This window comes from Salvelinus fontinalis, chromosome 14 (genome assembly GCF_029448725.1).
Source record: "Salvelinus fontinalis isolate EN_2023a chromosome 14, ASM2944872v1, whole genome shotgun sequence".
NCBI classification, from domain to species: domain Eukaryota; kingdom Metazoa; phylum Chordata; class Actinopteri; order Salmoniformes; family Salmonidae; genus Salvelinus; species Salvelinus fontinalis.
In genome coordinates this window covers 36,827,664-36,899,752 of record NC_074678.1, presented here as the reverse complement: position 1 = coordinate 36,899,752, position 72,089 = coordinate 36,827,664, and the positions used below count along the sequence as shown (strand labels likewise).

The 72,089-nt window shown below is 43.6% G+C and overlaps 1 protein-coding gene across 1 annotated transcript; it reads right to left on the bottom strand.

The window, feature by feature from the left end:
* Nucleotides 1–14,835: 14,835 nt before the first annotated feature.
* lepr (leptin receptor) lies at nucleotides 14,836–69,123 on the bottom strand. The gene is made up of 20 exons (XM_055861603.1): nucleotides 68,829–69,123; nucleotides 57,578–57,637; nucleotides 56,790–56,842; nucleotides 55,341–55,586; nucleotides 53,983–54,112; nucleotides 53,164–53,336; nucleotides 48,427–48,584; nucleotides 47,975–48,119; nucleotides 38,155–38,433; nucleotides 37,906–38,005; nucleotides 32,323–32,543; nucleotides 31,990–32,141; nucleotides 29,691–29,844; nucleotides 29,030–29,112; nucleotides 28,524–28,737; nucleotides 22,625–22,831; nucleotides 19,447–19,530; nucleotides 17,650–17,752; nucleotides 16,839–16,914; nucleotides 14,836–16,626 (listed from the first exon to the last, which is right to left on the bottom strand). Exons 2-20 carry the CDS (start codon nucleotides 57,586–57,588, stop codon nucleotides 15,769–15,771), a joined length of 3,447 nt encoding a protein of 1,148 aa, XP_055717578.1. The 5' UTR covers nucleotides 57,589–57,637; nucleotides 68,829–69,123; the 3' UTR covers nucleotides 14,836–15,768.
* Between the last annotated feature and the right edge of the window lie 2,966 nt (nucleotides 69,124–72,089).

Sequence of the window (72,089 nt, the reverse complement as noted above, 5' to 3'; positions counted from 1 at the left end):
CGATTATGTTAGGTCACCACCAAGTCACAGATAAACCCAGCCATTTTTCCCGCCAAAGAGAGGAGTCACAAAAAGCACAAATAGAGAAAAAATGAATCACTAACCTTTGATGATCTTCATCAGATGACACTCATAGGACTTCATGTTACACAATACATGGATGTTTTGTTCGGTAAAGTTCATATTTATATCCAAAAATCTTATTTTACATTGGCGTGTTAAATTCAGTAGTTCCAAAACATGCAGTGATATTGCAGAGAGCCACATGAATTCACAGAAATACTCATAATAAATGTTGATGAAAATACAGCTATTATACATGAAACTTTAGATACACTTCTCCTTAATGCAACCGCTGTGTCAGATTTCAAAAAAACTTTACGGAAAAAGCATAATCTGAGAACGGCGCTCAGAGCCCAAAACAGCCAGAGAAATATCTGCCATGTTGGGTAGTCAACATTATTCATAAAGAAAATTATAAAAATTCACTTACCTTTGATGATCTTCATCAGAATGCACTCCCAGGAATCGCAGTTCCACAATAAATGCTTGTTTTGTTCGATAATGTCCATCATTTATGTCCATTTATGTTCAATAGCTTCTTTTGTTAGGGAGTTCGGTAAACATTCCAAAATAGCGATCTGGTCCATTCGGACGAAACGTTCAAAAAGTTATATTACAGGTCAAAGAAACTTGTCAAACTAAGTATAGAATCAATCTTTAGGATGTTTTTATCATAACTGTTCAATATTGTTCCAACCGGAGAATTCTATTGTCTGTAGAAAAGCACTGGAACGAGAGAAACCTCTCAATTGAAAGTGCGTGACTGAGAACGAGGCTGTAGGCAGACCCCTTAGTAAAACATCTCTCATCCGGCCCCCCTTCACATGAGCAGCCTGAAACCACGTTCTAAAAATGGTTGACTTCTAGTGGAAGCCTTAGGAAGTGAAAAGATACCCATATCCCAAAGTGTATTCGATTGGGGTGAGTTTAAAAACTACAAACCTCAGATTTTCCACTTCCTGTTTGGATTTTATCTCAAGTTTTTGCCTGCCATATGAGTTCTGTTATACTCACATACATGATTCAAACAGTTTTAGAAACTTCAGAGTGTTTTCTATCCAATACTAATAATGCATATATGCATATATTAGCATCTGGGGCTGAGTAGGAGGCAGTTCACTCAACAGAAATCTCATAATTAAAATTCCTCAAACATACATGTATCTTATAGCATTTTAAAGGTAATCTTGTTGTTAATCCCACGACACTCCCAGTTAGGTGGAGTGATGAGCTCTGCAGCAGAGTCTCACAACTCAATCATTGGTTGAAAACTGTTTTCTGCCTCTCCCAAAAGATAGAATTTGTAGATAATTGGCCCTCTTTCTGGGACTCACCCACAAACAGGACCAAGCCTGGCCTGTTGAGGAGTGACGGACTCCATCCTAGCTGGAGGGGTGCTCTCATCTTAAATACCAACATAGACAGGGCTCCTCTAGCTCCACAATGAAATAGGGTGCAGGCCAGGCTGTTAGCCAGCCTGCCAGCTTAGTGGAGTCTGCCACTAGCACAGACAGTGTAGTCAGCTCAGCTATCCCCATTGAGACCGTGTCTGTGCCTCGATCTAGGTTGGGCAAAACTAAACATGGCGGTGTTCGCCTTAGCAATCTCACTAGAATAAAGACCTCCTCCATTCCTGCCATTATTGAAAGAGATTGTGATACCTCACATCTCAAAATAGGGCTACTTAATGTTAGATCCCTCACTTCAAAGGCAGTTATAGTCATTATCATAATCTTGATGTGATTGGCCTGACTGAAACATGGCTTAAGCCTGATGAATTTACTGTGTTAAATGAGGCCTCACCTCCTGGTTACACTAGTGACGATATCCCCCGTGCATCGCGCAAAGGCGGAGGTGTTGCTAAAATTTACGATAGCAAATTTCAATTTACAAAAAAAACAGACGTTTTCGTCTTTTGAGCTTCTAGTCATGAAATCTATGCAGCCTACACAATCACTTTTTATAGCTACTGTTTACAGGCCTCCTGGGCCAAATACAGCGTTCCTCACTGAGTTCCCTGAATTCCTATCGGACCTTGTAGTCATAGCAGATAATATTCAAATTTTTTGTGATTTTAATATTCACATGGAAAAGTCCACAGACCCACTCCAAAAGGCTTTCGGAGCCATCATCAACTCAGTGGGTTTTGTCCAACATGTCTCTGGACCTACTCACTGTCACAGTCATACTCTGGACCTAGTTTTGTCCCATGGAATAAATGTTGTGGATCTTAATGTTTTTCCTCATAATCCTGGACTATCGGACCACCATTTTATTACGTTTGCAATCGCAACAAATAATCTGTTCAGACCCCAACCAAGGAGCATCAAAAGTCGTGCTATAAATTATCAGACAACCCAAAGATTCCTTGATGCCCTTTCAGAATCATAGCACTGAGACTGCACTTGTGAAGGTGGTAAATGACCTTTTAATGGCGTCAGACCGAAGCTCTGCATCTGTCCTTGTGCTCCTAGACCTTAGTGCTGCTTTTGATACCATCGATCACCACATTCTTTTGGAGAGATCGGAAACCCAAATTGGTCTACACGGACAAGTTCTGGCCTGGTTTAGATCTTATCTGTCGGAAAGATATCAGTTTGTCTCTGTGAATGGTTTGTCCTCTGACAAATCAACTGTAAATTTCGGATGACACACAGCTGTACATTTCAATGAAACATGGTGAAGCCCCAAAATTGCCCATGCTAGAAGCCTGTGTTTCAGATATAAGGAAGTGGATGGCTGCAAACTTTCTACTTTTAAACTCGGACAAAACAGAGATGCTTGTTCTTGGTCCCAAGAAACAAAGAGATCTTCTGTTGAATCTGACACTTAATCTTGATGGTTGTACAGTCGTCTCAAATAAAGCTGTGAAGGACCTCGGCGTTACTCTGGACCCTGATCTCTCTTTTGACGAACATATCAAGACTGTTTCAAGGACAGCTTTTTTCCATCTACGTAACATTGCAAAAATCAGAAACTTTCTGTCCAAAAATTATGCAGAAAAATATATCCATGCTTTTGTTACTTCTAGGTTAGACAACTGCAATGCTCTACTTCCCGGCTACCCGGATAAAGCACTAAATAGTCTTCAGTTAGTGCTAAATACGGCTGCTAGAATCCTGACTAGAACCAAAAAATGTGATCATTTTTACTCCAGTGCTAGCCTCCCTAGACTGGCTTCCTGTTAAGACAAGGGCTGATTTCAATTCAAGGTTTTACTGCTAACCTACAAAGCATTAAATGGGCTTGCTCCTACCTATCTTTCCGATTTGGTCCTGCCGTACATACCTATACGTACGTGACGGTCACAAGACGCAGGCCTCCTAATTGTCCCTAGAATTTCTAAGCAAACAGCTGGAGGCAGGGCTTTCTCCTATAGAGCTTCATTTTTATGGAATGGTCTGCCTACCCATGTGAGAGACGCAGACTCGGTCTCAACCTTGAAGTCTTTACTGAAGACTCATCTCTTCTGTAGGTCATATGATTGAGTGTAGTCTGGCCCACGAGTGTGAAGGTGAACGGAAAGGCTCTGGAGCAACGAACCGCCCTTGCTGTCTCTGCCTGGCTGGTTCCCCTCTCTCCACTGGGATTCTCTGCCTCTAACCCTATTACAGGGGCTGAGTCACAGGCTTACTGGTGCTCTTCCATGCCGTGCCTTACTGGTGCTCTTCCATGCCGTGGATGTGCGTCACTTAAGTGGGTTGAGTCACTGACGTGAACTTCCTGTCTGGGTTGGCGCCCCCCCTTGGATTGTGCTGTGGCGGAGATCTTTGTGGGCTATACTCGGCCTTGTCTCAGGATGGTAAGTTGGTGGTTGAAGATATCCCTCTAGTGGTGTGGGGGCTGTGCTTTGGCAAAGTGGGTGGGGTTATATCCTGCCTGTTTGGCCCTGTCCGGGGGTATCATCGGATGGGGCCACAGTGTCCCCTTGATCCCTCCTGTCTCAGCCTCCTGTATTTATGCTGCAGTAGTTTATGTGTCTGGGGGCTAGGGTCAGTCTGTTATATCTGGAGTACTTCTCCTGTCTTATCCGGTGTCCTGTGTGAATTTAAGTATGCTCTTTCTTTCTTTCTCTCTCTCGGAGGACCTAAGCCCTAGGACCATGCCTCAGGACTACATGGCATGATGACTCCTTGCTGTCCCCAGTCCACCTGGCCGTGCTGCTGCTCCAGTTTCAACTGTTCTGCCTGTGGCTATGGAACCCTGACCTGTTCACCGGACGTGCTACCTGTGCCATACCTGCTGTTTTCAACTCTCTAGACAGCAGGAGCGGTAGAGATACTCTCAATTATCGGCTATGAAAAGCCAACTGACATTTATTCCTGAGGTGCTGACTTGTTGCACCCTCGACAACTACTGTGATTATTATTATTTGACCATGCTGGTCATTTATGAACATTTGAACATCTTGGCCATGTTCTGTTATAATCGCCACCCGGCATAGCCAGAAGAGGACTGGCCACCCCTCATAGCCTGGTTCCTCTCTAGGTTTCTAGGGAGTTTTTCCTAGCCACAGTGCTTCTACACCTGCATTGCTTGCTGTTTAGGGTTTTAGGCTGGGTTTCTGTACAGCACTTTGAGATATCAGCTGATGTAAGGTTTGGGCACACTTATTCATTCAAGGGTTTTTCTTTATTTTGACTATTTTCTACATTGTAGAATAATAGTGAAGACATCAAAACTATGAAAACACATATTTTTTTATTTTTTTTTATTTCACCTTTATTTAACCAGGTAGGCTAGTTGAGAACAAGTTCTCATTTGCAACTGCGACCTGGCCAAGATAAAGCATAGCAGTGTGAACAGACAACACAGAGTTACACATGGAGTAAACAATAAACAAGTCAATAACATGGTAGAAAAAAGAGAATCTATATACAATGTGTGCAAAAGGCATGAGGTAGGCAATAAATCGAATAATTACAATTTAGCAGATTAACACTGGAGTGATAAATCATCAGATGAACATGTGCAAGAAGAGATACTGGTGTGCAAAAGAGCAGAAAAGTAAATAAATAAAAGCAGTATGGGGGGTGAGGTAGGTAAATTGGGTGGGTAGTTTACAGATGGACTATGTACAGCTGCAGCGATCGGTTAGCTGCTCGGATAGCAGATTTTTAAAGTTGTTGAGGGATATAAAAGTCTCCAACTTCAGAGATTTTTGCAATTCGTTCCAGTCGCAGGCAGCAGAGAACTGGAAGGAAAGGCGTCCAAATGAGGTTTTAGCTTTAGGGATGATCAGTGAGATACACCTGCTGGAGCGGGTGCTGCGGGTGGGTGTAGCCATCGTGACCAGTGAACTGAGATAAGGCGGCACTTTACCTAGCATAGCCTTGTAGATGACCTGGAGCCAGTGGGTCTGACGACGAACATGTAGCGAGGGCCAGCCGACTAGGGCATACAGGTCGCAGTGGTGGGTCGTATAAGGTGCTTTAGTAACAAAACGAATGGCACTGTGATAAACTGCGTCCAGTTTGCTGAGTAGAGTGTTGGAAGCTATTTTGTAGATGACATCGCCGAAGTCGAGGATCGGTAGGATAGTCAGTTTTACTAGGGTAAGTTTGGCGGCGTGAGTGAAGGAGGCTTTGTTGCGGAATAGAAAGCCGATTCTTGATTTGATTTTGGATTGGAGATGTTTGATATGAGTCTGGAAGGAGAGTTTGCAGTCTAGCCAGACACCTAGGTACTTATAGATGTCCACATATTCTAGGTCGGAACCGTCCAGGGTGGTGATGCTAGTCGGGCGTGCGGGTGCAGGCAGCGAACGGTTGAAAAGCATGCATTTGGTTTTACTAGCGTTTAAGAGCAGTTGGAGGCCACGGAAGGAGTGTTGTATGGCATTGAAGCTCGTTTGGAGGTTAGATAGCACAGTGTCCAAGGAAGGGCCGGAAGTATATAGAATGGTGTCGTCTGCGTAGAGGTGGATCAGGGAATCGCCCGCAGCAAGAGCAACATCATTGATGTATACAGAGAAAAGAGTCGGCCCGAGAATTGAACCCTGTGGTACCCCCATAGAGACTGCCAGAGGACCGGACAACATGCCCTCCGATTTGACACACTGAACTCTGTCTGCAAAGTAGTTGGTGAACCAGGCAAGGCAGTCATTAGAAAAACCGAGGCTACCGAGTCTGCCGATAAGAATATGGTGATTGACAGAGTCGAAAGCCTTGGCCAGGTCGATGAAGACGGCTGCACAGTAATGTCTTTTATCGATGGCGGTTATGATGTCGTTTAGTACCTTGAGCGTGGCTGAGGTGCACCCGTGACCGGCTCGGAAACCGGATTGCACAGCGGAGAAGGTACGGTGGGATTCGAGATGGTCAGTGATCTGTTTGTTGACTTGGCTTTCGAAGACCTTAGATAGGCAGGGCAGGATGGATATAGGTCTGTAACAGTTTGGGTCCAGGGTGTCTCCCCCTTTGAAGAGGGAATCTTGAATATGGAATCTTGTAGCAACCAAAAAAGTGTTAAACAAGTCAAAATATATTTTAGATTTTTGATTCTTCAAAGTAGCCACTCTTTGCCTTGATGACAGCTTTGCACACTTTTGGCATTCTCTTATCCAGCTTCACCTGGAATGGTCTGAATACTTATGCATATGTAATATAAATGTGAAAAATTTTCTAAATCTGTTTTTGCTTCGTCATTATGGGGTATTGTGTGTAGATTGATTAGGGGAAAAAACTGTTTAATCAATTTTAGACCAAGGCTGTAACGTAACAAAACGTGGAGAAAGTCAAAGGGTCTGAATACTTTCCAAATCCACTGTATTGTGTAGACCTGTGCTGGATTCATGGCATTTTTTAATCATTCCTTTTTTCTAATTTACTTCAGGAATGATGTTGAACCCCTGCTCGGATGAAACCTCTCTCCTGGATGAAACTGATCAGTCACTCTCCCAGTGGTGGAAAAGTACACAATTGTCAAAAGTTAAGATGCTTTAATAGAAAAGGACTCAAGTAGAAATGAAAGTCACCCAGTAAAATACTACTTGAGTAAAAGTCAAAAACCATTTGGTTTGAAATATACTTAAATATCAAATGTACATGTAATTACTAAAATATACTTAAGTATCAAAAATTCTTTGTATTACGCATATCAGATGGCACCATTTAATTTTTTTTTTTTTTAATGTATGGATATCCAGGGGCACAATCCAACACGCAGACATCATTTACAAACAAAGCATGTGTGTTTACTGAGTCCACCAGATCAGAGGCAGTAGGGATGATCAGGGATGTTCTCTTGATAAGTGTGTGAATGGACCATTTTCCTGTCCTGCTTAGCATTCAATATGTAACGAGTAGTTTTGGGTGTCAGGGAAAATGTATGGAGTAAAAAGTACATTATTTTATTTAGGAATGCAGTGAAGTAAAAATAAGTTGTCAAAAATATAAATAGTAAAGTACAGATACCCACCGCCCCCAAAACTACTTAAGTAGTACTTTCAAGTATTTATACTTAAGTACTTTACACCACTGCACTCTTCCCCCATCCTCACCTCCAGGTATTCCTGGCTGACCATGTTAGTGCTGCATAAACTATTGGAGCCAATGCAACACACACACAACACTATTTAGGATATCTAGTTCATTCAATTGGTATACTGACTTGTTTTTTGAAGGAAATCTTGAACATATTGCAAAGCAATTGTGTTCCCACAGGTACCCTGTTTATAGTGACTGTAGGCTATCCAAGGCTTTAAAAGAAATCAAGACAACTACTAGACATTTACACAATTGTATTTATTTCACCTTTCATGCTACACAAAGATAAATGGAATACATTTTTTCAAAACTAATTAAATCTGTTTGTTGGACTTATTGCGTCCGTTACTGAAATGGTTGTTCCAATTTGGATGTTTTATGTAGTCTAATGTATTAATCTTTCTAACCCTGGCAGTCATTGTGAATGCAGATTGTGCGTGAATAAAAGTTATAATATTCAGATATCCCCAGTTAGGGTGGATTCCAATAGGAATCAGACATCACTTTGAAGGCCTGCATAATGTGACTTGATGCTGGTTTTGCCGGTAACCATCATATATTGGTATGCTGGTGACTAGCTTATGTGTCCAAAACACAGCGAAGGCTGGCCACCTGCAAAAACCCAACCAAGGAAGGTCACCAGCGAAAACACAACAGCGAAAACACAACAAAGACTGGTCACCAGGAAAAACATAATGTAACGAAACTCTAAATCCTCCTCCTCCTCAGACGAGGAGAGGAGAGAGGGATCTGAAGACCAATGTGCAGCGAGGTATGATGACATGATTTATTTAAGACACGACAAAACAACAAACACGACGTAGACAGAAAACGAACTATACTTGAATCAACTACAAAACAAATAAACGATGAAAACAGACCTGGACACGAACTTACATATAACGTGAAGAACGCACGAACAGGTACACGACTACAAACAAACGCTACAGTCCCGTGTGGCACGAACATACATACTGACACAGGAGATAACCACCCACAAACAAACAGTGTGAAAACACCTACCTTAATATGGCTCTCAATCAGAGGAAATGAAAACCACCTGCCTCTAATTGAGAGCCATATCAGGTCACCCTTAAACCAACATAGAAACAGAAAACATAGACTGCCCACCCAAACTCACGTCCTGACCAGCTAACACATACACAAACTAACAGAAAACAGGTCAGGAACGTGACATAACCCCCCCCTCAAGGTGCGTACTCCGAACGCACCACCAAAAGTCTAGGGGAGGGTCTGGGTGGGCATCTGACCACGGTGGTGGCTCCGGCTCCGGACGCTGTCCCAATCCCACCATAATAAATCCCCGCTTCTGTGTCTTCCTCAAGGTGGCGACCCTCGCCACCGACCTTGGACTGGGAACCCTAGACATGGGTCCCGCTGGATTTAGGGGCCGCCCCGGACTGAGGGACGGCAGCTCCGGACTGAGGGACAACACCGGACTGGCTGGCGGATCCTGGCTGGCTGGCTCTGGCGGATCCTGGCTGGATGACGGCTCTGGCTGGTCATGGCTCGCTGACGGCTCTGGCTGGTCATGGCTCGCTGACGGCTCTGGCTGGTCATGGCTCGCTGACGGCTCTGAAGGCTGGTCCTGGCTGGACGGCTCTGAAGGCTGATCCGGTCTGGCGGAAGGCTCTGGCTGATCCGGTCTGGCGGAAGGCTCTGGCTGATCCGGTCTGGCGGAAGGCTCTGGCTGATCCGGTCTGGCGGAAGGCTCTGGCTGATCCGGTCTGGCGGAAGGCTCTGGCTGATCCGGTCTGGCGGAAGGCTCTGGCTGATCCGGTCTGGCGGAAGGCTCTGGCAGCTCCTGTCTGGCGGACGGCTCTAGCGGCTCCTGTCTGGCGGACGGCTCTGTAGGCTCCTGGCAGACGGGCGGCTTTGCAGGCTCATGGCAGACGGGCAGCTTTGCAGGCTCATGGCAGACGGGCAGCTTTGCAGGCTCATGGCAGACGGGCAGCTTTGCAGGCTCATGGCAGACGGGCAGCTTTGCAGGCTCATGGCAGACGGGCAGTTCAGGCGCCGCTGGGCAGACGGGCAGTTCAGGCGACGCTGGGCAGACGGGCACACCTGTAGGGAGGAGACGGAGAGACAGCCTGGTGCGTGGGGCTGCCACAGGACCCACCAGGCTGGAGAGACCTACAGGAGGCTTGATGTTAAAAGGCACCTGAAGGACCGGGCTGTGGGGGAGCACTGGAGCTCTGGTGCGCAGCCTTGGCACCACTCCCCCAGGCTGGCATACTACTCCAGCCCGTACCCTCCAGAGTGCAGGCACAGGTTGAACCGGGCTGTGGATGAGCACTGGAGATCTAGTGCCTACTACGCGCACTTCTCCCTTAGGCTCCACTCCCACATTTGCCCGGTACGAGCGGAGCGTAGGCATAGGACGCACTGCACCCTCCCAGCGCCCCGGAGACACAGCACGCAGAGCCGGCGCAGGATACCCTGGACCGAAACTGCGTACCGGAGACCAGACGCGCTGAGCAGGCACAATACGCCCCGGCTGGATGCCCACACTCACTTGACACTTTCGGGGGGCTGCCCTATAGCGCACCAGGCTATGGGCACGCACTGGCGACACCGTGCGCTTAACCGCATAACACGGTGCCTGACCAGTGACGCGTTGCTTATAATAAGCACGAGGAGTGCGCTCAGGTCTGCTACCTGGCTTAGCCACACTCCTCTCTAGCCCCCCCCAAAAAAAATTCTGGGGTTGCCTCTCGTACCTGTCCCGCTGCCGTGCTGCCTCCTCATATCGCCGCCGCTCAGCACTCGCTTCCTCCAGCTCAGCTTTGGGGCGGCGATACTCCCCAGCCTGTGCCCAGGGTCCTTCTCCATTCAAGATCTCCTCCCATGTCCATGAATCCTGGGATTTCTGCGGTTGCTTTCGCTGCCCTTTTCCCCGCTGCTTGGTTCTGGTAATTTGGTGGGTGGTTCTGTAAAGAAACTCTAAATCCTCCTCCTCCTCAGACGAGGAGAGGAGAGAGGGATCTGAAGACCAATGTGCAGCGAGGTATGATGACATGATTTATTTAAGACACGACAAAACAACAAACACGACGTAGACAGAAAACGAACTATACTTGAATCAACTACAAAACAAATAAACGATGAAAACAGACCTGGACACGAACTTACATATAACGTGAAGAACGCACGAACAGGTACACGACTACAAACAAACGCTACAGTCCCGTGTGGCACGAACATACATACTGACACAGGAGATAACCACCCACAAACAAACAGTGTGAAAACACCTACCTTAATATGGCTCTCAATCAGAGGAAATGAAAACCACCTGCCTCTAATTGAGAGCCATATCAGGTCACCCTTAAACCAACATAGAAACAGAAAACATAGACTGCCCACCCAAACTCACGTCCTGACCAGCTAACACATACACAAACTAACAGAAAACAGGTCAGGAACGTGACACATAAAGACTGGCCACCAGGAAAAACATAAAGACTGGCCACCAGGAAAAACACGCAACAAAGGCTGGCCACCAGTGAAGACGCAACAAAGGCTGGCCACCAGTGAAGACACAACAAAGGCTGGCCACCAGTGAAAACACAAAGGCTGGCCACCAGTGAAAACACAAAGGCTGGCCACCAGTGAAAACACAACAAAGGCTGGCCACCAGTGAAGACGCAACAAAGGCTGGCCACCAGTGAAGACGCAACAAAGGCTGGCCACCAGTGAAGACACAACAAAGGCTGGCCACCAGTGAAGACGCAACAAAGGCTGGCCACCAGTGAAGACGCAACAAAGGCTGGCCACCAGGAAAAACACGCAACAAAGGCTGGCCACCAGTGAAGACGCAACAAAGGCTGGCCACCAGTGAAGACACAACAAAGGCTGGCCACCAGTGAAAACACAAAGGCTGGCCACCAGTGAAAACACAAAGGCTGGCCACCAGTGAAAACACAACAAAGGCTGGCCACCAGTGAAGACACAACAAAGGCTGGCCACCAGTGAAGACGCAACAAAGGCTGGCCACCAGTGAAGACACAACAAAGGCTGGCCACCAGTGAAGACGCAACAAAGGCTGGCCACCAGTGAAGACGCAACAAAGGCTGGCCACCAGTGAAGACGCAACAAAGGCTGGCCACCAGTGAAGACGCAACAAAAGCAGGCCACCAGTGAAGACGCAACAAAGGCTGGCCACCAGTGAAGACGCAACAAAAGCAGGCCACCAGTGAAGACGCAACAAAGGCTGGCCACCAGTGAAGACGCAACAAAGGCTGGCCACCAGTGAAGACGCAACAAAGGCTGGCCACAAGTGTAGACGCAACAACAGCTGGCCACCAGCGAAACACAACAAAGGCTGGCCATCAGCAAAAACACAACAAAGGCTGGCCACCAGCGAAAACACCACGCAAACACAACAAAGGCTGGCCACCAGCGAAAACACCACGCAAACACAACAAAGGCTGGCCACCAGCGAAAACACAATGAAGGCTGGCCACCAGCGAAAACACAATGAAGGCTGGCCACCAGCGAAAACACAATGAAGGCTGGCCACCAGCGAAAACACAATGAAGGCTGGCCACCAGCGAAAACACAATGAAGGCTGGCCACCAGCGAAAACACAATGAAGGCTGGCCACCAGCGAAAACACAATGAAGGCTGGCCACCAGCGAAAACACAACAAAGGCTGGCCACAAGTGTAAACACAACGAAAACACAACAACGGCTGGCCAACAGTGTAAACGCAATAAAGACTGGCCACTAGCGAAAAAGCAACAATGACTGGCCACCAGTGAAAACCCAACAGCGAAAATACAACAAAGGCTGGCCACCAGTGTAAACGCAATAAAGGCTGGCCACTAGCGAAAAAGCAACAATGACTGGCCACCAGTGAAAAACCAACAGCGAAAATACAACAAAGGCTGGCCACCAGTGTAAACGCAATAAAGGCTGGCCACCAGTGTAAACGCAATAAAGGCTGGTCACTAGCGAAAAAAACAACAAAGGCTGGTCACCAGTGTAAACGCAACAAAGACTGGCCACCAGTGTAAACGCAACAAAGACTGGCCACCAGTGTAAACGCAACAAAGACTGGCCACCAGTGTAAACGCAACAAAGACTGGCCACCAGTGTAAACGCAACAACGGCTCGCCACCAGTGTAAACGCAACAAAGACTGGCCACCAGTGTAAACGCAACAAAGGCTGGCCACCAGTGTAAACGCAACAAAGACTGGCCACCAGTGTAAACGCAACAAAGACTGGCCACCAGTGTAAACGCAACAAAGGCTGGCCACCAGTGTAAACGCAACAAAGGCTGGCCACCAGTGTAAACACAACAAAGGCTGGCCACCAGTGTAAACGCAACAAAGGCTGGCCACCAGTGTAAATGCAACAAAGACTGGCCACCAGTGTAAATGCAACAAAGACTGGCCACCAGTGTAAATGCAACAACGGCTGGCCACCAGCAAAAACACAACGAAGGCTGGGCAACAGCGAAAACACAACGAAGGCTGGGCAACAGCGAAAACACAACGAAGGCTGGCCACCAGCAAAAACACCACGAAAACACAACAAAGGCTGGCCACCAGCAAAAACACAACAAAGGCTGGCCACCAGCAAAAACACCACGAAAACACAACAAAGGCTGGCCACCAGTGAAAACACAACAAAGGCTGGCCACCAGAAAAAACACAACAAAGGCTGGCCACCAGCAAAAACACCACGAAAATACAACAAAGGCTGGCCACCAGTGAAAACACAACAAAGGCTGGTGAACCAGCGAAAACGCAACAGCAAAAACACAACAAAGGCTGGCCACCAGCAAAAACACAACAAAGGCTGGACACCAGTGAAAACACAACATCTGGTCACCAGCGAAAACGCAACAGAGGCTGGTCACCAGCGAAAACACAACAGCGAAAACACAACAAAGGCTGGTCACCAGCGAAAACACAACAGAGGCTGGTCACCAGCAAACACGCAACAAAGGCTGGTCACCAGCGAAAGCACAACAAAGGCTGGTCACCAGCGAAAGCACAACAAAGGCTGGTCAGCAGCGAAAGCACAACAAAGGCTGGTCACCAGCGAAAACGCAACAAAGGCTGGTCACCAGCGAAAGCACAACAAAGGCTGGTCACCAGCGAAAACGCAACAAAGTCTGGTCAGCAGCGAAAGCACAACAAAGGCTGGTCACCAGCGAAAACACAATTAAGGCTGGTCACCAGCCTATGCTGCTCTATGCTTTTCCCCCCCAGCATGGTTACAGCCAAATCAAACACTAAGAGGGGATGTTACAGTAAGATGTTGATAGAGCGCCCTCTCCTGGTAGTTATGCTACAGTTCACTGGAAATAATACTCTAACCCAGAGGTTCTTGAGCTTTTCCAGCTCGAGACTCAAATGTGAAATGTACCGTCCTCACACAACCCAAAGTAAGAAACATAAATGTTTACTCATAACTCACGACCCACCTCTCACATGCTCAGGGCCCACTTCGGGTCCCAAACCATAGTTTAAGAAACCCTGCTCTAACCAATTACAAATATCCCACTTCTGGTTTCTTATATTATCCCATTGGACCACATTTTCCTCCATTCCCAAACCCTTTCAGATCATAGATACAGTATGTCAGTTTCTCACATGAAGTCTGATAAAGCAGAATGACCCATATGCCAATCTATAATGTTTCAGCACATTCTATATATGAGCGGTCTTGCTCTAGCCTGGGTATCAGTCTGTTGGTTGCATCATGCTAAGGAGTTGGAATGATTGCACAAACAGGCCTGGGACCAGGCTATTCTAGTTCTACTTTCATCAAAATTCTGACCATTCTGAACGGGACAAGCAGGAAAATGCATGAATGGACCAGGTGCTGTTTGGCTTATAGCCTACCTCCAGCGAGGTGAGAGCAGCTGTGATCTTTATGTTCTCAATAATAAATAAGGTTGTGTTCTGCTGTGACGCCATGCTTCGACATGGCTAATCCTGTGTCACAGCAGACAGCAACTCAGTATGTAATCTGTGTCACAGCAGACAGCAACTCAGTATGTAATCTGTGTCACAGCAGACAGCAACTCAGTGTATTCTCCCTCCCTCAAGACAACCAAGTCGATATATACCACAAAATAATGGTTCAGGGTGGCAGCTCATGGGTCTCCTAGTATTGTCTGTCTGCAACCCTAACCTGTCTGAGTGACTGATGGCCTCGGTAATGGTGGAAGAGAAACCACGTTTAGGTTTGATCTTTCTCAGCATGGACCACCTTCAACTCAACCATTTCCTAATAAGTCAACAGTCGTGGCAATAAAGATTTTATTGTGACCACGAAAACTACACAAGATCTTGACAAGGATTACATATCACTCTGGTATTTTCAGTTTTTTCATTGGTTTCAAAATGTACATTCTTTTATCATGTATACCTACAGTAGCAACAGCTTTTTCAATAGAAAAAGACACGCAATGAAACTAGATGGCACATTTCTTACATATCGTAAAGAAGTTTCAAATACAGCACATATACAACGAAGAAAATATATATATATTTTTTGAGGGCTCAGTCAATGCAAATGTAGATCTAAAAGGCAATTCTCCACAACTGTTACAATAAGTGTTCCAAAAGCATCCAAATCCAACATCCACCAGAGTCCAACCATTCAATCACACCTGCTTTGAGACACGATCACATCATGTGCTGTACAGTCTATCGAGCTCACAGCAGCCATCGGAAAGAAAATAGACCTTTTCAGAAGATTTTTCTTTCCATTTTTCTATTTTTTTTCTTTTTCTAAATTCATCCCAGCATAATAGTTCCTGAAAGTGTGCAGTACTGAATGAAGGAGCCTCCACCCCTCTGCTCTCCTCTCTCCGAGATGTGACAGAGCTGGCTTCCTGTGGACTGAACAGTAGCACTGTAGACGGAGAGAATGTGCTTATAAAATGGCATCCTATTCCTTATAAAGTGGGCAGAGGCTTAGCATCTAGGACGCCTCGCACCTTTGGACGCCTTTTCCCCATATTCTAAATGTCCAATATAAGTGCACAACTTTTGCCCAGGGCCCATAAGAGATCTTAGTACACTATATTGTGAATAGTGTGCCATCTAAAAACAGCTAAGGTTCTGTAAATGCTCTCAACAGATAGAAGAGCCTATCACTGACTGAACACCGGCCACAGGCCATTGTCTGTGTCTCTCTTGAGTTCTCTCCCTCCTGAGGGACTAAACAGCAGCATCAGACTGAATCAGTACATGAAGCACTATCAGCGCTGTCCTGTGCTTTGAGTGGACTGGAGGGAGCAGTTCTGAACTGGGGGAGGTAGAGGGGGACACTCCTCATCCCTACCACCGACCCCTCGTCACTGTACTCACTAAACATAGAGTCCTGACTCCCGAGCAAAGGGATGCACTCAACGGACGAGCCCCCTTTCCCCAGAACCATCACCTCTTTGAGAAGCATAGCCCCTGTGTCTTCTTCCTCCTCCTCCTCCTCCTCACTCGCCTCCTGACAGCCCATCCCCAGGTAATACAGGTCCTTCTTCTCAATTACCTCTATCCCCCCATCCCTCTCTCCTCCCAGGGCCTCATCCTCCTGTTCTGAAGTCTCGGAAAACTCCCCGACAGAGTTGTAAGAGCAGGAACGCCGTGGGTCCAGGTCCGACTCTCCGGCTCCGGAATGGGAGATCTCCAGCTCCCACAGACCTCCGGGGAAGGAGCCCGAGATGTCAGAGTTGTTGCCTGAGAAGTTGCCCTCGTCGCTGGAACTGCTGAGGCTGCCCTCCTGCTTGTAGAGGTGGTGGGGGTTGTCAGAGAGAAGCACAGTGGCGTAGGTCACTGATGGCTGGGCTGAGCTCTCCAAACTCCTGGGGAGATCTGGGAGTTGGAGGGTCTCCTCCTCCTCTGGGAGCCCAGGTACCTCTGAGTCCACACAGAGAGCTGGGGAGGAGGCTGGGATCAGGTCCTTGTCTGGGCCTGACGTAGGGGGCCCAGTCTTCTCCATGATGGTGGCCTCGGAGATGGTCTCTGAGACGAGGAGTAGTGGCCAGGCTGGCAGGCCCTCTGGGTGGCGGAACAACTGCTCCATAGTGTCAGCCTGGACAAGAAGATAGGAGGAGAGTTAGGACCACAGCAAGGTGAACAAGCCTATGGATTAGATAGTACTTTATTAATACTGTGGCAAGCTGTCCTACACAACACATGCATTTTTTGGTCTCTATGGTCTCTTACTGTTTTAGTGGCCTGCTATATCTTTAAGTGTGTTTTCATGGCTAAGTGTGTGTGGAGTAGTATTCCTGTACACCTCACCTTCCCAAAGTCAATCCCCTGAGCCCAGGAACAGTTGTTGGGGTTGGGAACATCTTTCCACATAAACTTCTTCATGCTGGGATTCAGACAGAATAGAATTTAACATCAAGGTATGGAGCCTTTCAGTCTCCAATCCAACACTCTCACTCATATACATTTACAAAGCGTAGTGTGTTTGTTTACGGATGTGTGCTTAGGTGTAGCTAGGACTGAGGGCAGCATGTGTATGTGAAGTGTGGGCCTCACTCACTCACTCTCACCCCCTTTCTCCCTCATTCTCAGAACACATTCAGCCAATCTCCATAGTAATTGAGCCCTGAGGACATTCTGTACATTGTTGAAATGTCACGTATAATTTAATTCCATTCCTAATCAATGTGTCTGACTGTGTTCCTCAGATCAATAACTACCTGGAATCACCATTTTAGTCTAACCACCTGCACAGAGGCAAAAAACATTGATCCTCTCTTTCTAATGGCAGACACAGGCCAAAAGTACTTTCTGTAAATACACCACTGGTATAGAACAGAACACACCACTGGTATAGAACAGAACACACCACTGGTATAGAACAGAACACACCACTGGTATAGAACAGAACACACCACTGGTATAGAACAGAACACACCACTGGTATAGAACAGAACACACCACTGGTATAGAACAGAACACACCACTGGTATAGAACAGAATGCAACACTGCTATTGAGTGTCTACGACTGAGCAAAAATCTGTTAGCAGTATATACAGTTTATTGTCAAATGTTTCAACTTTAAATTATATTCAATAATGATGTGAAATATAATCTTACTGGTTTTGGGATATGACCAGGGTGACGAAGAGGACAATGGAGAGGAAGGCGATGATCATCAGAAGCATGTAGGCAGCAGGCCTAGCATCATCCCCCCTAAAGACTGGAGGACAGGACAACACCCTGTGTAAGTCTATCAATCAATCAATCAATCAATCCACATTGGATCATATTCCTATTGACAAGATGGCGCCAGAGAACAAGGCTGACGTTTTACATATGCCTAACCAATTTCTTTTTTGTTCATTTCTTTGCGTTGTTTGTAACTTATTTTTTTAAACTTATTTTGTACATAATGTTACTGCTACCATCACTTATGACCGAAAATAACTTCTGGGCATCAGAACTGCAATTACTCACCACGGACTGGCAGAAAACTTTTTTCTTTTAACGAGTCCGACGTGAATGATATATTGCTTCCCGGGAACAGGCCCAGATCCCCGTCATTTGTGTGAAGAGAAGGCAGAGAAAAAGGGACCAGAGGGCTGGCTGCCTTCTGAGAATTCGTAGCCGATCTAATAAACCCCCACTTCCTTCCATTCTGCTAGCAAACGTGCAATCCTTGGAAAATGAAATCTATGACCTACGCGGAAGATTAAACTACCAACGGGACATTCAAAACTGTAATATCTTATGCTTCACGGAGTCGTGGCTGAATGACAACATTATCAACATACAGCTGGATGGTTATATGCTGTATCGGCAGGACAGAACAGCGGCGTCTGGTAAGACAAGGGGTGGCAGACTATCTATTTTTGTAAATAACAGCCGGTGCATGATATCTAAGGAAGTCTCGAGGTTTTACTCGCCTGAGGTAGAGTATCTCATGATAAGCTGTAGACCACACTATCTACCGAGACAGTTTTCATCTGTATTTTTCGTAGCTGTCTACATACCACCACAGACTGATGCTGGGACTAAGACCACACTCTGTATTCCGCCATAAGCAGGAAAATGCTCACCCAGAGGCAGGACCTCCATCCAGGACCTCTGGATGGCATATGAAGGAAGACCCTAAAAATGGTCAAAGACTCCAGCCACCCTAGTCGTAGACTGTTCTCTCTGCTACCGCAGTCTAGGTCCAAGTGGCTTCTAAACAGCTTCCACCTCAAGCCATAACTCCTGAACATCTAATCAAATGGCTACCCAGACTATTTGCATTGCACCCCCCTTCTTTAATACCGCTGCTACTCTCTGTTGTTATCATCTATACATAGTCATTTTAATAACTCTACCTACATGTACATATTACCTCAACTAAGCGGTGGCCCTGCACATTGACTCTGTACACCCCTGTGTATAGTCTCACTATTGTTATTTTACTGCTGCTCTTTAATTACTTGTTACTTTTATTTCTTATTCTTACTCGTATTTTTTTTAAACGGCATTGTTGATTAGAGGCTCAGAGGTAAGCATTTCACTGTAAAGTCTACACCTGTTGTATTCAGTGCATGTGACTAATAACATTTGATTTGATATCAATACATAACCCTAGAGGAAATGTGTTAAAACACTCTTATAGAATTGGCACTCAAAAAATGTGAACGTATGACTTACATTATAGATGCATGCATGTCAGTGCTTTAATATACAAAATAAACACAAGCCATACTCATATGTCAAATACATAGGCTGTGTTTACACAGCCAGCCCAATTCTGATCATTTGTCCAATTATTGAAGAAAGATCTGATTGGTCAAAAGATCCAAATTGGGCTGCCAGTGTAAATGCAGCCATTGAGACATATTTTTTGGCCGGGTGTATTGTATGTTGTTCCTATCTTGAGGGAGGGCTTACCTTTAGTATACACTGGCTCACCTTCTCCATCCGCGAACACTGGATACAAAATAAACTCGTACTCATCAGTGTCATAGAAATGACCTGGGAAATAGTCAGAGAACAGAGAGAGGCTCAGATTAGAACAGATTGAACCATATAAAGTCACAGAGAACAGAGAAACGTGCAGATTAGAACAGATTGAACCATGTCTATAAACTCTCACTAGAGGGCGCCAGAAGCTCACAGCCAACAACCTCTCAAACTGGAACTCCAAACGGATTGAAGTGCCACAGTTTGACCAGAAGCTGTTTTAAGGGGGTATAAGCTGTTAAGGAGCATCTTGGACATAGACTTGGTGCTCTGGAACCGCTTGCCGTGCGGTAGCAGAGAGAACAGTCTATGACTAGGGTGGCTGGAGTCTTTTAACATTTGTAGGACCTTCCTCTCACACCACCTGGTATAGAGGTCCTGGATGGCAGAAATCTTGGCCGCAGTGATATACTGCACCATACGCACTACCCTCTGTAGCGCCTTGTGGTCAGATGTCAAGCAGTTTCCATACCAAGCGGTGATGCAACCAGTCAGGATGCTCTCGATGGTGCAACAGTATAACTTTTTGAGGATCTGAGGACCCATGCCAAATCTTTTCAGTCTCCTGAGGGGGAATAGGCCTTGCAGTGCCCTCTTCACGACTGTATTGGTGCGTTTGGACCATGATAGTTTGTTAGTGATGTGGACGCAAAGGAACTTGAAGTCGATGTGAATGGGGGTATGCTCAGCCCCCCTTTTCCTGTTGTACACAATCAGCTCTTTTGTCTTGCTTACATTGAGGGAGAGGTTGTTGTCCTGACACCACACTACCAGGTCTCCGACCTCCTCCCTATAGGCTGTCTCATTGTTGTTGGTGATCAGGCCTACCACCGTTGTGTTGTCGGCAAACTTAATGATGGTGTTGGAGTCGTGCGTGGCCATGCAGTCATGGGTGAATAGGGAGTACAGGAGGGGACTATTTTTAATTTAACAATTTTTATTTCACCTTTATTTAACCAGGTAGGCTAGTTGAGAACAAGTTTTCATTTACAACTGCGACCTGGCCAAGATAAAGCAAAGCAGTGCGACACAAACAACAACACAGAGTTACACATGGAATAAACAAGCTAAGAACGCACCCGAGGGCTCCCGCGTTGAGGATCAGAGTGGCAGATGTGTTGTTGCCTACCCTTACCACCGGGGGGAGGCCCGTCGGGAAGTCCAGAATCCAGTTGCAGAGGGAAGTGTTTAGTTGCAGGGTCCTTTGCTTAGTGATGAGCTTTGTGGGCACTATGGTGTTGAACACTGACCTGTAGTCAACGAACAGCATTCTCACATAGGTGTTCCTTTTGTCCAGGTGGGAAAGGGCAGTGTGGAGTACAATAGAGTTTGCATCATCTGTGGATCTGTTGGGGCAGTATGCATATTATAGTGGGTATAGGGTTTCTGGGATGATGGTGTTGATGTGTGCCATGACAAGCCTTTCAAAGCACTTAATGACTACAGACGTGAGTGCTACGGGTCAGTAGTCATTTAGACAGGCTACCTTGGGGTTCTTGGGAACAGGGACTATGGTGGTCTGCTTGAAAATGTAGGTATTACAAACTCGGTCAGGGAAAGATTGAAAATGTCAGTGAAGACACCTGCCAGTTGGTCAGCACATGCTCGGAGTATGCATCCTAGTAATCCGCCTGAATGTTGACCTGTTTAAAGGTCTTGCTCACATCGGCTATGGAGAGTGTGATCACACAGTCGTCCGGAACAGCTGGTGCTCTCATGCATGGTTTAGTGGGGCTTGCCTCGAAGCGAGCATAGAAGGCATTTAGCTCGTCTGGTAGGCTTGCATCACTGGGCTGCTCACGGCTGAGTTTCCCTTTCTAATCCGTAGTAGTTTGCAAGCCCTGCCACATCCGATGAGTGTCAGAGCTGGTGTAGTAGGATTCGATCTTAGTTATGTATTGACGCTTTGCCTGTTTGATGGTTCGTCGGAGGGCACAGGGCAATTTCTTATTAGGGATTTTCTTGTCTCGCTCCTTGAAAGCGGCACCTCTAGCCTTTAGGTCAGTGTGGATGTTGCCTGTAATCCCCGGCTTCTGGTTGGGATATGTACGGTCACTTTGGGGATGACGTTGTCGATGCATTTATTGATGAAGCCAGAGACTGACGTGGTATACTCCTTAATGCCATCGGATGAATCCCAGAACACATTCTGTAGCAGCAAAACAGTCCTGTAGCTTAGCATCCACATCATCAGACCACTTCCGTATTGAGAGAGTCATTGGTACTTCCTGCTTTAGTTTTTGCTTGTAAGCAGGAATCAGGAGGATAGAATTATGGTCAGATTTGTCAAATGGAGGGTGAGGGAGAGCTTTGTATGCTTCTCTGTTTGTGAAGTAAAGGTGGACCAGAGGTTTTTTTCCTCTGGTTGCACATGTGACATGCTGGTAAAAATGAGGTAAAACTGATATAAGTTTCCGTGCATTAAAGTCCCCGGCCACTAGGAGCGCCGTTTCTAGGTGAGCATACTCTATATTGCTTATGGCCGTATAGCTTGTTGAGTGTGGTCTTAGTGCCTGCATCGGTTTGTGGTGGTAAATATTGATGGAAACTCTCTTAGGAAATATGTGCTCTACAGTTTATCATGAGGTACTCTACCTCAGACGTACAAAACCGAGACTTCCTTAATATTAGAGATTGCGCACCAGCTGTTGTTGACAACAGGACACAGACCACCACCCCTCGTCTTACCGGAGGTAGCTGTTATCTTGCCGATGCACGGAAAACCCAGCCAACTGTATATTATCCATGTCCTCGTTTAAACACGACTCGGTGAAACATAATATATTACAGTTCTAATGTCCAGCTGGTAAGATGGTCTCGAACAGAGCTCTTCCAGTTTATTCTCCAGTGATTGCACGTTCGCCAGTAGGACGGATGGTAAAGGAGGATTATCCACTCTCCGTCAAATTTTTACAAAGCACCCTGATCTGCGCCCCCTGTATTGGCGTCTCCTCTTCATGCGAATGACGGGGATTTGTGCCTGGTCCGAGAGGAGCCATACATTTTTGGCCTTTGATTTGTTAAAGAAAGAGAATGAAAGAGAGAGAGAGAAAGAATGAGAGGGGAAATGAGACGGCAAGGTACAACAGAAAGTAAATGTACATACCATATAGGTAGAGGAGCTTGTCAGAAGGGGGGAACCTGGTCCACCTCTCCTTGCTCTCTGGGGTCTGGTCCGGTGTGTCCTGGTGGTTCTGACCCGACCACTCTACGACCAGGGACCACGGTACACTGCTGTTGGGCTGCAGAGACCACAACAGGACCACACAACTACTGTTCACACGGGACGCACTGAACGAACGCACACACTGACCTGGAGAGGGAGGGGCAGAAAAGGGAGGACGAGAGAAAGTGGGGGAAGGAAAGGAAGTGTCATGACGTTGGTTTATGACCCCCCCCCATGAATACCTTTCTCCCTTCCCTCTCTCTCTGACTCTACTGAGGGACTCTTGAATAGCCTTTGTTAAACATAGAGAGTCTGGGAACATCAAACAAGTGGGGGGAAAGGAACCATATTTCGGTAATAGAACCTGTTGAAAATATGCGTTGGTACTTAATGAATATGATGTCAGTTCGGTTGTCATCTGAGACATTATGACTGATGACAGGATGACATAAACTGTATCTAGGAAAGTCTACACATTATAGTTATCAGATTCACATGGAATTGTTGTGCAATTTAAATTAAACTATTTGTGAAAAGATTAATTGTAATTTTAGCTTCCAAATGAGAGAATTGGGTTTTCATAAGATTAGAGCTCTGCTCAATCAGTGGCCCGCCCCTGTGAAGAGACATGGGTTATAAACTATGAAACAGACCCGTCTCTCCCTCCACTATATAAGCCCTTGACGAAAATGTAACCTGCTGTTCTGAGGACGATAGGACGACGGTCCATACGTTGAAAAGGACCTACATGTCAACTACAGAACTAAGCCAACCTCAGCGTGAGCTTTGGTTGCGAATGGTATGAACTTTGAACTCTTATTCACTACAGAAGTGATACCTCCTAGCCGTTGAGTTAGCAGCAGCCGCTGTAAACGTGGGCTAGGAAAGGACAGACGACGTATCCAGTCTAACACGCAACGACAATACTACAACGTATCCAATTTACCACCAGTGACATTCTTCCGAGGACAGGAAGATCTCTGTTGGCCAACATGGCCAGCTTCTACGACCAACCTACCGAAGTGCAGCTCAGAGTAAATATTTATTGCATTTTCCTTTTCCAAATGGGTGGTAATTTAGAATGCATAAGATACTGTATCTACGATAGCTTCTCCCTTTGTTCCTTAGTATTCCCGCTCTTTCACTCAAACCCAACCCCCTTTTCTTTGTGTAACCAGCTGTCATATCTGTTTCGTCCGCTAGGGACGTTATCCTTTATGACATAATTTGTAATCAATGTATGATTCATTCTGTGTATATGTAATTCTGTGTGATTATTTAGGTATTTAGTAAATAAATAAATAAACCCAATTTTGTATTGCTGATTCAACTTGTTAGCCAGGGTTCGTGAAGATAACCAAGAGTTTACAACTTTCAGACGAGACTGAAATAAGGTGACGATTAATATTGACTGCTATTTATGTAAAATATTACTTGGTCTTTAAGAGCTTATTCGGAAGATAACAGCTCTATAAATATTATTTTGTGGTGCCCCGACTTTCTAGTTAATTACATTTACATGATTAGCTCAATCAGGTAATATTAATTATGGAGAAAGGATTTTATAGAATAGCATGTCATATCACTTAATCCGGCATAGCCAAAGACACGACACTAGTCAGGATCAAGGGAAAGATGAACGGTGAATAAAGTACAGAGAGATCCTTGATGAAAACCTGCACCAGTGCGCTCATGACCACAGACTGGGACAAAGGTTCACCTTCCAACAGCACAACAACCCACACAGCCAAGACAATGCAGGGGTGGCTTCGGGACAAGTCAATGAATGTTCTTGAGTGGCCCAGCCAGAGCCCAGACCTGAACCCGATCGAACATCTCTGGAGATACCTGAAAATAGCTGTGCAGCGCAGCTCCCCATCCAACCTGACAGAGTTTGACAGGATCTGCAGAGAAGAATGGGAGAAACTTTCCAAATATAGGTGTGCCAAGCTTGTAGCGTCAAACCCAGGATGACTCGAGGCTGTAATCGCTGCCAAAGGTGCTTTAACAAAGTACTGAGTAAAGAGTCTGAATACTTATGTAAATGTGATATTTCAGGTTTTTATTTGTACGTTAATGTCATATCGTTAACTTCTTGAGGGCAGGGGGCAGCATTTTCACTTTCGGAAAAATAGCATGCCAAACTTCAACTGCTTGCTACTCATCCCCAGAATATAAGATATGCATATTATTAGTGGATTTGGATAGAAAACACTCTGAAGTTTCTAAAACTGTTTGAATCATGTCTGTGAGAAAAACAGAACTTATGGAGCAGGCAAAACCCTGAGGACAAACCATTCAGAATTTGTATTTTTTTGATGTCACTGTCTTTTCAATAGGGTTTCTTAGAGACACCAGATTTCTAATGGACTTGCTTGCGGTTCCTACCGCTTCCACTGGATGTCACCAGTCCTTGGAAATCGGTTGAGGTTATTCCTTTGTGTAGTGAATAAGTAGGGCTATCGTAAATGAGGGTCACATGAAGTAAATTTTTGGAGAGTCACGTTACGAAAAAAGTTGTCAGTTTGTTTTCTTTTTGTATTGAACACAGATCATCCCGTCTTCAAATTGATCGATTATTAACGTTTAAAAATACCTAACGTTGTATTACAAAAGTAGTTTGAAATGTTTTGGTAAAGTTTACATGTAACTTTTGATATATTTTGTAGTGACTTGGCGAAAGTTGGAAGCTGTGTTTTTCTGGATGAAACGGTCCAAATAAATTTACATTTTGGATATATATCGACGGAATTAATCAAACAAAAGGACCATTTGTGATGTTTATGGGACATATTGGAGTGCCAACAAAAGAATTTCGTCAAAGGCATGATTTATATTTAATTTCTGCGTTTTGTGTCGTGCTTGCAGTGTTGAATTATGCTACTCTCTTTGTTTACTGTTGTGCTATCATCAGATAATAGCATCTTATGCTTTCGCCGAAAAGCCTTTTTGAAATCTGACATGTTGGCCTGATTCACAACGAGTGTAGCTTTAATTTGGTATCTTACATGTGTGATTTAATGAAAGTTTGATTTTGATATCATGTTATTTGAATATGGCGCGCTGTATTTTCCCTGGCTATTGGTGGGACGTTTGCGTCGTTGGCCCCAGAGAAGTTTTTAAAAAATGGTCATCAATTTGCAAACATTTCTAAAAATCTGTTTTTGCTTTGTCCTTATAGGGTATTGTGTGTAGATTGAGGGGGCAAAAATCAATGAATTTGTTTTAGAATAAGGCCGTAACATAACAAAATGTGGAAAAAGTCAAGGGGTCTGAATACTTTCCGAATGCACTGTATGATGAGGTTGAGTAGTACATTGTGGACGCCATTCCAAAGACCTTTAAACCTAATATAAACCTAATGTTGAGGTGATAATGTCTATGGGACATTTTTGTTTGAGTTTCTTTTTACAGGGAAAGTGAACATTAATCAATGTTTCAGTAAAAGTGACAGTTTTAGCCAGCCGGCTAATTTTCAACCGCTGTCCCTGGGCAGGTTATTAAAAACAGTTACAATACAGACAAACAATGAGCAGTGAGCACATGCAGAGCAACATAGGACAAGCAACACGTAGCACGCAGACAGAACAGCAGCACAAAAAGCAACAAAGTGTTTCCAAATCTCACAAGCTACAGACAACAGATATCATGGACAGCGGCAATGCACAGCGGCAATACACAGCTAGGGATTATGTTCACAAGTCTGATTGACCTTTTGCCATGCCACGTTTGTTTTTGCTGTTCTCCAAATAGCATTCTAGAGTTTTAAAATTGTGTCGAAGTATAAATGAGCTTCAACTGGTGGATGTATTTCTACACACTCCCCTTTGCCATACCCTAGGCACAGATAGAACAATGAGACAGATATTTCACTGGATGTATAAATATGAAGCATCTGCTTGGCATTTCCACTCACTACTAAATATGGTAATGAGAGGATGCCCAGTGGCAGGCAGAGGGAGAAGATGGAACGAGATGGATTTTGGCCGACATTCTGCAAATGTTCTCATAGATGAATCTCAATACAGTTTTCTGTTCCCAAAACTAGAATCTGTTATGAACAGAGTGGACAAAGTTTTGTAGACTTTTGCCTTTGCGAAAGTTTTAAGAAATCGCGTTATTTAGGAGTGCAAAGTTGAATTGAGTTATTGCACGCGCGCATTTCACAGAGTAGGCGTTCCCTGACGGAAATATGCAGATGTATGCTAGAACGGCCCAATAGGATCTCGCTAGCTCGTGCTTGGCTCTGCCCACCTCCTTACTTGTTCTGCCCACTATGACTCATCTGTTCCCTCTGTTGGAAACGACAGGCTGTGGTCTATCTTTGTTTAGACATAAAAATCTTTGCCATAGGTTTAGCTGAACGCCATCCCCAAACTACTTCCCTCTGCTATGCTCCGGGCTGGTGCGAGAATCTGCAATGCTTATCTTATCTATCTGCCCCAGCACCACAGGGTCATGAATTACTCTGCACATGCGGGAGCTCCATGACCTGTCTGGGAAGGTTCTAGAAGCTCACAACAACCACTCTAACAAAGGCCACTATGGAAAGCGCAGCGGTAGCATGTGTATATGAAAAACTATGTTTACCAATACAACAGTGACACTTATGGTAACGGGGCATAATGCTACATACTATAAATTATATGCCAAACAGAATAGTAATAGCTGTACTACAGGACATATGGTTCCAAATTGATCAAAGTTACTGAGTAATTTGTGGTTATTACCCATTACTACACGACATGTAAAAAGAAACCCAATAAACCCCCCCCCCCCCCCCCCCCCCGCAACTTACATTTGGATGCGCACACAACATTCTGGTATTCTTGTTACTGTCCACAATAAAAATTGTCCTCAGAAAATGTGCGTCTTCTTTCTTCCTATGATGAGTGAGGGATTACTAAAAATGTCGGCTGCGTGAGAATTAGCACAACAAAGAGTGTTCCCCTCCTGTCCTTGACTACAAAATAAACTGAACATCATATTTCATTTTTTTGGCCCATCCAAGTTGAGACCAGTACCTATTTTACTAATAATAACAGTACCAGCATCACAGTTAATGGTTTCCTCTCAGCCAACTAGTTTTTCATGAAAATATGAATAACAGATGAAAACACACAAAAAACATCCCGGTGTGTCACAAAGACGTGTGCCGAGAAGAGCTCCATTTTACAATTAATTCCAAGTCCATTATAACAATTATTAGACCTTGGTAGAGAACATACCAAGCCAGAGATAATGGTTTTTGATCCACTCTCAGGCTTTTAACTGACATCAACATGCCCAATCATTTATATTTTAGTCATTTAGCAGACGCTCGTACCCAGAGCGACTTACAGGAGCAATTAGGGTTAAGTGCCTTGTTCAAGGGAACATCAACAGATTTGCCACTTAGTTGACTCGGGGATTCAAGCCAGCGACCTTTCGGTAAACTGGCCCAAAGTTTTTAACCACCAGGCTACCTGCTGCTGTCCTCACCCTTCCTCTCCTCTCCTCTCCCTCTCTAGTGAAGCCGCACCCCCCTCGGGCCTTGAGGCAGTGAGCATGCCCAGTTGGGACCAACATGCCTGTTATCTCTCACTGATGACCACGGACTCAGAAACATAGTATTTCAACTGACTATGACATGATGCAAGAACACCAACTAAATATATGTTATTTAAATTGGGAAAATAGACAAGCTGTTTTCAAAGAACATTTTCTTTCTTTCCAAATATTTGGTTCTGAACGCAAACTCTTTTAACTGCTAGTAATCTGTATACTGGGTATAACAATCCTTCGGCCCTATATAAATACAGTACATTCCCATTCAGTGTATTTTTCAGCAGCGACTTACGTTTGGGGTGTCTATCCAGGGTCATGTGGGTGTTCCTAGTGGAAGAGCCCTGGCTGTTCTGAGCCTTGACCGTCACAGAGTGGACCTCCCCTCTCCACTCAAAGCTATAGGATGACACCAGGCCTATTCTCTCCTCAGTAACAGTGCCCCCAGAGTCCTGGTGCTGTACTACAAGTTCCTCCACACAGTAGGTTGGCTCCACTATGGGGGAATGCTATGGGGAAGAGGAGGGAAGAGTTGAGACTATCAAGGACTGTAATGAGGATTTGTTATCCAATGTGCTACTTCCTTATATTCTCTAATCTGATCTGAGATAGGTAACTGAGTACTGCTGTATTGCACTGACTCATCTAGTATTTTCAGAATAAACTAAGAACAACGACTTAGTGAAAGGAGAGGAGGCACCTTCGTACACCTGTTCAATTAATCTAACTCTCTCTGATGTTGACATTTAAACCACATACTATGAAACATGTAATGTGTTCTCTGAAGGCTATGGACTGTACCTCAAAGAGAAGAGTGACGTTCGTCTGCGTACTTGCTGGATCCTCCTGAAACACTCGCCAGAAATCAGGACCCTGGTCAGGAGCTGAGACAACACAATATAGATGTTACAGCTGTGTGTGTGTGTGTGTGTGTGTGTGTGTGTGTGTGTGTGTGTGTGTGTGTGTGTGTGTGTGTGTGTGTGTGTGTGTGTGTGTGTGTGTGTGTGTGTGTGTGTGTGTGTGTGTGTGTGTGTGTGTGTGTCCACACGTGTACCTACTGTATGACTGAGGCTTGAATTTTCTATCAGAACGTTATTTTCCATTTGGCAGCAGGCTACATGAAAATTGGAACAGCTGGATAGGGGAAACGGCTCGAGTCTCACAAAATGGAATATAACGTTGCGGATAAAGTTCTAAAGACCTACATCGCTATACTGAGAGAGTTTTAGTTTCTAAAAGGACATATTTGGGTGTTTTTGGAGCATTTGTTCATGTTTATTCACACCCCCGTACTGTACAACGAGGATGAGGAAGCGAATCGCTGGTTGGGGTAGGTTTCTCAAAAACAAGTGAAATCACAAAAAAAAGTTTCTGGACCTTTCTATTTCAATGACACTAACCTGTATAAATAAAAGTGAAATGATATGATGTGATGAGGAAGTCATCCAGTACAATACTGTACCTCTGCTGTTATGAGTGGTGGTGTAGAGCAAGTGGCTCCAGTCACTCCAGGTCCCGGAGCCGTTGATGTGCATACAGCGGACCTGCACATTGTACACCCCACACACATCTGGTTCAAGGACCTCAGCCCACGACTCAGTCTGCAGAGCTAGGACCTGTGGAACATATCCCAATTAAATCACATAATTAGACCAAATAATACATTTTTCAATGATAGACCTTCAAAATAAATAAATAATATCCCATTAACTCAAAAGAAAATGGATTTTGGGAAAATACACTACATGACCAAAGTTATGTGGAGACCTGCTCTTCGAACATCTCATTCCAAAACCATGGGCATTAATATGGAGTTGGTCCCCCCTTTGCTGCCATAACAGTCTCCACTCTTCTGGGAAGGCTTTCCACTAGATGTTGGGACTTGCTTCCATTCAGCCACACGAGCATTAGTGAGGTTGGGCACTGATGTTGGGCGATTAGGCCTGGCTCGCAGTCAGCTTTCCAATTCATCACAAAGGTGTTTGATTGGGTTGAGGTCAGGGCTCTGTGCAGGCCAGTCAAGTTCTTCCACACCGATCTCGACAAATCATTTCTGTATGGACCTCGCTTTGTGCAAAGGGGCATTGTCACGCTGAAAACCAGAAAGGTCCTTCCCCAAACTGTTGCCACAAAGTTGGAAGCACAGAATCGTTTAGAATGTCACTGTATGCTGTAGCATTAAGATTTCCCTTCACTGGAACTAAGGGGCCCGAACCATGAAAGACAGTCCCAGACCATTATTCCTCCTCCCCCAAACTTTACAGTTGGCACTATGCATTCGGGTAGGTAGCGGTCTCCTGGCATCCGCCAAACCCAGATTCGTCCGTCGGACTGCAAGATGGTGAAGCGTGATTTATCACTCCAGAGAACACGTTTCCACTGCTCCAGAGTCCAATGTCTGCGAGCTTTACACCACTCCAGCTGACGCTTGGCATTACGCTTGGTGATCTTATGCTTGTGTGTGGCTGCTCGGCCATGGAAACTCTTTTCATGAAGCTCCCGACTAACAGTTATTGTGCTGACATTGCTTACAGAGGCAGTTTGGAACTCGGTAGTGAGTGTTGCAACCTAGGATAGATGATTTTTACGCGCTATGTGCTTCAGCACTCGGCGGTTCTGTTCTGTGAGCTTGTGTGGCCTATTACTTCACGGCTGAGACATTGTTGCTCCTAGACGTTTTCATTTCACAATAACAGCACTAACAGTTGACCGGGGCAGCTCTGGCAGGGCAGAAAGTTGACGAGCTGACTTGTTGGAAAGTTGGCATCCTATGATGGTGCTACGTTGAAAGTCACTGAGCCCTTCAGTAAAGCCATTCCACTGCCAATGTTTGTCTATGGAGACTGCATGGCTGTGTACTCCATTTTATACACCTGTCAGTAACGGGTATGGCTGATATAGTCGAATCCACTCATTTTAAGGGTTGTCCATATACTTTTGTACATATAGTGTATACTGTATGTCTTAAAAGATATGAATGTTATGTGACCCAGCAAGCGAGGGAACATTTTGAATGGAGGAAAGATTTCCAAAATACCCATGTGCCCAAAGATAGTGGGCATTTTCAAAATTAAAAATATTTTCCAAAATATTCTCATCTGCCCACCAAAAGTGTTAATCAAAGGTTTTATTACAATGACGTATTCTGCTTCATGCCACCAAGTCTGTGTTCCTCTACCAGTAAATGCCATGTATTTTAGGGAAAATAATGCCACTCCTAGATCAGAGATAGATCAAAAATAGAGACCAGCTGATGCTCATGGCCTGGCGGTTGGAGCTAGATGAGCTCAAGGCCACATCCAATATGGCCCCCTATTCAGGGTTCCCCAATTAGCAGCCCACTGGCCGAACTTGGCACGCCGATTATTTTTATTTCACCTCCCAGGTTTTCTGAGCAAAACAAAAAGTTAGATATATTTTAAAAAATTGGACATAAAATACTGTAAAAACCCCAGCAAATCAGCTCCAATGGATTTTAATATTGGAAATATCTGTTCCAAAATTATTCCCACGCATAATAAAGAGATATATGTAATCGTATACTAATGTAAACAAGGTTTGAAATGATTATGTTTCAGTATCAAATATTATAGCCGTTTGGGCTTCTTGCGGTCAATTTGCAGTCCACAAATTATTTGTAAGTATGTTCTGGCCCTGTGACCATCCGTTCAAGAATAAATCGGCCCCCGGCTGAATCTAGTTGATGATCCCTACATAGTGCACCACTTTGACCAGAGCACTATGGCAAGAGCCCTACGTACCTGCCAGAATGGATGGGCCCTGCCAGTTGAGAGGGCATAGCGGACCTGGTACTGCATATCGTAGATGGGCAGTTCTGGGGCCACCCACGTCAGCATTAGGACCCCACTGGGCATGCTCACTGCCTCAAGGCCTGAGGGAGGATGGGGCTTCACTAGAGGAAGGGAGAGGACAGTCATTATGTAGCCTGGTCAAGAAGACTAAAAGCTATACATGTTTTAAAAATATATACTACATATTATTAACACATACTGGTGCAGTAGGTTTCAAAAAGCCACAACATGTAAGAAAATAAATGTAACAAGACCAGAACTCCTATACTGGTCCAAACTCACCGTGGTCCATAGGTGTGATGTAGACAGGATGTGACCTTGTGCTGTTGTCGGCCTTGGCCTCCATCCACAGCTTGTAGCAGGAAGTCACTCTTATTGGCTGCAGATTGCAGCTCTTCACTCCCCTATAGCCACTGGATTCACACTTCGCCTGCCTGGCCACACCCACTGGCACACCCACCCTCTCCGCCTCCTCCATGACGTCACAGGACAGGTCGGCCACCCTGGAGAATTTAACGGACACACACACACACACAAAGAACGTCAGGGTGAAAACACCTTTACCACTTCTTGGTATATATGAACAATGTCATAGTCAATGGTATGCAACAAGTCTAAACTTCTACACCGCCTGAGTTTTGAAATCACAGCAATAATTCACAAATTATCACACACACAGTCATTTACATTTTGCTTGACAACCTGGACTCAGGGGTAGTAACATGGTAAATGTAAATCTGTCTCCCTCCATTTAGGTGGGCCTAGCCCTGTCACAGATACCATGGTTGTCCTTAGTTTAAAGATGTTTATCCAGAGACAGGTGTTTTGTCCATCTCTTTAGCTATCATACCCCATACATCCACCCAACCATCCATCCCACTGATTTTAAAACGCAGTCCTCCAGAAAATGGAGAGCAACACTTATGCAGTTCTACTAAGCAATATATATATTTTAAAGCCACGTTAGACAGGATTACCTACACATGCTAACCAGCTCAAATAGACATAAGTGGCTATATGGCAGACCAATCCGAACTCATCTCTCATCGCATGTCCAGCCCACTCATTATCTCAGCCAATCATGGCCATCGGGAAGGTTGCTCATAATATAACAATTGTATTCGTATTTACAGATGGCATAGAAGTTTGTTATTAAGGCACATGAAAGTTAACATGTTGCAGAAGGCATTTCTGCCCAAAAACTCAATTTGAGTTTTTAATATTACGTTGAAATGGCTCTCGTGTGAAGTAGTGACCCGCGACATACGGTACACCTAGTTTCCTGAAACGGGTGAGAAATAGCTAAAAAGTAGTACTGTAAGTAGTTGCTAACGTTGACCGTGATGAGATTCAAACACGCAACCTTTGGGTTGCTAGACGTTCACGTTATACACCCCCCATCCACCCTGACCAAGGACCTTAAGTAACCTACTGTCTCATGAACCATACCACACTGCATGAATCAGGCCTTCATGGTCGAATTGATGCAAAGAAACCACTACTAAAGGACACCAATAAGAAGAGACTTGCTTGGCCCAAGAAACACGAGCAATGGATACTAGACCGGTGGAAATCTGTCCTTTGGTCTGAGGAGTCCAAATTTGAGATTTTTGGTTCCAACCGGCATGTCTTTGTGAGACGCAGAGTAGGTGAACGGATGATCTCCACATGTGTGGTTCCAACCGTGAAGCATGGAGGAGGAAGGTGTGATGGTGCTTTGCTGGGGACACTGATTTATTTAGAATTTAAGGCACACTTAACCAGTATGCTTACCACAGCATTCTGCAGCGATATACCGTCCCATCTGGTTTGCACTTAGTGGGACTATCATTTGTTTTTCAACAGGACGATGACCCAACACACCTCCAGGCTGTGTAAGGGCTATTTGACCAAGAAGGAGACTGATAGAGTGCTGCATAAGATGACTTGGCCTCCACAATCACCGACCTCAACCCAGTTGAGATGGTTTGGAGCGTAGAGTGAAGGAAAATCAGCCAACAAGTGCTCAGCATATGTGGGAACTCCAAGACTGTTGGAAAAGCATTCTAGGTGAAGCTGTTTGAGAGAATGGCAAGAGTATGTAAAGCTGTCATCAAGGCAAAGGGTGGCTACTTTGAAGAATCTCAAATATAAAATATATTTTGATTTGTTTAACACTTTTTTGGTTACTACATGACTCCATATGTGCTATTTCATAGTTTTGATGTCTAGTATTCGACAATGTAGAAAATAGTACAAAATAAAGAAAAACCCTTGAATGAGTAGGTGTGTCCAAACTTTTGAATGGTACTGTACGTGACCCGTTTCAGGACGCTAGGCATATGGTCACGTCAATACCTCACAGGAGGCATTTGATATTTATCAAAATGCGTCTTTTTTGGCCAGAAATGCCTTCTGGAACATGCAAACTTTCATGTGCCTTAACTTCTTGAGAATACAGGGGGTGCTGTTTTCGCATTAGCATAATTTCCTCTACAGATTAAACTGCCTCTTATTCAATTATTGCTCTTACTATATGCATATAATTAATACCATTGGATAGAAAACAATCTATAGTTTCTAAAACCGTTTCAATTTTGTCTCTGAGTGAAACAGAAGTCATTTGACAGCACTTTCCCTGACCAAGAAGAAGAATGCAAGATGTGTATGCTCGCTTCAACTCTCTGCCTATATATGGTCACGCCACCTATGACCCGAAACACACTTCATTCGTCTTCCTCTGGGTGTCAAGAGGACGTCAGAGGAGAATTTTTTTGTGTATCTTGTACTGACGTGAAATAAGACCTATTTCTTTGGCGTGACCGACAACTTCCGGTTCTCTGAATCGCGCGATTTGGAGGTGCGATTGTCTACTGTTTTGCTGCCGTTACGGATGAAAACTATCTCCGTCTCGAAGTTTGTTTGATACATGTGACCATATCATCTTAATGTATGTTTTTTCAATATAGTTTAATCAGATTATTTGAATTTTTTCGGGAGTTTTGCCGTGTTCCGTTCTGTGACTTTTTTTACTTTGGCCAGTCGACCAGTACATATGCTAAATGAAGAGGGAAAGTTGCCATTATGAATGGATTGAACGACTCATCAGGACTAAGGACACCTTGATCAACATTCTGATGAAAGATCAGCAATAGTAAGACCCAATTTACGATGTTATTTCATATATCTGTCGTGCATGTGAACTGGTCGTGGGCGCCCAGCTGGTTCTGGCTGGCGTGGCTATGCTAATTTAGCGCTACATTTTGTTTTCGCTATAAAACATTTAATAAATCAGAAATATTGTTTGGATTCACCAGATGTTGGGCTTTCAATATCTGTACGCTGTGTATTTTTTCTGAAATGTTTAAAGATAAGTAATTAGTTATATGACGTTGGTCTCTGTAATTGTTCTGGCTGCGTCGGCACTATTTCAGATTGCAGCTGCAATGTAGAACTGTGATTTATACCTGAAAAATGCACATTTTTCAAACAAAAACTATCCTATACCATAAATATGTTATCAGACTGTCATCTGATTAGGTTTTTTCTTGGTTAGTGGCTATCAATATCTTAGTTTAGCCGAATTGGTGATAGCACCTGATGGAGTAAGAAACTGATGGAGTTAGAAAAGTGATGTCTTTTGCTAACGTGGTTAGCTAATAGATTTACATATTTTGTCTTCCCTGTAAAACATTTAAAAAATCTGAAATGGTGGCTTTATTCACAGGATCTGTATCTTTCATTAGGTGTCTTGGACTTGTGATTTAATGATATTTAGATGCTACTATTTAATTGTGACGCTATGCTAGCAATGCTAATCAGTGTGGGGGGGGGGGGGGGGTGCTCCCGGACCCGGGGTAGGTGCTCGTTAGAGGTTAATAACAAACTTGTATGCATCTGAAAATACGAATAAAATTGTTAAAATGACGAGCCTAGTTGGTTTACCCATAGAAAAAGACAGGAACGTTCCCACTAGACATGATTAGCTGAGATAATGGGTGGGCTGAACATGTGGAGAGATGAGTTTGGATTGGTCTGCCAAGTAGCATGCTTCGGTCTATAATATGAGCTGCTCAGTTTGTGTAGATAATCCTTGGAACCGCAGATTAAAAAAAAATATATAACATTAGCCATGGAGAACTGCAAAAGTGTTGCTACTGCTCTCAACAATATTGCTACCCTGAGTTTAGATGGCGCTATCAACAAAGTTCAGTGGGAAAAAGTTGTGAGGGACTACTTTCTGGACATGGTCAGTGTAAACCGGAGTGACTTGAGACAACGCGGGCCAAACAAGCTGTACAAACAAAACGGAAGTGTTCATCTATGTATATGGGTAAGAAACTAGCTAGATTTTCAGATATATGTTTCTCATTTTGCTAGAAAGACATTTTCATTGCAAGTTAAAGCATAATGTTAGCTAGGTAGCAAACGTTAGCTTGCTGGCTAGCTAACTTTACATGTATGATCGGTGTAGTAATATTATTTGTATCTTAGAAAGCCCTTTGCATTGCTAGTTATAGCCTAACGTTAGATAGCTAGCTAACATTGAACCTAGTTGGTTAGCTTTAGCTACCTGCAGATGTCCCGGATTTACATTTACTATGTTACACTTAGTCTTGGAGACCAGGCTGTGCTTGAGGGGGTTAAATCTGTTCTGTATTGTTCTATGATCCTGAACCAACTTGCATCCCGTATTTCTTAGGAATATATCACAGAGACACCAAGCAGTGACAGTGAAAAGGTGTCATATGTAACTTTTTCGGCGACCAGACCAAATTCACAAAGAAATGTGACTTATAGATCTGTCATTCTCATTGAAAGCCGGTCTAACAGGCTGACTACACCGCTCGCATCGCGTGCGCGAGCGTTGTAAAATAAATGTAGAAATCTATATTATTAAATTATTGCACCCGAACGTCTGCGTTGCCAAGGGCTAAAAAATAAGTCTATTTATGACGCAGATCGCGCTGCAAGTCCTGCCTCTCCCATCTCCTCATTGGTTTATAGAAGCAGGTACCCACGTGCCATCTCCTCATTGGTTATACCCACGTGGGTGACTGAAAGACGAACGAGGTCGGTGGCGGTAATGCACCTAATTTATGAAAGTTGCCAATCGCAATATAAAGTCAAGAGAAGAAAAGGCCTGGAAGGAGGAGAGATGACTAGAAACGATTCGGTTGACCGTTTTATGTGTGGATTAATTGTCGGAGTAGAGGACCTTGTGCATGTTAGGTAAATTAACAACTCAATGTTTATATCCCAGGACAAATTAGCTAGCAACAGCAAGCTAGCTAAATAGGACAAATTAGCTAGCAAGTGCAAGCTAACTAGCTAAATTGCAATAAAGGTTGAATGCTTTTCGACCTGTCCCCGAATTAATGTAAATGGTTCAGAGTTTGTTTAGATATTTTAACCTGCGTGTCGTGATCGCGTTTGGTGTGGGGGGACAAAATACATTTATGCACGATGGCGCACGCGCGCAGCTGGTTTGGGTTCCGTGATAGAAACAGTAGATCTGTGTGCACTATTGCATGGTGGCTAGCTATGACAATCCATTTGTAGCGCTAGTAGTATTGTATGGGTTGGGATTATGGTTAATTGTTTAGCTAGTTCATTATATATACACATTGTTTAGCCAGCTCAAACCATTAAAATTGTATCAACCAGGAAATGGCAGAGCGATTTATGTATAATACATCTTTAACAAAGAGCCAAATGTAAGATTCTCCAGTATTTCAAATGCTCTAATAGACTGATCTTAATCATAAGATATAAGATAACCAATAGTCACTTTAACTATATGTGTACAGGTGTATGTGTAGGTTTTACAGGTGTAGGTTGTACATGTTTTTGTGTAGGTTGTACAATGCTGTAAATAGTGTTTACCTGGACATGAAGTTGATTCCACCTATAGGTAGGTTGTTCCACCTACAGGTCATGCTGTCCAGATCCCCATTGGTCACACAGCTGATATCAATGACCGGATCTGAAACACGCAGATCATCTACATCAAATAAATACATTTCCTGAGGTCTAACCCTAACCCAATCCCAACCCTATATCAATCCAAACCTTGACATCCATCCAACCCTGACATCCATCCATCCATGCATCCAACCATCCATCCCAGCACACCTTTAATGTATATCGTTGAGTAGCGGTAGTTACAGCTATACGTCTCCCCTAAAGGCTGGCAGCAATGCAGGGTGTCAGACAGTCTCTGCTCCGATGGTCGAACCGTTATCTTACTGACACGGTCATTGACTGCAGCGTACTGGCTCTTAGGAAGGCGGTCACGGGAGTTCAGAATCCAGACCGTGGTGCTGGCGTTCACCCTGAGGTCATTGAACACGCAATAGACGGTCACGCTGTCTCCAAAGCTGGCCACCACTCTCTCAGGGAGATATGTCACATCTGAAACAAAGCAAAGTGAACTCAGCCACATCAAACCTTCAAACTTTTCTAAACTTTATTAGGGTAATGTCAAAAGTAAGTCAAGCCATTGTTTATAGGGAAAATCCAAGGTGGAAATTTTATTGCAGCAAACACAACATTACAGTTGGAACTTAATTTGGCCAAAGAAAATGACTCAGAATGAACCAAAACACTTGCAAACTAGTTTAAACCTTCACAGAAGTTTTGAACAGGCTATATTGAAGCAATTACCAAGAATCTTAAACTAAATATGGAGCACCCAATTCAAAAAGACAGATTTTTGCATATTTAAAGAACTGGTTTAGATGAATAAATAGGCTACAATAATAAAATGATATACAATAATAATATTGATAAAATAAATGATTATAAATACGAAAATAAAATAAAAAGTTGCATCCTACCTGAATAGCAAGTTGCACAGTAGCCTGAATTTGGCCATTTGTGTGGTACACTATACAGTGCATTCAGAAAGAATTCAGACTTCTTGATTTTTTCCACATTTTGTTACGTTACAGCCTTATTCTAAAATGGATTCAATTATTATAATTTTTTTCAAATTTATAAATTTAAAAACAAAAATGAAATACTTTATTTACATAAGTATTCAGACCCTTTGCTATGAGACTCGAAATTGAGGTCAGGTGCATCCTGTTTCCATTGATAATCTTTGAGATGTTTCTACAACTTGATTGGAATCCACCTGTGGTAAATTAAATTTATTGGACATGATTTGGAAAGGCACACAACTGTCTGTATAAGGTCCCACAGTTGACAGTGCATGTCTAAGCAAAAAACAAGCTATGAAGTCGAAGGAATTGTCTGTAGAACTCTGAGATAGGAGCTCTACGGAGGTCCTCCTTAGAGATGGGAGAACCTTCCAAAAGGACAACCGTCTATGCAGCACTCCTCCAATCAGGCCTTTGCGGTAGAGTGGCCAGACAGAAGCCACTCCTCAGTAAAAGACACATATCAGCCCGCTTGGAGTTTGCCAAAAGGCATCTAAAGGACTCTCAGACCATGGCAAACAAGACTCGCTGGTCTGATGAAACCAAGATTGAACTCTTTGGCCTGAATGCCAAGCATCACGTCTGGAGGAAACCTGGCACCATCCCTAAAGTGAAGCATGGTAGTGGCAGCATCATGCTGTGGGGATGTTTTTCGGTGGCAAGGACTGGGAAACTAATCAGGATCGAGGGAAAGATGAACAGAGCAAAGTACAGGGAGATCCTTGATGAAAACCTGCTCCAGAGCACTCAGAACCTCCGACTGGGGTGAAGGTTAACTTTCCAACAGGACAACGACCCTAAGCACACAGCCAAGACAACGCAGGAGTGGCTTTAGGACAAGTCTCTGAATGTTCTTGAGTGGACCAGCCAGACCCCGGACTTGAACCTGATTGAACATCTCTCGCGAGACCTGAAAATAGCTGTGCAGTGACACTCCCTATCCAACCTGAGAGCTTGAGAGGTTCTGCAGAGAAGAATGGGAGTAACTCCCCAAATACAGGTGTGCCAAGCTTGTAGCGTCAAACCAAAGAAGACTCAAGGCTGTAATCGCTGCCAAAGGTGCTTCAACAAAGTGCCGCATAAAGGGTCTGAACACTTATGTAAATGTTATATTTCAGTTTTCTATTTTTCATACATTTGCAAAACTTTCTACAATCCTGTTTTTGCTTTGTCATTATGTAGTATTGTTTGTAGATTGATGAGGTAAAAAAAAACGAATAAATCAATTTTAAAATAAGGCAGTAACGTAAAATGGTGTAGACAGAGAGGGCTGCCGTGCTTCTAGCTCTTAGGAAACTTTGCAGTATTTTGTTTTTAATGTATTATTTCTTACATTATTAGCCCAGAATTTTTTTTGTGTTACTACATACAGCCGGGAAGAACTATTGGATATCTGAGCGGTGGTAACTCACCAGCATTACGACAAGGAATACGACTTTCCTGAAGCGGATCCAGCTCAATTGAACTGATTCCAGAGGCCGACCCAAAACACCGCCAGTGGAGGAGAGGTACTCGGAGTGGTCTTCTAGTCTGACTTAGGAGGCGCGCACACCACCCACCAGTTCCGAGTATATTACTCACTAATGTTCAGTCTCTGGATAATAAAGTTGACGAGCTCAGGGCGAGGATTTTTTTGTAGAGAGACATCAGCAATGAAATCATACTCTGTTTCACAGAAACATGGCTGTCTCGGGACATACTGTCTGAGTCAGTACAGCCAGTTGGGTTCTCAGTTCATTGCGCAGATGGAATAAACATCTCTCCGGGAAGAAGAAGGGTGGGGTGTATGTTTCATGATTAACGACCCATGGTGTGATTGTGATAAAATACAGGAACTCAAGTCCTTTTGTTCACCCAACCTAGAATACCTCAAAATCAAATGCAGACCGTATTGACTCCCAAGAGAATTCTCTTTGGTTATAGTCACAGCCGTGTATATTCCCCCTCAAGCCGATACCACGACGGCGCTCAAAGAACTTCACTAGACTTTATGCCAACTGGAAACCACATATCCTGAGACTGTATTTATTGTAACTGGGGATTTTAACAAAGCACATTTTATAAAAAGGCTGGCAATGTTCTATCAGCACATTGACTGCAGTACTCGTGCTGCTAAAACACTCAACCACTGCTACTCAAACTTCTGGGATGCCTACAAGGCCCTCCCCCGCCCTCCTTTCAGCAAATCTGACCACAACTCTGTTTTGCTCCTCGCTTCCTATCGGCAGAAACTCAAACAGGAAGTACCCGTGCTAAGGACTCTCCAACGCTGGTCTGACCAATCGGAATCCACGCACCAAGAATGTTTTGATCACGCGGACTGGGATATGTTCCGGGTAGCTTCCGAGATTAATATTGAAAAATATACTGAGACTGAGTTTATCAGGAAGTGTATAGGAGAAGTTGTACCCACTGACTATTAAAATCTAACCAGAAACCGTGGAGAGATTGCAGCATTCGTGCAAAACTGAAAGCTTGAACCACCGCTTTTAACCATGGCAAGGTGACTGGAAATTTGGCAGAATACAAACAGTGTAGTTATTCCCTCCGCAAGGCAATCAAACAGGCAAAATATCAGCATAAAGACAAAGTGGAGTCTCAATTCAACGGCTCAGACAAGAGACATATATAGCTGGGTCTACAGACAATCACGGACTGCAAAAGGAAAACCAGCCACGTCGTGGACACCAACGTCTTGCTTCCAGACAAACTAAACACCTTCTCCGCCCACTTTGAGGATAACACAGCGCCACCGACGCGGCCCTCTACCAAGGACTGTGGGCTCTCCTTCTCTGTGGCCGACGTGAGTAAGACATTTAAGCGTGTAAACCCTCGCAAGGCTGCCGGCCCAGACGGCATCCCTAGCCTCGTCCTCAGAGCATGCGCAGACCAGCTGGCTGGTGTGTTTACGGACATATTCAATCTCTCCCTATCCCACTCTGCTGTCCCCACATGCTTCAAGATGGCCACCATTGTTCCTGTACCCAAGAAAGCAAAGGTATCTGAAATAAATGACTATCACCCCGTAGCACTCACTTCTGTCATCATGAAGTGCTTTGAGAGCCTATTCAACGATTATATCACCTCTACCTTACCTGTCGGCCTAGACCCACTTCAATTTGTTTACCGCCCCAATAGATCCACAGACGATGCAATCGCCATCACACTGCCCTATCCCATCTGCACAAGAAGAATACTTACGTAAGAATGCTGTTCATTGACTATATCTCAGCATTCAACACCATAGTACCCTCCAAGCTCATCATTTAGCTCGATGCCCTGCCTGTACTCCCATGACTGCGTGGCCAAGCACGCCTCCTACTCAATCATCAAGTTTGCAGACGACACAACAGAAGTAGGCCTGATTACCAACAATGACGAGACAGCCTACAGGAAGGAGGTGAGGGCTCTGGGAGTGCGGTGCTAGGAAAATAACCTCTCACTCAACGTCAACAAAACAAAGGAGATGATCGTGGACTTCAGGAAACAGCAGAGGGAGCACCCCCCCTATCCACATCAACGGGACCGCAGTGGACAAGGTGGAAAGCTTCACATTTCTCAGCGTACACATCACTGACAAACTGAAATGGTCCAACCACACAGAGATTGTGGTAAAGGCACAACAGTGCCTCTTCGACCTCAGGAGGCTGATGAAATTTAGCCTAGCACCTAAAACCCTCACAAACGCTTACAGATGCACAATTGAGAGCATCCTGTCGGGCTGTATCACCGCCTGGTACGGCAACTGCACCGCCCACAACTGCAAGGCTCTCCAGAGGGTGGTGCGGTCTGCCCAACGCATCACTGGGGGCAAACTACCTGCCCTCCAGGACACCTACAGCACCCGATGTCACAGGAAGGCCAAAAACGTCAACAAGGACAACAACCACACGAGCCTGTTCACCCCGCTATTATCCAGAAGGCGAGGTCAGTAGAAGTGCATCAAAGCTGGGACAGAGAGACTGAAAAGCATTTATCTCAAGGCCATCAGACTGTTAAATAACCATTACTAGCACATTAGAGGCTGCTGCCTACATACATAGACTTGAAATCACTGGCCACTTTAATAAATGGAACACTAGTCAATTCAATAATGTTTACATATTTTGCATTACTCATCTCATATGTTCACTACTCGTCAAAACTTTTAGAACTATTCATTCAAGGGGTTTTATTTTGACTATTTTCTACATTGTATAATTTTAACTATTGAATAATAGTGAAGACATCAAAACTATGAAATAACACATAAGGCAACATGTAGTAACCAAAAGTGTTAAACCAATCAAAATATATTTTATATTTGAGATTCTTCAAACAGCCACCCTTTGCCTTAATGACAGCTTTGCACACTCTTCCAGTTTAAGTTATTTTCTGTTTGTTTATGAGGTACACAAAATCAAATCTATTGACTGAAAGCTAAAAGGGCCATAGCCTAGGTGATTAGTTGCATGTAATGATCTTCCTCTTAGCAATGAGACGTCTCAAGTGTAATAAAAAGAGGATGAGAAAGAAAGAGTGAGTGTGTGAGGGAAAACATCCTGGAGCCTCTCCAGGACAACATTTTTACAAATGGCTCTGCGTGTGTGTACGTGTGTCTGTATGTGTTCGTCTTGACCAATATAAATATCATTACAGCTGAAGTCTGAAGTTTACATACACCTTAGCCAAATACATTTAAACTCAGTTTTTCACAATTCCTGACATTTAATCCTAGTCAAAATTCCCTGTCGTAGGTCAGTTAGGATCACCACTTTATTTTAAGAATGTGAAATGTCAGAATAATAGTAGAGAGAATGATTTATTTCAGCTTTTATTTATTTCATCACGTTCCCAGTGGGTCAGAAGTTTACATACACTCAATTAGTATTTGGTAGCATTGCCTTTAAATTGTTTAACTTGGGTCAAACGTTTCAGGTAGCCTTCCACAAGCTTCCCACAATAAGTTGGGTGAATTTTGTCCCATTCCTCCTGACAGAGCTACTGTAACTGATTCAGGTTTGTAGGCCTCCTTGCTCGCACACGCTTTTTCAGTTCTGTTCACAAACTCCCGATGGGATTGAGGTCAGAGCGTTGTGATGGCCACTTCAATACCTTGACTTTGTTGTCCTTAAGCCATTTTGCCACAACTTTGGAAGTATGCTTGGGGTCATTGTCCATTTGGAAGACCCATTTGCGACCAAGATTTAACTTCCTGACTGATGTCTTGAGATGTTGCTTCAATATATCCACATAATTTTCCTACCTCATGATGCTATCAATTTTGTGAAGTGCACCAGTCCCTCCTGCAGCAAAGCACCCCCACAACATGATGCTGCCACCCTCGTGCTTCACGGTTGGGATGCTGTTCTTCGGCTTGCAAGCCTCCCCCGTTTTCCTCCAAACATAACGATGGTTATTATGGCCAAACAGTTCTATTTTTGTTTCATCAGACCAGAATACATTTCTCCAAAAAGTACAATCTTTGTCCCCATGTGCAGTTGAAAACTGTAGTCTGGATTTTTTATGGCGGTTTTGGAGCAGTGGCTTCTTCCTTGCTGAGCGGCCTTTCAGGTTATGTCGATATAGGACTCGTTTTACTCTGGATATAGATACTTTTGTACCTGTTTCTTCCAGCATCTTCACAAGGTCCTTTGCTGTTGTTCTGGGATTGATTTTCACTTTTCGCACCAAAGTACGTTCATCTCTAGGAGACAGAATGCATCTCCTTCCTGAGCGGTATGATGGCTGTGTGGTACCATGGTGTTTATACTTGCATACTATTGTTTGTACAGATGAACGTGGTACCTTCAGGCGTTTGTAAATTGCTCCCAAGGATGAACCAGATTTGTGGAGGTCTACAATATTTTTCCTGAGGTCTTGGCTGAGTTCTTTTGATTTTCCCATGATGTCAAGCAAAGAGGCACTGAGTTTGAAGGTAGGCCTTGAAATACATCCAGAGGTACACCTCCAATTTACTCAAATGATGTCAATTAGCCTATCAGAAGCTTCTAAAGCATGATATAATCTGGAATTTTCCAAGCTATATAAAAGGCACAGTCAACTGAGTGTATGTAAACTTCTGACCCACTGGAATTGTGATACAGTGAATTATAAGTCAAATAATCTGTCTGTAAACAATTGTTGGAAAAATTACTTGTGTCATGCATAAAGTAGATGTCCTAACCGACTTGCCAAAACAATAGTTTGTTAACAAGAAATGTGTGGAGTGGTTGAAAAACATGTTTTAATGTCTCCAAGCTAAGTGTATGGAAACTTCCAACTTCAACTGTATATTTCCATGGTCCTGGGTCCTCTGTGTGTGTGTTTTCAATAATCACTTCTACACTGGGGCAGAATCCCTCAGTGGTCCCCATCTTTCTTTCCCTGTCTTTGTCCTTTATGAAGAGCCTTCATCATGTGAGTCAGAGAGAGGGCTGTCAGGGCTGACAGATGAATCTACAGCTCTGCAGTAAAGCTATAGGAGGAGAGGGTGGACATAAACAAACAACCTCCGAAAACCAACTCTCTGCATGATGTAGTCATCACAGAGAGAGGGAGAGAGGGACAGAGAGAGAGATAGATGAGAAGAGTGGCAGGGAGGGAGAGAGAGAGGGCGAGAGAGACAGAAAGGGGAGAATAAGCTAATAAACTCTCATATCTACTGGGTGAAATACCACAGTGTGCCATCACAGCAGCAAGACTTGTGGCCTGTTGCCACAAAAAAAGGGCAACCAGTGAAGAACAAACACCATTGTAAATACAAGAGAAGACAGGCTATGTGCACACTGCCCACAAAATGAGGTGGAAACCGAGCTGCACTTCCTAACCTCCTGCCCAATGTATGACCCATATTAGAGACACATATTTCCCTCAGATCACACAGATCCACAAAGAATTCAAAAACAAATCCAATTTTGATAAACTCCCATATCTACTGGGTGAAATTCCACAGTGTGCCATCACAGCAGCAAGATTTGTGACCTGTTGCCACAAGAAAAGGGCAACCAGTGAAAAACAAACACCATTGTAAATACAACCCATATTTATGCTTACTTATTTTAACTTGTGTGCTTTAACCATTTGTACATTGTTACAACACTGTATATATTTAATATGACACTTGTAATGTCTTTATTGTTTTGAAACTTCTGTATGTGTAATGTCTACTGTTAATTCGTTTTGTTTGTTTCATTTTTGTGTATTGTCTACCTCACTTGCTTTGGCAATGTTAACACATGTTTCCCATGCCAATAAAGCCCCTTGAATTGAATTGAATTGAATACAACCCATATTTATTCATTTTCCCTTTTGTACTTTAACTATTTGCACATCGTTACAACACTGTATATAGACATAATATCACATTTGAAATGTCTTTATTCTTTTGGAAATTCTGTGAGTGTAATGTTTACTGTTAATTTGTATTGTTTATTATCTTGGTAATGTTAAAGCAAGTGAAGTAAATAATAAACAATAAAAATGTATAAAGCGCTTAAATTAAATATGTAATAATTAAATATGTGCGAGAGAGAGAGAGAGAGATCAACTAGACTAAAATGTTCCTTTGATGAAGATAATAATAATACAATCCCCACCTTCATATTCCTAATCTAATATTGTCTTTATTTAATCCATCCAGCTCCCTAACTGCCACCCTGATCCTGTCCCCATATTTGACATTACATCTGACAACCTGAGACAACTTCACAATTTCCAAACCAAATATGTTGGCCAAGTTACCCAATGTATACTGTATCGGCTGCAAGTGTATGTAATGCATATTTATGAATCATCGCGTCTCTAACAGTACAGTATGCAGCAGGTACAGACCCATCCCAGTCTCCCCATATATGTGTTTGTGTGGGCAAAATCTATCAACCACAGATGATTTATGACAGTGTGCTAGGAAAATAGCTTCTCCTTTCTCTGTTGCTCATTGTGAAAAAAAAAAAAGATTTCAGTCTTGGGGGTGTGGTTCAATGTGGCAGTTACTGAAATTTGTTCCACATGAGCCACCATAGGAACAAAGCAAGAATTACTTATGAACTAATCTAAGATAACTCAAAAGAAGGCTGTAATTTTCCCGTATGTTTTTGCAGAGGTTTTAGTCATGCAGTTTTACATCCAGCTAAAGTGTTTTTCCATAGGAAAACATAGTATTTTTCACACCGGGTGCCTTTCCTTCACTGGGCGGGCCGTTTGGGAATTTTTAGGCAAAATTTGAATATACCCGCTTCTCCAGACACCACTACACCCCTGCATAGTGCCAATGGAAAGACAGCAGTCACACACAGCATGATGTTAAAGCACCACTACACCCCTGCATAGGGCCAATGGAAAGACAGCAGTCACACACAGCATGATGTTAAAGCACCACTACACCCCTGCATAGGGCCAATGGAAAGACAGCAGTCACACACAGCATGATGTTAAAGGATAAGCAGTCCATAAACTTATAATAAGCCAGTAGGTCCCAATAATAAGAATACAAAAACACAACCATTAAGCATTACTCAATCAAAATGTACAACTATCAGTTCTACTGTTCAACTATCAGTTCCAATTTAAACATATTTTTTTTCTCTATGCTGCCTGCAGCATGATCTATTTTGCCTGAGTGCATGACAGACAGTCGTTGATCGGAGTATGTCTCCGGAGTCACCGGAGGAGCACTTATTAATCCTGCTGTAGAATTCATTGCGGCCTGCAGGCCAAACGAACGACTAAAATGAACGAGTCACTCAGAAAAACGAATCATGACTCGAGTCAATAAAAAGAGTTGTTCAAAAAGAACGAATCGTTGGCAAACTGCACATCACTAAAGCATATGTGTACATTCCTGTGTAACCAGAGGTTTTATTGTGCAGGTATACAGTATGTGAGGGGACTATATCTGACTGTATATTTAATGTGTGTAAGTAGGGCAAGGCAGAGGTCTTACTGTGCAGGTAGATGTCAAGGGAGTATGATAAGTTAACTGTGTGTTTATGATGTGTATGTTTCTGTGCAAACAGAGAGAGAGGTCTCACTTTCCAGACGGATACGATGTTGTTGGCTCCAGTCACTCCACAGGTGAGGCAGAGCAGGGTGGTGAGACCGAATCTGGACAGTGTAGTGCAGACCAGGCCTCAGTCCAGTCAGAGACACCCACTGGCCTCCAGACACCTCCACGTGCTGGAACAGAGGAATAGGGGCGAGAAACACAAGATGTCATACAGAGGTTACTCCATCTGCAAAATGCAGTGTCAACATGTATTGACAATTTGACACAAATACAAAATGGCATTGTGATGACTGAGAACATAACTGAAAATGATATCTACATCTAAGAAAACCATGAGTGGCATTAAGACTCTTCAACATCCTCTATCCTCTAGGTGTTTGCTCTTGTTCTCTGTTAAATTATTATTGTCTTTAGGTTTATTTTCTGTAAGACCTGTACTTAGATGTTGTGTTTGCTCGGAGGCCAGTGTGTTCTTACCAGCCAGTTGGGGTGAGAGGTATTTTGGGAGGTATTGTATCGGACTTCATAGCTCAGTTGAACAGGGCTGGCATGGGGCTGTGGGTCACTCCAGCTCAGAATCAACTCTCCCTCTGTGGTCTGGGTGTGTGTTAGGTTCAGTGGTGGGCTTGGTTTCCCTGTACAACACACACCACAAACAATACATAATCATCTTCATCATCCATGGTTGTTAGCATCATCACCATCCTCCAAACTATGAAACACCATTATCATCGTCACTATGGGCGGCAGGTAGCCTAGTGGTTAGAGCGTTGGACCAGTACCTGAAAGGTTGCTAGATCGAATTCCCGAACTGACAAGAGAAAAATCTGTCGTTCTGCAACTGAACAAGGCAGTTAACCCACTGTTCCTAGGCCATCATTGTAAATAAGAATTTGTTCATAACTGACTTGCCTAGTTAAATAAAAGGTTAAAAAATAAGTTTTTTTTATAATAATCGTCATAATGGCATCCAATGTCGGATCGTAATTTGACCAGTATTTTGCAGCAACATGATTTGAAAGTTTAGTCCATAATGTTGCTTGATCGGTGGTTAGGCTATTAGCTGGACAAAAGTAGGCTACATGAAAAGTTCAATACTGTTAATACACTGAACTAAAATATAAACGCAACTTGTAAAGTGTTGGTCCCATGTTTCATGATCTGAAATAAAAGATCACAGAAATGTTCCATATGGACAAAAAGCTTATTTCTCTCAAATTCCGTGCACACGTTTGTTTACATCCCTGTTAGTGAGCATTTCTCATTTGCCAAGATAATCCATCCAATTGACAGGTGGGATTAAACAGCATGATCATTAAACAGGTGCACCTGGGGACAATAAAAGGCCACCCTAAACTGTGCAGTTTTGTCACACAACACAATTCCACAGAGGTCTCAAGTTGATGGAACGTGCAATTGGCATGCTGCCTGTGTGACAGAGTGTCCCATGGTGGTGGTGGGGTTAGGTTTCAGGCAGGCATAAACTACAGACAATGAACACAAGTGCATTTTATCGATGGCAATTTAAATGCGCAGAGATACCGTGACGAGATCCTGAGGCCCTTTGCTGTGCCATTCATCCGCCGCCATCACCTCATGGTTCAGCATGATAATGCACCGCTCCTTGTAGCAAGGATCTGCACACAATTCCAGGAAGCTGAACATTTCCCAGTTCTTCCATGGCCTGCATAATCACCAGATGTCGCCCATTGGGATGCTCTGGATCGACGTGCACGACAGCATGTTCCAGATCCTGCCAATATCCAGCAACTTCGCTCAGCCATTAAAGAGGAGTGGGACAACATTCTACAGGCCACAAACAGCCTGATCAACTCTATACAAAAGAGATGTGCTGCACTGCAAGAGGAAAATGGTGGACACACCAGATACTGACTGGTTTTCTGATACATGCCCCAACATTTTTTTAAGGTATCTGTCATGTGAAATCAATAGATTAGAGGCTAATGAATTTATTTCAATTCACTGATTTCCTTATACGAACTGTAACTCAGGAAAATCTAGAAAGTGTTAAATGTTATGTTTATATTTTTGTTCAGTATATAACCGTGTGTTTGTGCAGGGTTTCAGTGAATTTATGTAAATCACAAAGCTCATCTGCATTTCCAGCGCAGGAACATTCTCAGTAACAAACAAGTGATCAAATTAAGATGCGATATCTGTATTTCTACGCTGCAAAGACAACAATGGTCTCAGGCACATACAGTACTGTAACAGCCATTGGAGACACATTGATTGTCCCTAATACCTGCATTGGTTATAGACTCAAACAGGCTTCATACAGGGCAGCCAAATGATGAAATGAGCAGAAACGTATATGAGATGACATGACAGGCTCAGTGGTGTATGAACATGATATAATAACATCTATCTAAAAGACAGCATCTCTACTTTAGTGGTCCATGGGCTTCTTACTGAATACCGATCAATAAGGCCAAGCTCCTCATGTCAGGAAAATCAATACCTCAAAATGTAATTCAAAAACCTGAAAATGCAACCCAGTACCAAGGCAGAGTAGAAGACACCCTTTCGTAATTTATTCCTGGAATTTTAACATGTATTACAGTATTTGACAGTGAGATGTATCTTCCTGGTATTTAAACTGCTTTGTTCATTTTGAGGTATTTGTGTTTACTCCCAGTGATTGACTTGACAGGGGCGTTATTTGTAACCCATCTTATAAAACAGAAAATTGTGATAATTATAGGGCTGTCCCCGACAAAAAAAATATCTTAGTCAACCGAAAGTCATCCGTTCTTTCGACCAATCGATTTTGCCAAAAGGCACCTAAAGTTTGCCAAAAGGCACCTAAAGACTCTCAGACCATGAGAAACAAGATTCTCTGATCTGATGAAACCAAAATGTAACTCTTTGGCCTGAATGCCAAGTGTCACATCTGGAAGAAACCTGGCACCATCCCTAAGGTGAATCATGGTGGTGGCAGGATCATGTAGTTGGAAGGTGAAGGTTCACCAACAGGACAACAACTCTAAGCACACAGCCAAGACAATGCAGGAATGGCTTCGGGACAAGTCTCTGAATGTCCTTGAGTGGCCCAGCCAGAGCCCAGACTTGAACCCGATGGAACATCTCTGGAGAGACCTGTAAATAGCTGTGCAGCAACGCTCCCGATCCAACCTGACAGAGCCTGAGAGGATCTGCACAGAATGGGGGAACCTCCCCAAATAAAGGTGTGCCAAGCTTCTAGCATCATACCCAAGAAGACTCAAGGGTGTAATCGCTGCCAAAGACATATATATGTTACTGCTAAACTAAAACAATCTTGGTCGACCACCAGCCTAACGGCAAAACAATCGACCAGTCGACTACTTGGGGTCAGCTCTACATAATTAGAAGAGAGGCAAGTGGGATAATTGAGTCTCATAATGGAAATGTCCCCTCCTAGCCGACAGGAAGAGACTGGATTCATCTGCTTCATTATTAAAGATATTAAGTATTATCACTCTCAGACATTCACGTCTTAATAAACAGGCTGTGAATGTGAAATTACATTTAGGGAATGAATGTTAGTTCCCTTCATGTTGGTTGGACACTAAAGTCGCTAAATCATGCATTGACTTTGATAAAATACTTGTGTGAAAGTTAAGTGCAAGACTATTAAGTCAGAATACCACCCCATTCGAGAATAAACAGCATATCTGACATACTGCACGCACATTCATTCCTCCCATAAGGAGAGGGGAGCAAACTTAAAGCTGATAAGAAGGCAATTTTTCTGCTTCCTGCCTTGCTACATAATTTAGGCATACTGATATTCCAGGGGTTTATTCCTGTCTCTCTTGAAAAGTGCTCTTTCTGTGGCATAGGACTTGCATGTAGCTAAGTATGCTTTACTGCTTGCGATGTAGTAAGAGAGCAGACCCACTAATGGAAACAATAACCTCCGATCAAAATGTTGTTGCTGATCATTCAGAACATGGCTGATAAGGCAACATGTATGTATCCTCTAATGTACTGTCATAAAGATCACATGTTCAACTTAATAAAAAAAAAACTGTTTTTCATCTTTTCCCATCTATAGTAAGTGCCAAATAAAGTAACAGGCTTGACTGTAACAGGATTGACAACTTCATCTTAAATCAGCCATAAATCTCCTTGTGACAGGGGGAATGGAAGCTTGTGTGCAACAGGGAGAGGAAATTGAATACAAGCTTCACAATTTATTTATTTATTGTTAAAACATATCTAGCCTGACCATCTATGGGTAACAGGGTTGACATGTTATGCTCGACCCGCTCAGTTTTACACCACAAAACACCAGAAAATGGAACCAGCTCACCTGCTTTTACACTATGATTTGAATATTAGATCTTCAATGTCTCGTCATAAAAATTAAAAATAAATTAAGAATAGTTTCACCAAATGAGAGTTCAGGTCACGTAAGAGGTTTAACCTTAAAATCAGTGACAGGTTTTTTTTTACCTTCACTAACAACAAATAAATAATATTCAGAAATTACTTTGTCAAAGCAGCAAAATAACTAGGGCTTTACAATGGTGAAATGTTGGAGTTAAGTGTGCTAGAATCTTCCTACAAAGAGGATTCCTACACAGAGGATGCTCAAAATACTGAGTTTTGGCCCTTTAGCAAGTCTTTATTCATATAAAAAAATCAGATTTATAAAATGTTCCATGTGATCTAAATTAAATGACACTTCAATTAATTTAACAGGCTTTTAAAACTCAATATTTGCACAATTTCTACTTGTATCAAACCAATGTTCCATTGACCAACAAGGCCGCAAAGAGCTTAGATTGAGCAAACAACGTATGTGTTTCCCATCAGTGGAGAGATCTCCAGCTCGTCACCATGGTTTCTGGGACCAGAGTAAACACTAATCTCGGCCTGCCTGGAAGTCCCAAAGGGCAGCTGGTATCAGACCTACTGAAGCGCGTTACACTCACTATACTGTACACGTGTGTATGTGGTCTTTAAGCCTAAACAAATAACTCCCCAGTTTCCTCATGGTACAAATGGCTCCCTAGATACCGCTAGCCTACATAATAAACAGTGCCAGCTCGCCAGGCAGCACGCTGGTACTTGGTAAATGTTAAGTGATATCCATTAACCTCAGAATATGAGGACCAGATAGATAGGCCATTAAAGCAATTAACATCCTCTATCATCTTCAGAAGAGAGGTTGAGAGAGGGATCAGGTACATTCACATTCCTTACAGAGACGTGGAGGGACGCTGAGCATCACCAGGGGACCTGCTGTGGTGTTGGACACATTGGCTGTCACCACGACGATACTGCTGACCACATGGAGAGCAATAGAACAGGTGATGGAATCCTCTCCCACACAGTCAGTCCCATGTGTGGTGTTAACCTCACTGTCAGGCAGTGTTCTGAAATAGACAAGAGACATTTATGCACTTCACCAGATGAGGACATGGACTGCGTCCCCCCATATGTATTACGTTTAGCCCTATGTGTCCTAGTCGAAAACCCAGCCTAAATAAATATACTTTCATTCAGTAAAGCTACGAGGCTAGTGTAGTGTGCTAATCATAGACTAAGCACAGGTCAGGGTGCAAGCTAGCCTGGTCCCAGATCTGTTTGTGCTATCATGTCAACTCCTTGTCATGCCATGTTTGAAGGGATCACAAACATCTAGGACCAGGCTAGGTGCAATCCACATGAAAGTAATGAAAAAAAAACAAGTAAAAACACTATTGTGATATTTTGCCTAATTATTTGCAAAATATTTAATCCGATGGGCCAAAAGGCCAATTATAGGCAACTGGTGTTGTTTTTTTATCACAAAGTCTCAGCCTGCTCCATGCATAACCCTGCTGTGGGAGATGAATAGGCTCTGCCAGTCACATTGCATGCACAGACAGGCACGGGGACACACACACCTCAGACCCCCACCTGAGCTCTTACTGCCTCAGGCACATCTTTGAGCCAACACTAGACAAGAATAACAAACAGGACGGGAGAGGAGAGGACAGACTCTAGACAATAGCAGGTTGAATTGAACTTGATACTCACGCTAAGTGCTGCAAGCTAAGTGCCACTGACCCAGGAGTGGAGGTGTCTGAGGAAGTGGCTGGGTGCTTTAGATCACATATTACATTATCCCAGGTCTCATCAACACGGCACAGGATGTCCCAACAGGTGGCTGGAGAGAAGTTCAATTAGCATATTAGCATCAACACAGGCACATACTCTGTCTGTTTGGTCACTGTAAACCCTAATATATGAACTCACCAACCCCACGCAAAGCATACACACACACACACACACACACACACACACACACACACACACACACACACACACACACACACACACACACACACACACACACACACACACACACACCTAGCTGAAAAAACCCACACCCAATTAGGACAGTCATAGCAAGCCCTGGAACATATTCTGAAAAAGAAGCCCTAGAATCTGGCCAACGTCATTGTTTATCATCCATTCCCCCTCTTACTCACACTTAGGACCTCAGGTCTACCTGAGCTGAATCACCATGTCATTGGAGAAGAAAATGTAACACCTACTCACACCATTTTACCTCTGCACAGTTATTGTCAACGATTCATGAGATCCCCTCTTTAAATGCCACAGAGTCACAGGCTGTGGGTAGCCTCATCTAATATCCATCGATTAGTATTAGCACGCGTCAGAGGCTACCACTACGCTATCGATCTCATGAATAAATCCTTCGCCCTGAGCCTTTGCTTCCTGTTGTTAAAACACACATATGCACGGAGGCACACACAGGTACACACACAAACACACAGATCTTTCATTTGTGTTACCACCTCCCACTTTCACCAACACCTCCAAACAGAGAGGAACACCACACTCAAGTCTACAGAGGCCATCTTATCACTCCAGTTAATTGGCCCCTATTCAATTGAATGCGCCTCAATGTTCTCTTCCTCAGTGCAGTTAAGTGGTCACAGGCTGTTTTATTACGCACCCTTCAGAGAAATGAAAACACATTTATCCAGCTGTCCAAGGCCAGTACGTACAAATCGTCTCAGCATAGGAGTGCTGATCTAGGATCAATTCCTTGCTCTTATTCATTATGATTTAAAAGGTATTTGATCATTGGTCAGCATCTTGTGAATATGGTCCCAGGGCAGTAATAAGACAGAACTCTGACCCAGTAAATATCATGCACAGGAGGTTGGTGGCACCTTAATTAGGGAGAACGGGCTGGTGGTAATGACTGGAGCAGAATCAGTGGAGTGGTATCAAATACATCAAACAAATTGTTTCCATGTGTTTGATGCCATTCCATTTGCTCCGTTCCGGCCATTATTATTAGCCGTTCTCCCCTCAGCAGCCTTCTGTGATGTCATGTCTGTAAAACAGAGCAGGACGCTTACCTCTGCTGGGCTCAGTCTCCGGGTGAGGTCCTAGTGTGCTTGTGAAGTTCCTGAAGAGGCACTGAAGGGTGTGTGGGTGTCCCGGATCAGATGGTGCTGCCCTGGACCCCGCAGACCCCCTGTCTTCTTCCTCTCCTCTGTGGTGAAGTTGGGCTGGGTGTGAGGAACAGCAGAGCTCTGTCAACCAGGGGAGGTCTAGAAGGTCTCCATGGGGGGATACTTCCACAGGCTCCACCAACACAGCACCTGAGGCAGAAACAGAAAGTAAACATGGTTGACAGGAAATGACATCAGACACTGGACAGAAGTTGTGGCTGGGGTATAATGATGCTGGTAATACCAGAGTTGTAGGTTTGATTCTCAGCATGGTATTCAAAGACGACATTGATATGAATTCCTAATACATTCATTTCAGACCGAATTGTGAAGATATCAAGAGATGTTCATGAAGTTGGTAAAAGTAATATAAAAAGGCTACACTATTGTTCAGAGACCTTTACTAGAATGAACTCTGGTAACCTCACCCTATACCAGAGGATTTCTACCAGCTCAAGGATACATACTGTACATGCTTCTTTGTCAACCAGGTAAAACAATGTGACTGACAAGACTATGGTTCATTCCACCCATTAGTCGCCCATCCACCCTCCCAGTCTCCCGAATGGCATGCTGACTTGGGATAGATATTACAAAAGGGATGTCTGTTGTATACTGATTCCCAAAGACGGAGTGTTCTCAATAACACAAACACGTTTGCCCACATGTACACACAAAGGATTGCTACTTTACCTGACAAAGATCCACTTCTAGGATCAATTTGTTGTGTAACTAGCCAAATTAAAAGGTATGTAGTGCAGCAATCATGTGTGCGGTTCCAATTTAATTTCTACTTTTCATGGGGGAAAATATTTTTGTGTGTCTATTTGGTTCTATATGGGCCATTTTTGTGGTCAGGAGACATTATGCCCTGCTGAATGATCTATTCTGTGTTTCACTTGTGTGCTAGAATGATTATTGCCAAACACATTGGATGATGTCCAACATTACAAAGACGGCTAACCGCAGAGACCGGCATACATCTATTTAGATCACTCAGTGTCACACCAATGAAATGCAACACTCAACGGCCCTTTTTATTTTGGCAATAATGGACTGTATTGTAAGTAGGGGCGTGATTGTATGGGAAGATGACCTTTGTTTCTGCATATATGCGTATGAGTGTACTGTTCTGTATGTTCTGGCACATGAAGGTTCCAGAGAATTGCTGCCGGATGTAACTACATGTGGCATTGCTGCTGAAATGTTTGCTATTCATTATTTTAGTCTAAAGGAAAGCTTTCCTGGGGATAGTGAAGTTGTGTGACTACAGGCAGAGCCACATGGGAGGTAATGTGGATGGATGCAGTGAGATAGAAGAATCTGAATGAACGGGAAAGGAACTCAACTCACCGTGGGAGACGATGAGAATATGCACCAGGAATGTCAACATTGCAGACAGTATCCTGCAGAGATAGAGAAAGTGAGGAAGAGAGGGAAGGAGGGAGAGAGCGAAAGAGGGAGCGAGAGAGAGAGGTACGGGTGGATGAAGAGAGAACCCGTAGAGAGTAAGAAACATAGATAAAGAGAGAGAAAGAAAGAGAGAAAGATATGTAAAACACATAGACAGTCTATGCAATCTTGACTCAATCCAACACTGAAAACTCATTTGACAGGAGAACAGAGGGTTTTACTGAACTTCGTCAGAGCCTTTAGTAATAGTCACCACACCATGACCACAGTATTCTGCTGTAATGGCCTGGGTGTTGTCTGCTCATATGCAGGCACAGGCTTGACTGATCTCTACACCACAGAAACTTCCTCATGCAAGATTAGAATGGATGATACTGTACTGTTTTACGAGCATGCAGCTATACGAAGGTTTGTCAGCTTCTGAATGTACAATTGCTGAGTAATTTTTCAAAAAGTAAAATTCCCTTCCCCATTCACACTTAAATTTCCATTATGACTATAGCATTCATATCATAAACCACTATTTAGTCCAACCCCAACCCTCCTGTGACGACATAGGCAGTACAGTAAATAACATTAACACACAACAAATTACACTAACCTACATTGCATGCTGTATAAACATGGTGCCTGCCTGCCTGGGTTTTAAATAAGACGTGCTAAAGTTCAATCCCATTCCACATTAATTCCATTTCATATTCAAGATCACCACCATCAATCATACTTACATTGTCTTCATGAGTGAGAGTTGGTGCGCATGGCCTCTACTGTGAGTGAGATTACTCTCACTGGGGAGGGAACAGAGATAGAGAGAACCTTAGGGACCAGTTAGGAAGACAACACAACACACAGATATACAATGTGTACAAAACATTATGAACACCTGCTCTTTCCATGAAAGACTGACCAGGTGAAAGCTATGACCCCTTATTGATGTCACTTAGTAAATCCACTTCAAATCAGTGTAGACGAAGTGGAGGAGACAGGTTAAAGAAGGATTTTTAAGACAATTGATACATGGATTGTGTATGTGTGCCATTCACAGGGTGAATAGGCAAGACAAAATATTTAATTGCCTTAGAGCGGGGTATGGTAGTAGGTGCCACACTCACTGGTTTGTGTCAAGAACAGCAATGCTGCTGAGTTTCACTCTCAACAGTTTCCCGTGTGCATCAAGAATGGTCCCACCACTCAAAGGACATACGGCCAATTTGAGACAACTGTTGGAAGCATTGTAGTCAACATGGGCCAACATCCCTGTGGAAGGCTTCGACACCTTGTGGAGTCCATGCTACAAAGAATTGAGGGCAAAAGGGGGCGGGGGTGCTATCTATAACCTAAAACGATTCTTCGGCTGTCCCCATAGGAGAACCCTATGAAGAACTATTTTTGGTTCCAGGTAGAACTCTTCAGTTCCATAGAACCCTTTCCACAGAGGGTTCTACATGAAACCCAAAAGGGTTCTACCAGGAATCAAAAAGGGTTTTCCTATGGGGACAGCTGAAGAACTGTTTTGGAACCGTTTTTTCTAAGAGTGTAGATAGAGATGTTATAGATATGTTTCATCTCTACGCTGAAGAAATGATTGAAACTGCTCCCCAAGTCATCTCGCCATCCAGAACCAAATCTCTCACTACTAAATGTTAATGTATATCAAAAGAGACTACTACCAAGGTAAGTTAAATTCAGGCGGGGACCATTTCTTCAAAATTGCTCTGAGGGCCCCATATATAGTAACCCACCATATACGTATAAAAATTCATATAAATTTCGCTTTCAGTCCCTGGATCTTTGATTAAATGATTTCACTGGAGGATTTCTGACTATCACAAGTCTTGTAAAATTAAATTTTGGGTTGTTCTTTAATAAACGATCTCTCCTTAAAGTAGCAGCTAATTTGCATATATTGAAGACAAGGCATTGACGTGTCTGACAGCGTAGAAATAGAACGACAAGACTAGAGTCCATTTCTACTTAGCTGACTGACAAACAGGTCCCTGCTGCCACTGCCACTCAGATAATAATACATTTGCTTAGTTTTCAATTGATTACCACAACAATAGTCTGAGGGAAAGGCATCTTCCATCTTATTTTATAACATTTCCGTTAACGCCAGTGTGGAAGGGTACTGTGTCTCACTGCCATGGGGGAGGTTATAGGTAGGCACAGGAGATTCTTTTCAATAGGCCTACTGTCACGTTCCTGACCTGTTTTCTGTTGTTTTGTATGTGTTTAGTTGGTCAGGGCGTGAGTTGGGGTGGGCATTCTATGTGTTGTATTTCTATGTTGGGCTTAATGTGTTGCCTGATATTTACATTTACATTTACATTTAAGTCATTTAGCAGACGCTCTTATCCAGAGCGACTTACAAGTACATACATTCATACTTTTTTGTACTGGACCCCCGTGGGAATCGAACCCACAACCCTGGCATTGCAAGCGCCATGCTCTACCAACTGAGCCACACGGGACTGATATGGTTCTCAATTAGAGGCAGGTGTTTAACGTTTCCTCTGATTGAGAACCATATTAAGGTAGGCTGTTCTCACTGTTTGTTTGTGGGTGATTGTGGCTGTGTCTGTGTATGTCGCACCACACCACACGGTACCGTTTCGTTTCGTTTCGTTCGTTCTTTCTTTCATTTCTTTTCGTGTGTTCCTTCTTGTTCGTGCGTTCATGTTATATGTTCTCTAGTTCAGGTTTGGTCACGTCGTTTATTGTTTTGTAGTTCAAGTGTTCTGCGTGTTTCGTCTTTGTTTAAATAAATCATCATGTATTCATCACCCGCTGCGCCTTGGTCCGCTCATTCACCACAAGACGACCGTTACACCTACAGGAGTTATTGCATAAAGAGGGTAATCATTGTTTCAAGTTTCAAATTAATGTCACATGGCCAAGTACAGTGAAATACCTTTCTTGCAAATTCAACACCCAACAATTCAGTAACCAATAACAAATCAGTGGAGGCTGCTGAGGGGAGGAGGGCTCATAATAACGGTCGGTAATAACGGTCGGTAATAAAGGTCGGAACGGAGCGGCTGGAAAGGCATCAAACAAATGGAAACCGTGTGTGATGTATTTGATACCATTCGAATGATACCGCTCCAGCCATTACCAAGAGCCCAATCTCCCCAATTAAGGTACCACCATCCTCCTGTGATAACAATGTAACGCTAGAGAACACACGAGAAAAAATAAGAATATGAAGAACACAATAAGTAAGTAAGGATACTATATACAGGGTCAGTTCAGTACCATATTTACAATGTGCAGGGATACTGCAGTAATGGAGGTAGATACAGTTGAAATCGGAAGTTTACATACACTTGGAGTCATTAAAACTTGTTTTTCAACCACTCCACAAATGTTTTGTTAACAAACTATAGTTTTGGCAAGTCGGTTAGGACATCTACTTTGTGCATGACACAATTTTCTTCAACAATTGTTTACAGACAGATTATTTTACTGTATCACAATTCCACTCTGTCAGAAGTTTACATACACTCAGTTGACTGTGCCTTTAAACAGCTTTGAAAATTCCAGGAAATTATGTCATGGTTTTAGAAGCTTCTGATAGGCTAATTGACATAATTGGAGAGATGTCCTCTGGTCTGATGAAACAAAAATAGAACTGTTTGGCCATAATGACCATTGTTATGTTTGGAGGAAAAAGGGGGAGGCTTGCAAGCTGAAGAACAGCATCCCAACCGTGAAGCACGAGGGTGGCAGCATCATGTTGTGGGAGGGTTTTGCTGCAGGAGGGACTGGTGCACTTCACAAAATAGATGGCATCATGAGGGAGGAAAATTATGTGGATATATTGATGCAACATCTCAACACATCAGTCAGGAAGTTAAAGGTTGGTCGCAAATGGGTCTTCCAAATGGACAATGACACCAAGCATACTTCCAAAGTTGTGGCAAAATGGCTTAAGGACAACAAAGTCAAGGTATTGGAGTGGCCATCACAAAGCCCTGACCTCAATCCTATAGAAAATTTGTGAGCAGAACTGAAAATGCGTGTTTGAGCAAAGAGGCCTACAAACCTGACTCAGTTACACCAGCTCTGTCAGGAGGAATGGGCCAAAATTCACCCAACTTATTGTAGGAAGCTTGTGGAAGGCTACCCGAAACATTTGACCCAAGTTAAACAATTTAAAGGCAATGCTACCAAATACTAATTGAGTGTATGTAAACTTCTGACCCACTGGGAACGTGATGAAAGAAATAAAATCTGAAATAAATCATTCTCTCTGCTATTATTCTGACATTTCACATTCTTAAAATAAAGTGGTGATCCTAACTGACCTACGACAGGGAATTTTGACTAGGATTAAATGTCAGGAATTGTGAAAAACTGAGTTTAAATGTATTTGGCTAAGGTGTATGTAAACTTCCGACTTTAACTGTATGTATAGTGGTAAGGTGACTAGGCAACAGGATATAAGATAAACAGAGTAACAGCAGCTTGCATGTGAGTGGGTGTGCGTGTGTATAATCCGTATAAATGTATGTGCATATGTGTGTGTGTGTGTGAGCAGTGTGTGTGTGTGTGTGTGTGTGTGTGTGTGTGTGTGTGTGTGTGTGTGTGTGTGACAGTACAAAACTCAAATTATAAAAGGTCAATAAAGATACAAGGTTAACTCAGTCCATGTAGCTATTTTGTTAGCTATTTATCAGTCTATTGCTTCGGGATAGAAGCTGTTCAAGAGCCTGTTGGGCTAAGACTTGATGCACCGGTACCGCTTGTCGTGCGGAAGCAGAGAGAAAATTCTATGGCTTGGGTGGTTGGAGTCTAACGATTTTCCGGGCCTTCCTTCCACACCGCCTGATATTATCATGACATAAGGCGAGACCCAGATGCAGACACAGGAGGCAGATGGTTGGAGTCTTACAATATTTATTAATCCAAAGGGGTAGGCAAGAGAATGGTCATGGACAGGCAAAAGGGTCAAAACCAGTTCAGAGTCCAAAAGATACCGAAGGGCAGGCAGAATCAAGGTCGGGGCAGGCAGGATGATCAGGCAGGCGGGAAAGTAGTCCAGGGTCAGCCATGGGTCAAAACCAGGAAGACTATCAAAAAGAGAATAGCAAAAGGAGTACGGGAAAACACGCTGGTTGACTTGACTAACATACAAGATGAACTGGCACAGAGAGACAGGAAACACAGGGATAAATACACTGGGGAAAATAAGCGACACCTGGAGGGAGTGGAGACAATCACAGGAACAGGTGAAACAGATCAGGGCGTGACAGATATAGATGTCCTGGATGGCAGGGAGCTCAGCCCCAGGTATGTACTGGGCTGTCTTGGGCTGGATTTGAGGGCCCATGCCAAACTTTTTCAACCTCCTGAGCCTTCTTCACAACTGTGCGCATGTGTTTAGACCATTTTAAGTCTTAAGTGATTTGGACACTGAGGAACTTAAAGCTCTTAAACTTAAAGCCACCCCTTTTTTTGGTTGTTGCTCTGGCACCACACTGCCAGGTCACTGACCTCCTCCCTGTAGGCTGACTCATCGTCACCGGTGATCAGGCCTACCATGCCATGTTGTTAGCAAACTTGATGATGGTGCTAGATCACTGCGCCACTCGTGAGGCCTAAGACACTGCATCGCAATGCTAGCTGTGCCACTAGAAATTCTGGGTTCAAGCCCAGGCTCTGTCGCAGCCGGCCACGACTGGGAGGCCCATGGGGCGGCGTACAATTGGCCCAGCGTCGTCCGGGTTAGGGGTGGGTTTGGCCGGCAGGGATATCCTTGTCCCATGCACTAGCAACTCCTGTGGCGGGCCGGGCGCAGTGCATGCTTACACAGTCACCAGATGTACGGTGTTTCCTACGACACATTGGTGCGGCTGGCTTCCGGATTAAGTGGGTATTGTGTCAAGAAGCAGTGCGGCTTGGTTGGGTTTCGGAGGACGCACAGCTTTTGACTTTCGCCTCTCCCGAGTCCGTACAGGAGTTGCAGCAATGAGACAAGACTGTAACTACCAATTGGATACCACGAAATTGGGGAGAAAACTTGGTGTTGGAGTCGTGCGTGGCCACACAGTCGTGGGTGATCAGGGAGTACAGGAGAGGACTAAGCACACACCCCTGTGGGGCCCTTATGTTGAGGGTCAGCGTGGCATAGGTGATGTTGCATACTCTCACCACCTGGGGTCGGCCCGTCAGGAAGTCCAGAATCCAGTTGCGGAGAGAGGTGTTCAGACCCAGAGTCCTAAGTCTAGTGACAAGCTTGGAGGGGACAATTGTGTCTGGTACACACACAGTACCAGTCAAAATTTAACACCTACTCATTCCAGGGTTTTTCTATATTTTTACTATTTTCTACATTGTAGAATAGTGAAGACATCCAAACTATGAAATAACATATGGAATCATGTAGTAACCAAAAAAAGTGTCAAACAGATTTGAGATTCCTCAAAGTTGCCACCCTTTGCCTTTATGATAGCTTTGCACAATATTGGCATTCTCTGAGTAGGTGTGTCCAAACTTTTGACTGGTACTGTAAGTATTCTTCTTATCTAAGTGGGTGAGGGCAGTGTGGAAAGCGATTGAGATGGTGTCTTCTATGGATCTGTTGGGGTGGTATGCAAATTGGAGTGGGTTTAAGGTGTCTGGGATGATGGAGTTGATGTGTGCCATAACAAGTCTCTCAAAGTACTTCATGATTAGATAAGTGAGTGGTCATATAAGTAGTCATTGTGGCATGAAGCCTTAGAGTTCTTGGGGACAGGAATGATGGTGGTCATCTTGGTCCCGTGTGGCTCAGTTGGTAGAGCATGGCGCTTGCAACGCCAGGGTTGTGGGTTCAATTCCCACGGGGGGACCAGGATGAATATGTATGAACTTTCCAATTTGTAAGTCGCTCTGGATAAGAGCGTCTGCTAAATGACTTAAATGTACATGTAATCTTAAAACATGTGGGGACTACAGACTGGGATAAGGAGGTTGAAATTGACTGTGAATATGCCAGCTATTCTGCGCATGCTCTGAGAACGCGACCTGGAATACCGTCAGTGCCTGGCCTTGCGGGTTTTTACCTGATTAAAGACCTTTCTCACGTCGGCCTCGGAGAGCGAGATCGCTCAATCCTCTTGGTCGGTAACGGCCCTCAAACTCGGCATGATGATGATGTTGTCGTCATCAAAGGGGTATAAAATGCATTGAGTGCATCTGGTAGAGTGGCATTATTGGGCAGATCGCGGCTGGGTCCTTCTTCATAATCGGTAATGGTCTGTAGCCCCTGCCACATGCGGCAGGCGGCAGAGCCTGTGTAATATGATTCCACCTTATTCCTATAGTGTCCTTTTGCTTGTTTGATAACTCTGCGGATGTCGTTGCAGCAATTCTTGTACTTATTCCTGTCCGCAGCTGTAGTCTCAGGGTTGTATACGATAGCTCTGGGTGAGGTAGCCCTTTCCTTTAGTTTAGCGCCAACCTCTGTGTTAATCCAGGGCTTTTGATTGGGGAAGCAGCGAACCCTCACAGTGGGGACATCGCTGACGCATTTTCTAATGAAGCCGGTGACGGAGGTGTTTGTCTCACCAATGTTATCAGCGGACTCTCTTAACATATTCCAATTAGCAAAGCAGTCTTGTGGCATAATCTCGGATTCTCATTTCTCAACAGAGCAAGTCACGGGTACTTCCTGTTTGAGTTTATGCTTGTAAACAGCAAGCAGGAGTAGGGAGTCATGATCTGATTTGCCGAATGGCGGACGAGGGAGGGCCTTGTATAATTGCAGGTAGAATAACAGTGGTCTAGGACTTTAAAATCGCCTCTAGTGGTGTTGGAGACGTGTTGATGATGTTCGCCATCACATGCCTTAGTTAGTAGAAAAGAAAAAAGTAGCCTCTGGATGTAGGTTCTTGCTCGTTTATTGCCTTGTACAGTTAAGTGCCAGTTCATTATTTTTCTTGTCCTGAGGGGGAATGTATACAACAGTCACGATAACGGCTGAAAACTCCCTTTTATCAGCTAACCACATCATATGTTAAAGCAATGTGTCAGTCGATGATCAACCATTGGTTGATCCATGCAACATCTGAGCAGGGGAAAGCCACCATTACCAGCATTTCTGGTTGTGACTATATGTTGCACAGCTATGGACGGAAGTTACTTTCGTAGCAGTTTGGGAGATCATTTTAGCTAACCCTAACCCTTTTCCTAACCTTAACCTAATTCTCCTAACCTGCAACATTAAATTATGTTAACATGCTGTGTAAGTTCTCCTAACCAGCTACGAAAAGTCCCTTCCGTCCATAGACAAAACCAGAGGTCAGCTGTGTGCAGGTGCACTTAACAACCCTGGAAAACAAGGGATAGGCAGATAAGAAACACTTTTCTCAAATAGTGTAATGAGAACTAATAATATAACTTTAAAATTATTCCTCAAAGGCAGTGAAAATACAGGCAACAATGTTACTAAACTCAGCAAAAAAAGAAGCGTTCTCTCACTGTCAACTGCATTTATTTTCAGTAAACTTAACTGAGACATAAACTGAACAGGTTCCACAGACATGTGACTATCAGAAATTGAATAATGTGTCCCTGAACAAAGGGGGGGTCAAAATCAAAAGTAACAGTCAGTATCTGGTGTGGCCACCGGCTGCATTAAGTACTGCAGTGCATCTCCTCCTCATGGACTGCAACAAATTTGCCAGCTCTTGATGTGAGATGTTACCCCACTCTTCCACAAAAGCACCTGCAAGTTCCCAGACATGTATGGGGGGGGAATGGCCCTAGCCGTCACCCTCCGATCCAGACGTGCTCAATGGGATTGAGATCTGGGCTCTTCGCTGTCCATGGCAGAACACTGACATTCCTGTCTTGCAGGAAATCACACACAGAACGAGCAGTATGGCTGGTGGCATTGTCATGCTGGAGGGTCATGTCAGGATGAGCCTGCAGGAAGTGTACCACATGAGGGAGGAGGATGTCTTCCCTGTAACGCACAGTGTTGAGATTACCTGCAATGACAACAAGCATAGTCCGATGATGCTGTGACACACCACCCCAGACCATGACGGACCCTCCACCTCCAAATCGATCCCGCTCCAGAGTACAGGCCTCGGTGTAACGCTCATTCCTTCGACGATAAACGTGAATCCGACCATCATCCCTGGTGAGACAGAACCGTGACTCGTCAGTGAAGAGCACTTTTCTCAGTCCTGTCTGGTGAAACGACGGTGGGTTTGTGCCCATAGGCGATGTTGTTGTCGGTGATGTCTGGTGAGGACCTGCCTTACAACAGGCCTACAAGCCCTCAGTCCAGCCTCTCTCAGCCTATTGCAGACAGTCTGAGCACTGATGGAGGGATTGTGTGTTCCTGGTGTAACTCGAGCAGTTGTTGTTGCCATCCTGTACCTGTCCCGCAGGTGTGATTTTCGGATGTACCGATCCTGTGTAGGTGTTGTTACACATGGTCTGCCACTGCGAGGACGATCAGCTGTTGGTCCTGTCTCCCTGTAGCGCTGTCTTAGACGCCTCACAGTATGGACATTTGGATTTATTGCCCTGGCCGCATCTGCAGTCCTCATGCCTCCTTGCAGCATTCCTAAGGCACGTTCACGCAGATGAGCCTGTACCCTGGGCATCTTTCTTTTGGTGTTTTTCAGAGTCAGTAGAAAGGCCTCTTTAGTGTCCTAAGTTTTCATAACTGTGCTTACCCGTCTGTAAGCTGTTAGTGTCTTAACGACCATTCCACAGGTGCATGTTCATTAATTGTCTATGGTTCTTCATTGAACAAGCATGGGAAACAGTGTTTTAACCCTTTACAATGAAGATCTGTGGATTTATTTGGATTTTTATGAATTATCTTAAAAAGACATGGTTCTGAAAAAGGGACGTTTCTTTTTCCCCTGAGTTTATAATGAGCTACAGTGGACATGACTGAATATGTTCATGGCTCTGGGATTCTAACTAGCAACCTTTCGGTTACTGGCCCAATGCTCTAACCGCTAGGCTACCTGCTGCCCTATTTGACTCACTCAGTAATGAGAAAGTGTTTTTACCTAGTCTGGGAACTTGATTCCCACACCAAACATCAATATCTTACCCTTTACAAGCATTACTCCAAACATAAATACAGATCAATGACTGCATCCATGAATTCATTGGTTGTCTTGTTCAAAACAATAACATCCCAGGTTACAATAAAGTACCATGGATGGACAGCTACTCGGCCAAGTGGCCACCTGCAGCTGAGAGACCTATTCCTAGACAATCCATAGGGATGAGTTAGGCCACTGAGCAATAACAACTGGACTAGGTGTTATTCAATGTGATATAACAACCTGTGTGTGTTATCAAACTGCTATCAGTATAAGGATGAGAAGGAAGCATTGGGCATGATCGGGCCCTAAATGAGAAAGTGAATCCTCTCCATCACAGCCCGTGCTGGTACACACATGCCTCATATTCATTAGATCACATATCAAAACAAGTTGTACTCTGCCAATGACAATAACAACATATGGTGGTAGGCGTATCACAAATTTCAAATGACCGGAAAATAAATTAATGTTAATCACTAGTCAAATGGAAAACCATCAAGATTTGATAAACAAATGTGGTCCAGATTTGATAAAGCACCTCATGGGTATTCACATAGATCAGTGGCCAAATCAAATCTCTCATCTCATTTTGAGTACCGATTGAATTTCAGCAGGTTGACACATTGCCACGAGCAGAACTGAGAGATTTTCCCCTTAGATAGGCCAGCTGCAAATTAAAAATGTACTGTATTGTAAAAATGTATGAATACAAAAAGGTGCTTTTCGGTCTTCATTTAAGGTTAGGGTTAGTTATTAGGTTTAGCAGTATGGTTAGGGTTAGGTTTCTAATCAGATTGTATAACTTTGTGGCTGTCAGCTAGTGACCACCCACATGTCAGTTCAACATCTAGGTTTGATTTACATTTGGTTTGATTTACATTTGGTTGAGTTGTCAACTAAAGTGAATTAACAGTGACATCAACTACACATTTTACCATGTCATTGGATTTCGATTAAAAAAGTCCCCTTTTAACCTACGAAATTCCCTTATGTTGATGCCTTCTTCAAATCCAACCGTTTCCCACGTTGATTCAACGTCATGATATTTAATTGTTGTTGGTGAAATGACGTGGAAATGCAAAGCTGCCTCCAGAGCAAGATTCATGAGGAAAAACGCTAACCTGCTGAATTCCATGCATAGCCTGAACATCAATGTAGATTAATTATCCTATAAAAAGGTGTGAAGTCTGTTTTTGACACCCAAATCTCAGTCCTTCGATTGCATGCCTCTGGGAGTATTGCCTAACAACCTACTCTACGAAGCCACCGACGCAATGTGAGTCACAGCATTCAACCAGTTCCAAACTGGGCGCGCTGGGGCTTGCATCACCGGGAGGAAATCCTGGTTGATTTCTTTAGAAACGCAGTTGCACAGGTTACTCTAGAGGGCCTTCCAATACATGATTTAGGCATGCCAGAATTGCTCAAATATGGCTATAAGAGTTTGTTTTCTATTTTTTTTTTTACTAGCAATCTTTAACCAAAAACAAATATGAATATGAGCTATACAGCCTGGATGAAAAAAATAACAAATAAGAAGGCAAAAATATATATACACTTTAGTTGTTTTTTCACTTAGAAAGAAAAGCATGCAGCAAACATATCTGGCCAGGTGACACACAGACACACTGAGACAGCTTTGTCTGTATTTATACTGTATGTCGACTATGTGTACCGTTTTAAAATGTATGTCGTTTTGTGCTTGAGCTGTTCTTGTTTATTCATGTTCTGTTTTGTCATGTTTTATGTGGACTCCAGGAATCTCCATAAAATACCACAAAAAAAGAGCCCCTTGAGTTCTTACACATGGACTACAAATATTCTTGAATGTTGCACTGATCTTGAAAGCGCGTACTGCTCTAAATAGTAGGTTACAATTCAAACATTTAGAAGAGAACATTAATTAACTGTGCCTTACTTGATATTTTGGTTCCTCTCCAAGTCGCCAATTTCCCAGTAGCTGATAGTTATCCAGTCAGTGAATTACTGTGCAAAAAATACCAAAGTTTTGAAAGGGGACTCAGTATGCTAGCCAATAGTTTGCCTCATTCCTTCACCAATTCAAGGGCGGATAATAAGCTACTGTTGTAGACCATACTGTTAAAGCAATGTCAGAATGCTGAAACAGTTCCTTGTCATTGAAGTCCAGTATGTTTCCCAGCACTGTCTCTTCTCCCCGACATGTAGCTAACTGAACCGCGCTCTTCACTAGCGGTCCTCTAGGTTTGGAGAAGGGAGTGGCGTAGGTTATGCATGAGACAATATCGTCACGGGAACTATCGTCTACCAAATAATAACAATGTTCTAATAACCATTAAAAACACAATTATAATAAAAATGTCTCCAACACAATATAACATGGTTGACAATGCACAATTAAATATGCACTATGCATAAATCGGTCTGCCATTTCCTGGTTGCAAAAAGTTGCTTAAATTTCATTTTATGTGACAAAACAAGTAAGTATAGTGTAGATAATCATTGTACCATCTAAACCACTGTCAAATATATGTTCCATAACACAAAATATTGTATTTTCAGCTGTTTGAAGCTGGTGTACAAAAAGTAAAAAACACAAAAATGTAACGGGAAGCATAGAAATAGCAACATAGTACATATCTACCAGATCTATATTTCAAATTTCTATGTACATTTGGTTGATCACCCAAAAAGTTATATATTGCAGCTTTAATTAGTAATTAGTCTAATAAAAATAATTATTAATTGTATTTAGTCCCAGAGGCATTAATAATAACACATTCATAATGGGAAAATTATCATAACATTGCTTTGGAGGACAATGTGAAATTATTAAAGTAGAAAAAAGGAGTGAAATCATCCTTAAGGAGATGTCATATTACAGTTTCAGAGATAGTTTAGTCATGGCAAGTTTGTAGCCCCTAGGGACATTTTTTATATTGTATAGTCAAAGGGTAGCTGTTATTTTAACTGAAAAGTAGGCCTATACATGAGTAAGAACACAGTGGCCTCCACCCAGCCAAAGTGAGCAATCGGGGGAGAAGGGCCTTGGTCAGGGAGGTGACCAAGAACCCAATGGTCACTCTGAAGATTCTCCAGAGTTCCTCTGTGGAGATAGGAGAACTTTCCAAAAGGTCAGCCATCTATGCAGCACTCCACCAATCAGGCCTTTATGGTAGAGTGGCCAGACGGAAGCCACTCTTCAGTAAAAGGCACATGACAGCCCGCTTGGAGTTTGCCAAAAGGTACCTAAAGGACTCTCAGACCATGAGAAACAAGATTTCCTGGTCTAATGAAACCAAGATTGAAATCTTTGGCCTGAATGTCAAGCATCATGTCTGGAGGAAACCTGTCACCATCCCTACGGTGAAGCATGGTGGTGGCATCATCATGCTGTGGGGATGTTTTTCAGCGGCAGAGACTGGGAGACTAGTCAGGATCGAGGGAAAGATGAACTGAGCAATATACAGAGAGATCCTTGATGAAAACCTGCTCCAGAGCACTCAGGACCTCAGACTGGGGCAAAGGTTCACCTTCCAACAGGACAACAACCCTAAGCACACAGCCAAGACAACGCAGGAGAGGCTTTGGGACAAGTCTCTGAATGTCCTTGAATGGCCCAGCCAGAGCCCAGACTTGAACTTGATCGAACATCTCTGGACAGACCTGAAAATAGCTGTGCAGTGACACTCCCAATCCAACCTGACCGAGCTTGAAAGGATCTGCAGAGAAGAATGGGAGAAACTCTCCAAATACAGGTGTGCCAAGCTTGTTGCGTCATACCCAAGAAGACTCAAGGCTGTAATTGCTGCCTCAAGGCTGTAAAGGTGACTAAACAAAGTTGCTGTGTAAAGGGTCTCAATACTTATGTAAATGCAATATTTCATTTTTTTTAAATATATATACACATTTGAAAAAATGTCTTCACCTGTTTTTACTTTGTCATTATGGGGTATTGTCTGTAGATTCATGAGGGACAAAAACAATTTAATACATTTTAGAATAAGGCTGTAACATAACAAAATGTGGAAAAAGTCAAGTGATCTGAATGCACTGTATATGGACTAATAGTTACCATGAGGTGATGGGGTGATGGTTATTTATCACATCATATTCATCCTATTTATCAGTTTCCTTTACAATTGACATTAAATCTTCCTCCCTTGAAACTACCTGAGTGTTATAGCTATTATTGTGTCTGATTAAGCATATATAGAAGCATGATATTGAGGTGTTGCATTAGCAGAAAAAAAGATGGGTGAAGGAGAAATAAGGATATCTGGCTTCAGGCTCTGTTGTCCTTTGACAACCCTGGCTGGGATTTAAAAATAATACATTCATTTCATCTATACTCTGGAGGTGTGGCAGATTGATTACATTTGAGTCCACATTCCTTGCTTTCACCAAAGTACAACTTCAGTCCTGAGCAACCTGAACAACACATTTCTAATCCGTCCATCCCAGAAGCAGTAGTGTTCCTGCTGCATCCCAATGTAAACACACAGACGGGCATATATCAGGGTCTGAATACCAGGCAGTCATGGACAGTCACAGCCTGTCTGATTTAAAGTGAGGACAGAGTCCCAACAACTCATTCTGTGAGCCACTGGAGTAGGAAAAAAAAACCAGGAAGAGTAGCAGCAGCTACTCTTCCTGGGGTTTATTATGGATCCCCGTTAGTTTCTGCCAAGGCAGCAGCTACTCTTCCTGGGGTTTATTATGGATCCCCGTTAGTTCCTGCCAAGAGAGCAGCTACTCTTCCTGGGTTTTATTATTGATCCCTGTTAGTTCCTGCCAAGGCAGCAGCTACTCTTCCTGGGGTTTATTATGGATCCCCGTTAGTTCCTGCCAAGACAGCAGCTACTCTTCCTGGGGTTTATTATGGATCCCCGTTAGTTCCTGCCAAGACAGCAGCTACTCTTCCTGGGGTCCAGCAAATTAAGGCAGCTTATACCATTTTCAGAACATTACAATGCATTCACAGATTTCACAATACACTGTGTGCCTTCAGGCCCCTACTCCACCACTACAACATATCTACACAAACAAATCCATGTGTACATGTGTGTATAGTGCGTATGTTATCGTGTGAGTGTATGCCTATATTTTGATTGCTTCACAGTCCCCGCTGTTCCATAAGGTGTATTTTTATCTGTTTTTTAAATCAAATTTTACTGCTTGCATCAGTTACTTGATGTGG

Bases quoted from the DNA above. Each gene is read 5' to 3' on its own strand.
- lepr (XM_055861603.1), bottom strand. The intron at 32,544-37,905 runs GTAAACACTATT...TAAATTCTCCAG, and splicing joins GGAATCAACTTCATGTCCAG to GGTGGCCGACCTGTCCTGTG. The intron at 32,142-32,322 runs GTGAGTTTGGAC...CCCTTCCTCTAG, and splicing joins CATCACACCTATGGACCACG to TGAAGCCCCATCCTCCCTCA.